The sequence below is a fragment of the Haemaphysalis longicornis genome, unplaced genomic scaffold, assembly GCF_048455015.1.
Source record: "Haemaphysalis longicornis isolate Haplotype H1 unplaced genomic scaffold, Haemaphysalis longicornis Haplotype H1 scaffold_55, whole genome shotgun sequence".
In the NCBI taxonomy this organism is placed as follows: Eukaryota; Metazoa; Arthropoda; class Arachnida; order Ixodida; family Ixodidae; genus Haemaphysalis; species Haemaphysalis longicornis.
Genome location: NW_027526394.1, coordinates 685,826 through 757,914, shown reverse-complemented (window position 1 = coordinate 757,914; position 72,089 = coordinate 685,826). Strand labels below are relative to the sequence as shown.

The 72,089-nt window shown below is 47.4% G+C and overlaps 1 long non-coding RNA gene across 1 annotated transcript; it reads left to right on the top strand.

Moving 5' to 3' along the window:
* Positions 1-29,998: 29,998 nt before the first annotated feature.
* LOC144140910 (uncharacterized) lies at positions 29,999-67,789 on the top strand. Its single transcript, XR_013316386.1, has 3 exons — positions 29,999-30,159; positions 47,210-47,361; positions 67,718-67,789. It is a non-coding gene; the product is annotated as an uncharacterized LOC144140910 (long non-coding RNA).
* Positions 67,790-72,089: the final 4,300 nt, after the last annotated feature.

The following is a 72,089-nucleotide window of genomic DNA, read 5'->3' as shown; positions in this document are numbered from 1 at the left end:
GCACCGTGAGACCGCCCGACTTCTTCCGCTCTCTTCACAAGCCAAAGCTGGTCCTCGGGGCCCGGGCTTGTCAGCGTTCTATCCCAGTGCACTTAAGGGAACTGCTAGGGGTGTGAGTGAAGGTTTTTGCCACTGCACCCTATAGTATTGTAGAGGGTTCCCGAAGCCTCCCAGATGCCGAACACTCGCTTACTGCGAGCAATGTCAATGCGCTATTCGTGCTTCTTAAAGTAACTATGACGAAAAAATATAAGTACGACCCATTGAAGAGACTAGTTTGTTTCTATAACACTGGTGCCAATTTTATCGCAAACGTCAGAGAAATAATGGTACGAGAAATGCAAAAAGATGACACAATGGCGACTCCCCTGCAACCTTCCTGCAACCTATAGCGATTTAATTAATGGTTAGTTCGTGGAAATTCTTCCGGATCGTATTTTGCCTTCGTAGTCCTTAAACTTATGTCTGGGTTTAACCTTACGTGACCTAGACACCGAGCCTCTCGACGTGCTGGCCTACGTCAATTTTAATGTACGTAAAGCTTCAGGCGCAAACTAATATCGTTACAGCTGGTGAGTCCGGCACATACCACGGATCACATGGGAATCCGGCACTAAACACCGTTAGGATTCATCTCATGCCTTAGCGTGGGGTGGGGGGGGGTAGTGCCGTAAATTGGAGGGATTCACCGGATGGCACATAATGATGCGCTGTCATTAGGCCCAATGACGCACTAACGCTGTCATTGACAACAAATAATTGACATTTTATTGTTGTCGATGAGAGCGTTGTTGTGTCTTCTGTAATTACGATGCTCAAATTGCTCGTGTAGGCCTCCGTTAATTATAGGCGATGGTTGAACAATTTAAAGATTCCCGCCATTGGAAATTGCATTTTTCACATGGCGGGGAACACCAACTTTTCCGGATCTAATGGCGCCGGATAATGATACATAGCCACGAGTGGTTTCCGGCAACTACAAAAAATTTTCAGATAGCAAAATGTGCTAGTAGGTGATTGATTGATGACTGACACTCAGGAAATAACACTCCGACAATTACAAGCAGGCACGTACGTTCACTCAGTTCGAATGAATTTATTGTTTGCCACACAGTACACCGCGCTATGGAAATTTTGTCCACAACTACGTACCCTCCAGCATATAATTGTGGAATGCACTCAGAACCCAGCCCTACCACCCCGCTCTACCCGCTCCTTTCCTGAGCTGTGGGAGACACTGTTGACCAGCTGTCAACTGGAGGACCAGACTTTTCTGGTGACACGTGCCAAGACGGCGAATACAACGCATGGATCCCCGGACTAGGGTTCCTCTCTTACATTTGAGCTCATTAAAATGTTATATCTCTTTCTGTGATTGCAGGGTTTTACGCGGCGCCACAGCACAGGCGATGAGGTGCGCCGTTGTGGAGGGCTCTGGATTTATTTTGACAACCTGGGGACCTTTAACGTGCGCCGAAATTTCGTACGAAATGTCGCCTCCATCACAAAAGCGGCAGACGCGGCCGGGAATCGAACCCGCGTCATAGTGCTCAGCAGCGCAACGCCTTAACCACTGAGCGACCGTGGAGGGTATTTGGTCGTAGGTGAATAAAGGTTTCTTGAAATTGGCGTGCATTACGTCAGCTGCTTTCCGGCCATCACAGACGACACATAGCTTTGATTTGTTCATATCAGCCAACACAAAATCGAGTTGCTGGCACCTTCATTGGTGTACTTCCGTTGATTTTTAAAGGCGCAGCTAGATTTGGCGTTCTCAGAAGACCGTAAGTAATTTTTAAAAAATGGGCGCCAGGCGACGTCAAATTTGTTAAAATACGCAAAACTTTTTAATTAGCCGGAAGCCTGTAATAAGACCTAAAACCAATCAAAAATGATTGACCCGCCATTTTGAAGATACAGTTAAATGTGGACGTAACGAAGTTAAGAAAAATTCGACATTTTTCATTACATCCAGGTATCCGTTACATACAAGTTTTGAGTTAAAGCTCGCGTGAATGAAGGTGAAACAAAACCAGAATGCTAGAAATAAGTGAAGGTGAACTGATTACTTGACAGTGAAAAACCGCGTGATTTGCGCCTTGTCGTGACCGGGTTGTGGACCCGCACACCCAAGCTCGTACGTCGGCGCTAATTAGCGTGTTTTCATCGCCTGTCCCATCATCGCCATACGATTCGTCGGTACTGGCTCAGGCCCCGTGCGAATCCGCATTGAGTACAGTGATCATCAACCCTGCGTCGTCCGCACACCTTCAACTCTCTGAGTGACGACTGAAGACAAGAAAAGAGACGATTTCGGCAGCGCGGGCCATGAAATCGGTAATCAGCGAGCGTCGTGAGTCAAGCACTGAGGTGTGCGCCGCGCTTGGACAAAAGGCCTCGCCGTCTCAGAGGCGTCCACCCCTTCTTTCGCTCATAGTCACGTGGGAAAGTAACCAGGACTGCTTCGAGAGGTAGAGGAGCCTATGTCCGTTAGCGTCTCTTGCCCGGGTGAATGTCCCGCGTCCATGCCCCCTCCGCAGCGCCTCTGATGATGATTGTGGCAGGATGCCCCTAGGGACTGGCCAACCAAAGAATAAATCACGAGATAGCTTCGCGTTCAACCACCATCGTCATCTTCCCGTAGAGGAACCGCTGAAGACGAAGAAGGAGAACAAGACAAAGCTGCGAAGAGGAGGGCGTGTACGTTGCCCTCAGCCGGAGCACCAACGTCAACAACCTCTTCCTCACCAACGCTGACGGAGACTACCGATTCTACCACAGAGACGACTACATCAACAATAACATGATGGGCGAGTTTCGGCGCCTCGAGCACCACCGCCTACTCACCGTAACACAACAGTACTTGTGTGCCTTTGCCATCCCTGTCTACCCGGACGTGGCGCTACCAAACACCACACCACTCAACATAACGGCAACACGCATGCTGCACAATAGGCGCGCATGCGCGTCCCCTCTCTCATCTCCTCTCCACTCCATCTGCTCTATATAATAAACCCGGTCCGCGCGCCGCTTCCTGAGTTGCTGCTTCGGTTGAGACACCCTGCAACGGCAACAATTCTTGACTGTTTGTACTGAATTTAAGAAAACAAAAACTAGAAATATGTACATTATACTGCACCCTACCAAAACGGAAACCACAAAAATCCCCAAAACAACCATTTGCAAATTGGACAAGAAAATGTGAAAACGGATTCATTGTATGATTACGTACATTTGAAGAAAGATTGGATCAATGACGAAAGTAACGCGGTTATTGTTATAAACGCATGTACGGGAAAACTCTTAAACCAACAATCAAAAACTGAACTGTTGTAAACAAGTAAAAATCATACACACACACACACATACACACATATATATACGTATATATATATACGTATATATATATATATATATATATATATATATATATATATATATATATATATATATATATATATATATATATATATATATATATATATATATATATATATATATATATATATATATATATACAAATATACAATTTAGAGTCACCACGAAAAAAATAACAATATTTAATACGACGTTTCGGCTGGAAACCAGCCTTTTTCAAGTGAAGTACATAGGTCGAATACAGGGTATATGTAGGCTCGCAGGGAGCGCTGTGAGCACGTGGACACATTATTTCAAAAGTGTACAAGAAGGAAGTACAGCAAGAAACAAGTGGAAAGAAACGTACTGCACGACTGGGCGCGCAGGTGGATTACCTGCGCGCCCAGTGGATTACTTGCGCGCAGGTGGATTACATGCGTGCCCAGGAGCTGGCCTTGTCTAGTGCTTAGCCCTCAGTAAGCCAGGCGCCGGCGATGGCGGCGTGGTAACGTTCAGTGGCCGTCAGGGCGTTGACTCTTCCCCTCCCGTGAGAACGTCTTTCCTCGACCTAAAGGGGCAGTAGGGTGATGTGGTGACAGGATTCAGGCAGGCCCAATGGGGAGGAGGATTTGTCGGGGCGAATGAAGAGTACCTGTGTTCTTGGCTGTGATAAGTCAGCATATGAACTTTCGATTTGTGTATGCTGTGTTTGATGTTGATCGGGCTTTTTTTAGGGGAGACGGCGGTGTGACGAGGCGAGGTACGGTTGTGCTGGTTTACGCCGGGGTGAACGCCGTCGTCTCACGCATTGTTTACATCTCTGACTCTCCGCACATTAAAGTCTACTGACACTGGAATAGGCTTCGTTGTCTTTGACTGCCCCACCGATTCTCGGATCATCGAGGGGGCGCCAATTTAAGAACAACGGAATTACCACGAATCCGTCTATCTACAGTTAACTCCATGCCTGAAAAAAAAGCATTGTTGGATAAAAATAAGCGAACTAAGGGCACGAGCCACACTGGAAACGAGTTTTTTTGGGGGGGATAATGCAATGAGGCCTCACAGAATTATGTACAGACTGAACCTGAGCTTGTCAGACGCTAACAAGCGAACATTGCCTAATTGCGCCGAAGAGAATTCCACAGTGCATTACAGCAAGCAGTTAAAGCACAATTGTACCACATGAATACATAAATAATAAAACGTTCCTCAGAGCACCAAAGAACAAAAACTCATCTCCGGTATAACCAAGCAGTCTCGTACAAAAAAAAAACGCTGTTCGAGGTAGGGTAGCTTCATAGTCGGAAGTGTTTCCTCGACGGCTTTTGTGCGTACTTCATGGACTTCTCATTTTTATCGATGGCTCGAGTGGAATGGTTGACTTAAAGGATCCTGAAGAATTTTTCAGCAATCAAACTTGCTGACCGTCTTCCATGAATAATATCGAAACTTTCGTGGCAGTTGGCACTCGTGGCCTGTCCTCAAGAAACGGTTCTACTAGCAGCTGTAGAACCCCGAGAACATGTGTCCGCGGCAAGTGTGCGGCTATTGTCTCAAAGAAGGGGACGATCAGGTCTAAAAGTGCAAAGAACCCTGGCCTCGGGTAGACAAGCCTGCTTCGGTCCTGACCTCTCAAAAGCGCGTACATTGGCTCATCTTTCCTGCTTGTCGTCAAGAGCATGGCACAGTATTCGAACCCGAAGTCCGTGATCGGTTTCGCGATGTAACCACCGACGTACGTCAAACCCGAGCATGTCAGAGACAGCGGTGGAGTGGCAGTACATTGCCTAAGCTTCTTCAAGGCTTCGGAAAATGTAACCGACAGGCTAGTGACGAATTGGTCAACATCAGTGTCACACGACACGACTGCAGGTTGCCTTTTGAACTTGGATTTTACAATTTGGTCCAAAGCAGCCGTCACAGCCGGGCGTCGAGCATGTCGTTTCCACTAAAAAGGTATCTGACTCTGCCGAATACTGCTCCAACGGGGTTTCTGCTTATCTTCCTTGCTAGCACGTAGTTGATGCCATGCATTAGGAGGTAGCGTGTTCTTTCCACTGTTGACTTTGTAGTGAAGAGCAGGGCCTCGAACGTTTCGTCCGTGAAAGCACCATTCCCAGAGGCTTCTGAGCTTGCTTGTACCTTCTTCACATAGCACGTGAAGTCATTTTCTAGCCACAACAGCTGGTCATCGTTCACGTCTGCGATGGGTGCCTTTCACCCGGTTCCACCGAAACAAGTGTAGTGTAAGTCGAACCAATCTTTCATTGCCCCCATCAAGAGCACCGTGTAACCAGCGTTCTAAACGCGGCGAGTTCAGGATCATTGCGCGAGTTTTCTTCGAGGTGTCCCAGTGCTCCCAAAGCTGCGGTGAGAAGATCTGAACCGCACGAAGTACGTTGATTTTCTCGAAGTTAGACGTGTAGACTTGTTTTCTCGTCAAACTCCTGGCCAGTTTCACTGTCATATTCTTCTGGTGCTAGTGACGCTCTTGTACGAAGGGGCCACTTTATCACACCTGAGCCATCCGTAACTGTCGCTACAGGAAGTGTCTCCGTACATTCCTGAAGACGCGGGAAGGATCGAAGCTGTCCAGAATGATGCGGTTGTCATCGTGAGGGTGTCTTACGACTGTTTGCAGAGAGCCGTTCCCCAAGTGTTCAAACAAGGTCACGTTCGCTGCGTAATTGTCAGTCACAATGCGGGTCATAATAAAGCCACATGATTCTAAAGCAGCGATCACTTCCTTAGTCCACGCGAACAGGTCCCTGCCACCGAGCTGTTTTGTGAAATAGTACGAGCACTGAATTTTGTACTTGCTGGACATACCGCGCAATACAAAGCACAAAATTCTATTCGCGAGTGCTTCCTTCGAGCTGCGGCGCGTATCACCGCCGAATACAGCCGAATACAGCGTCGCCTGGCTTTCCTGTCATAGATGCACCTCGGTGTGATGCTTGCTTCATCAATTATCAAGGAGGCCATATGATGTTTGCGGCTCAGCATCGACGCCTCGTGAACAAGCCTTTCCATCAGCGCGGTGCTCATTCCAGATGTTGACGCGGTAGGACCCGTCACCCATGTATCTTTCCAGAGTACACTTTGAAGGCTGGGTTAAAAGGTCGGACGTGCGAGCATACTCATATGCCTTGGGGGAAGTAAAACGCCATATCACGCACTCTCGAATTACTTCTTCAGGGTGACTTTCTTGTTTTTTCCCGTATCTTCCGATCTGGCGAAGAAGAAAAACGGCCTTCTTTTCCCCTCGCTCAGCTCCTGCCACAAGTTTCTCAACTGGAGCAAAGTGCCTGTTTGCACCGTATGCCTCGCTTGCCTTTTGTTCCGCTCTCCGCAGTGCCAGTGACTTCTGACTTTGGGAACAGGGTAGGCGACTTGAGAACGCAGTCTTACAACCATTAAAATGTAGCGACTCGCTCGTTGTGCATCTTTGTTGGCTGTCTGCGTTGAAACATTTGAAGACGGCCTGCCGGAATTCTACGGAGGGTCAAAATCCGGAGGGTACACTATATGGCTTTGCCTTCCGCTTAGTTGGTTTCCGAGGGGGCACAGATTGTCTGATGACTGGCTCCTTCCGGGGCTTCTTCGCGCTTGGCGCCAATATGCAGGATAATCTTCAAAAACAGCTGGTACATCCCGGAAAGCAGCTTTCTTATCTTGCAGTAAGGAGCGTAATGGACCTGACGGAAGGGACTGCTGCATACGACAGTCGATGGAGGTCTGTCGTTTGTTACGAGGTTTTGCCTCGACATGTGGCGCTGCCATTTAGAGCACAGTTATTTATCCACAGGAAACCGGTGGAACGAAACACCCGGTGTTTTCCCGGCCCGCGATTTGCAATACGGGACATAACAGTACACCATCACGGTAGCGGTCGAAGAACCTACTCTGAATTCACTTAAATCGCTCTGAATTTACTTGAATCGCAGTCCACAGAAATACGTTTATAAACACTCACGTGACTGCCTTCATTCCACTTACAGCCTGTTAAGCCACATGAGCCCGAAGGCTGCGAAAACAGTCCGCGCCAGTGTAAGCAGCCTCCAAATGCAAGCACACAGGCGCCAAACAAAGGTGGGCTCGCGCAACCACCACGCGGAGAGCGGCGGAACTGTCTGTCGAGACTGGTGTGCATTGTTCTCGCCGCCGCTGCGAAGGCCGTATCAACACAGCGCGCGCCGCCGCTCTAGCCCAGCCGTGATTGGGACCCTTGTTTACCGTGAATTATGATGCTTAGCGGCTTGCTCTTTGTAACGGGGTGCCGTTGCACTGTGGCCTTAGTCGCAACGCCACTGTACAATCAACTCGCCAAAAAGATAAACAAAATAAATAAAAATAATATAAACACAAATAGAAGATACTTTTCCGAAATTATTGTGCTAGTCTGACTTCTTTCTTCGCACGTATTCCGAGATTGTTCTCTGCTCTTTTACCACCAACATTCTAACCTAATTTTACTAACCTCTACTGCTGTCCAATTCACTTTTCCGCTAACCTTAAAGCCAAGGGGCTCCGGAAGCTGGAAGGCTCCCTCACTGAGGACTGGACGGATACTTTTGCACTCCGTTACAATATGTCACATGGTTTCTGGCTTCTTGCCGCAGCCTGCGCATACTTTTTCCAGTACCGGCTCGCGGATAAGCGTTTTTATGCAGAAATGCATTATAGTCGGGGGTTGTCGTGCATCCCTTGGCCGGCGTCCGCAGGGCGTCTGATGATTATTGTGGCATGATGCCCCTAGGGACTGGCCAACCAAACAATCCATCACGAGATAGCTTCGCGTTTAACCACCATCGTCATCTTCCCGTAGGGGAACCGCTGAAGAAGAAGAAGGAGAAGAAAACAAAGCTGCGAAGAGGAGGGCTGCGTGAGTTTTGGCTACCGCTATCCTCCTCGGCCGGCGCATCTTCCCGATCTGAATCCGTTCGAAGAGCGGCTCATCGCGCCTCGACTCCCCTTCGTGAGCATCAGGCGGCTGACTCGAGGCAACGGGCAGTTTGGAATCAAGGGACAGGCGGTGAACGTGCCCATCGACGCATCGAACGTTGTGCGGTGCCTTCCTCGCATGGTACCCGAGGACGTTGCGTTCGACGTTCACATCAAGCGGAGGCTGATGAGTCTGGAAACGTACAAGCGCGGGTTGGTGAAGCGCGGCAACATCCTGGCTTGGCTCAAGCACCTTGAACACACCCCGCTGTATCGCGCCATCAACGTTAGGGTCGATTGGAGTCGGCTCGATCACTTCGATGACGGAGGCGAACGAGAGGAACCGCAGGAAGACGACGTCGATGATGCTGACGGTGAGTTCGAAACGATTCCCGACGACTTGAGGACCAAGAGGCACTACAGAAAGGAGTCCAATGAAAGACTAAATTTCCAATAAAAAAGTCCCACTCAAACTAGTTCTCGCTCACTTGTGGAGTAGGTGGCTTCGGAGCTCTGCAGCGGTGCGCTAGCGCAGTGCCCTTGCCGTTGGCGCTGCCCTTTCAAGTGATGCGGCGGCGCTGTTGCCTGTTCGCTCGTTGGTCACCGAAGAGCTCTACGTTGCAGACGCACTAGGGCTTGCCAGTCCCGAAGGTCATGAAGGAGGTGTGTTCACAGCGGAGGTACCCTGGGGGTTGGTGTCCAACCGGTAACTTCCGAACGCCTTGTTCCTTGCGCCCCCCGATCGGCTTGCCGACGCTGGTTCCTGCTCCCAGAAGACAAGACGGGACAGGAGAGGAGGAGGACCTGGCTCGGCCTTGAGGTCTCCTGTGCGTTCGCGACCTGCAGAGAACTCGCTGATTACCCCGCTCTTTCTGCCTCCGACATGCCACCTTGCTTGCGCTTCTCTTCTTCCTCGTCCTTCTCCTCCACGTGAACCTCGTCCGCCGCCACTTCTTCTTTCTCACTTCTAGGCGCTGCCACAAGCGCCTCCTCACACCTGGCTTGTTTTTTTTCAGGTATAAAATAATCTTTTCGTGAAACATAGTGCTTGCTCGACAAATATGGCCACGTAAGGCACTGTTCCTTGCATGAATTGGTCAGTGTCGTCTCAGACAATCCCAACCCGCCGCAGTCATGTGCAGCTACACCAAGCATAGTGCGCGCAGTACCAACAGCAATACGCATCGGTACTTCAATGTTTTCGTGTGCTTCCGTAACTTCCACTGTTTCTTCCACCATTCTTACGGCTTTAAAAAGACCTAAATTTAAGCGCAAATAGCTCGTTCGGCAAGCTTATAAGGTCTGCCTAATTTGCGCTTGCTTTTGCCGCCCTTCGCCAATCGCAGAGCTGGCTTGTAGGACATCATAGGTTCTGTTACGGCAAATGAGCTAGTGGGTCGCATGACCACTCCCTTTTTTCCTAATTATGTAGCTTATTTGAGCGACGTTTACATTAAAGTGGTGTCAGTATAATTCTAACGAGGCAATCTTTTGAATGAACCAAAGTTGTGTTTTCTCTTCATGGCTCCTTTAAGGCTCGAATTTATGGAGTCCACTGCTTGTAAAATTACTGTCCAGATTTTACAAAGTTCTAGATTTAACGAAATATTTCGTGGTTCCGGGTGACTTAGTTAAATAGAGTTTCACTGTCGGGCTTCTCCATTTAACGAAATATTCCGCGGTTCGGGGTGACTTCGTTAAATCGGGTTTTCAAAGTGGGAGAATAGTAACCTAATTGGAAATGGCTTTCTTTAGATGTGCCTTGCACACAGTCACCTCTAATCAGGACACACTGAAGAATATGTTTAAATTATTCTTGAATTTAAAAGTTACAGTGCAGTAAAGAAAAAATGTGAGACTGAAACAAATGAACTTGAAACACTATTTACGCATTAAAACAGAGCAATAACACACATAAGATAAAAAAAAACATTGACAAGAACTCTGGGGCAACAGCAAACAGCATGAAACGTTTTTAATACACGGTTTTTTTAATAGTAGTGGTTCTAAATACAGGTTACAGTAGAACGATTTAAAAAATTATAACAGATAATTAAAAACAATCACCTTCAAACGTATCAATTAGTAGTGTTGGTGGCGATCTTCACCACTTTAGGCACCAGGGCACTGAGGAATAATATCCCTCAAATTTTTATTTTTATGGCAGTCCCGTTGAGACATACAGCAGGTCTTCCTAATGTATACACGTGTAAAAACTGCTTAAGGAGAATTTACTGCAACAGCCATTTAAAAAGAATGACGATATTTGGGTAAATTTCCTGTTTTTAAGAATTTCTCAATAACTGTTCAGCCCGTAATAAAAGCCAATTCTAATTCTCTTCGAAATGCTGCTAATAAAATTGTCCGAAAACCGATTTTACGATTTAGCCGCAACAAGCGTGTAAAGCGGCGAGCGGGAGCTTTAGAGGGACCTAGTAGTTGGCGATTTCATGCGGGCTATCACTGCGTAAGTGTTTTTATTCTTCCCTTGCTTACGTACGAATTCTCCTCACCATTCAAGGAAGCATAAACGCAGCTTTTTACCAGTGATGTACCGCTGTAGCATAGCTTGCCCTGAAGACTGCAGCGTCGTTCTTGCCGGGTTTCCTCAAGTGCTGAAGCTACGGGCGGCGGAAGAGCGGTGCCAAAGGGGCACTTTCCCTCCCCAAGCCACATCAGTGCAATTGCCTTTTCCCCCGTCTCCCTCTCCATCCACAATGCAACGGGTTTTCCCCAACCCCCAACCCAAACGGCAAAATCCCGCCGACGATCATGGCCGCAGCCAGGAAATGTTTCCAGCTAAGGGGGAAGCCACCGGTGGTTTCGGCGGTGCTGCCGGGGTCTAGGGGAGCGACACTCCGGCAAGTCGTATCTTTGTAAGGAAGAATGCAGATCATCGCCATTCGTCATGTGAGGTCAGCGGAGTTTGGGATGTACCGCGTCGTTTACAAGATATGAATAACGCAAAAAAATCACGGAGCTCCTCCTGCAGGCACAAACGCTGCCCACGCCACCGCGGCAAGCATCCGCCTGTACGGTGCACAAGGACCGCGCATGAATCCAGACGCGCAGCAGCAGCCAAAGCTCTTCATTGCTCGTCAGATCCGGACTATGACTGTAAATTAGTTTACAAATGCGTGAAGGTGGATGATAGTGCGGAGAAAGATCCCGGCGGGGATCATCATCCGGGAGAGGGGGGGGATGCTTCATAAAAGGGGGACCGAATAACTGCGAAGATGCTTAGCCGTTTCTGTGCAATCCGGCCTCGGAGGTTCACCTCGAGAGCGCCGTATGAAAGAAACACACGCGGGCAGGGAGTCGTAGGTAGAGACATTCAATCATTGTCCTGAGCGAGTATGTTGTGTTTGCGGCTTCCATATTTCGTGTTCAAACACTCGTTTCCCTATGCTGGAACTTGCGTGCCGTCACCAGCACGGCCGGAGCAAAAACGCAGTGCCACGCCGCCAGTACTAGGCGGAGCATACGGGCCGGCTGCAAAAAAAGAAAGCCGGACCAACCACTGAGCTTGGCCAATGGCTGTGCGAATATCGGAGCTCCTGCGCCCTAGCAAGTGTCGCTAGGTTGTTTAGCTCCGAGGTTATCAGCTCCTAGCACCCACAGCGCTTTGATGCGCGAGGAAAAAAGAAAGCTCAAGGCTTTATAGTCTTTGCAACCGTATTTAGGACCCCTTTAAATTGCAGCCCTCTCCATGTGAACTTCAATTTTCTCGCATAGCAGGGCGCCTGCTATCTGTTGAAAATTTCTGCAACCACAGGCCTCCGTTCACGCATTGACTGCAGACAGGATATCCTAGCTGTGTACAAGTCCACTGTAAACCACTTATTAAGGGAAAAAAATATAAATGTAAGAAAACGTGTCATACGCATTCGTGAAATGAGTATTGTAGCCAACTCTGGTATGGTGGTATAATGCCGCTAGTGTGACAAAATCGCGCAACCCCCCTTTGCGTATGAAGAATCTCATAGCATGAACGAACAATTTCCGTGCCTTAATTGTTTGAAGCCTAACAAAGAAAGCTGGCAAAAGAATTACCACAACGTAAGTCTAAGGAACCATCATATATGAAAAAAAAAAACAGAAGGGTCACAAATAGACTGTCAGCTTTGTATCAACCTTCACTTTTTATGTGCTGCCTATTTGACGGCAGGAATTTAACACGTCAACCTAGGGGACCTGAAATATAGTTCACAGCTCTGGGAATTTCTTCGTAAATTCTTCGTGTTCATCAGCGACATTTCTTCTATTGTTTTTTAATTTCAAGAACTGGTTCTGACATGGAAACCTAAAGGTTGTTGATGGAAACGCTGACCTTTCGGGGAAGTAAACAGCGCGGGATTTAGAATTTAAGAAATTGCTTTTTTTTTGCTTCCCTGCATTCCAGTGCTTTTCCTGCGCTAGGAAACCAGTCAAACTGAAACAAAGGCTATGCCAATGTGTGCTCTTGTTTTTTTGGACAAAAATTTCCGGCAGATCACACCTTAAGGTCTTGCGGTGTTTGTGGGAGGCTCGAGAATGAAGGCCCATGTCAAACCAGTGGCGTTGAATATCATGCTCAAAACTGATTAATATTTATAAGAGAATGGTCAAATCATCTTGTAAACCAAATGCCAAGCAGTGTCACCGGTAATAAACACCATAAAACTTGCATCCATGAGGTGAAGTTTATAGTTTTAAATAGTAACACAGATTGTATTTTGAAGAGCATAAAACGTATGATACAGTATTTCTGCTGCCAATTACACTGCGTCACGACACCGCATACCATGACACCAAAGGCGCAGGATTCTGATATTTGTTAGTTTCACGCCCACCTCCAAGTGTCCACCTCGAGGAAGCACTGATTGGCTGACAAGATAAGCAGGTTGTATTGTCAGGACGTGTGATTTAAGACAGCAATAATGCCAGGGTGAACTCAGCTGAGTAAGGCTGGATAAGAACGTAGCAAGATACCATAGGTTATGGCTGAACGCGGACGTGACACGGACTTTTTTGGAGATAAAAACAACCCAAAATTACCGCCTTCATGCAGCCCGGGCTAACGAGCTGGATGTTCACATATCCTTGTTTTCGGGTGGTGAGCTCCATGTTAAAACGAAAGGAGAGAAAATTTGAGAACATTTAGCGTTTTCTTTATTATCGCTTTAGCCAACTTAGAGCTGATAATATTTATATGTGCGTTTTATTGGCACAAGTTAACCTGAGACAATACAGCTTCCGGTTTCCTCAAAGGCAAAGTTCCAGGTTAATCAGTGCCGTGATTTTATTAAAAATGTAAGTGGCCTGATTGTAGAGAACCTACAATAGTAAAAAATTTGGGTTTTCACTCTTGAAACAAAAACTCAATAACGACAGAATAAAATAACTGTGAAGACACCAGCGTGCAATCTGTGATCAACGTCAAACATGCATTTTGGCTTAGCAAAGACAGTAAGTTTTCCAATGCATCTGATGGAATCCTTGCTAACGAACGTTATATCTGACGTCGCCTGGAAATGAGCGTAGTTCAGTCTGAGTCCTAAACATTCAATGTTGTCGAAGTAACGTAACGAACTCAGATTTTAGCTTGTGGTTCTTCAGCAAAACGATTAGAAATACAGTGGTGTTTTGGGAGAATGGTGTTCCTATTATTGTCGCTAGCTGTCATCCTTCAATGTGAACGCTCGAGGAAAATATCATGCACAGGATCCCCTTGTCCGCATTTGCTTGGTCGCAAACGTGGCGTTTCATTTACACATGGTACGCTTGTATCGTGGATGTGACAAATTTGTGATCCCTGGACGGATACTGCTGCCGTTCTGTATTCTGTGAGGGAACACGGTATTTGCAACGTGAAGATGTGCAGTGTGTAAAAGCTTTAATGCCCCAAGTTCCTGAAAGGATTCGCAGAGTGCAACCCATTTCAGTGCCATTATACCCTCGTGCCAGAATTGTGGGGCGTCTATACAATGCGGAATTCCTATCTGGTTTTGTTTTGTCAGAATGGCGCGGTTTCAATGAACAAAGGACACTATTTTGTACGTTCTTTGTGTAGCCAGAAAGCGTAGTTTGAATGTATGGAGTGGCGACAATGTATTTATTAGGTTTTAATTAAGTGAAGGGTTAGGACAACGGAAAACAGCACTAAAACTGGCATCTTTTCGAGATTTAGCAGTGCAGTATAGCGAGCGCGAAAAAAATTTGGGTGAGCTATGACCTAAAAGCACCTGTAGTTTGTTCATTCTTTTTCTGCAACTAGGTCTGGGTCAAGAAAAAACTCATAACATAAATGGAAAAAAATGACATGCTTTCGAATTCAACGCCCTAAGTTCACATTGTTAAAGTAAAATTTGAGCATAGATTCTACCCATCCTCATCATCACCATCAACAACAACAACTGCAAAAACAGCCCATTTAGGCCCACTGCAGGTGAAGGCCACTCCACTGACCTACACTCCCTCCTCTCCTGCACTTCCCGAGTCCGTTCCTGGCATCCGAATTTTCTCATTTCATCCCTCCGTCAAGTTAATGTCCTTCCTCCTCTTCTATCCTCGTCCTCGGTAGCCATTTCGTCATCCTCGCGATCCACCTGTTGTCAGTTCCCCTCATTACAGAACCAGCCCAATTCCACTTCTAACTTTGAACTGCGATGTATTATATTCGAGTTTGCTTCATCCTCCAAGGTGCTGGTTTCCCGAGTGTTACTCCGATCATTATTCGATCCATGGCTCGTTGCGCCGACCTAAGTGTGCTTTCCAATGGTTTTGTAAGGCGCGAAGTTTCTGTTCCATATGTCATGACCAGTAGAACACACCATACCCAGCTTTCTCGCTCAAAATTACAACCTCTGGGGAACCTAGAAAAAACACTTTAGGAAAATGATATTTGGCATAAAGCTAGAAGTCAACGTGAGGATTAAAACGCTAAAAGAAGATTTCAGGTTTCTGAATATTTTTGTGTGTAATTTGCTGTCAAATTTAACTCCCCATGCATTTCTATGGGATAGTTCCCATGGCTCAGGAACCCAGTCGCGCAATGCGCGCGACTTGAAACTGTGCACAAAGCAAGTCTTCACACCAAATATTAGCTGTGCAAAAGAACTTTTCATTTCGCTAAAAAATTGCAGAGTAATCACTGTTGAAAGGACTGCCATAAGCGGGAAAGCTGCACATGTGGTTAAATACTTTCCTTTTAACAACGGGGCTACAGTAAAGCCCGCTTATATCAAACACGGATATATCGGCTTATTGCTTACATCGAACCCTTGTACAATTCCGATAAAATTTACATGCATAATAAATTTTTATATCGAACGTGATTTTGCTGACAATGAATATATCGAACTCTCCCGCGCCAGATTTTTTGCCCTCCTTAGGCATGCGGCAGGCGTTTCCGCAATATATCAGCGAGCAGCGGTGGCGCGAGTGTCGCTTGCGACTGCCGCGCCAGCTGGAGCGCGTCCAAACCGGCCGTAGATGAGTAGACCAGCTCCACGCATGCATGCCGCTGGCGCCGAAAGCGCCACATCGGGCGCTGCGGGCTGAGGTGTTACCGATCTTCAAGTCCGCGCCACTGGCTGCCCGCACTTGCTCGGTTCGCTGGGTTCACCGTCATACGCTGGTATCCATGCTTGTGTCCGCTCTATCGTAGACGCCGAGGATTCCGTACCGCTTCCAAGTACGAGCGAAGCCATCGCTGCCGTGGCCCTGCTACGACGATACTGCAGTGCCATTGAGTGCAGTGTCTGCAATGTCCTTTGCTTGTGTCTGCAGTGTCTTGTGGTTGTCGACTGCTTGGATACCGTTGAGCAAGCAGTCACCAGCAACGCGTTGCGCTCCAAGAAGCAGGCTACACTCACGCATTTCTTCCGCCCAATAAATGATTTTTTTTTCTTTCCGAGAAAGTGTCATATCAATAGTTTGGTAAGAGCTCGGCGTTAGCTCGTGACTCCGTCGGCAGGATTGCTCTCGTGTAAGTTTTTTTTGCTTCAATTTCTATATCAAAGTTTTGCTGCATCGAACTATTTTCCAATCCTCGCGCTGTTCGATATAAGCGGGCTTTACTTTATTGTACAAGCTGTAAGTTCGCCGTTGCAGGACAAAATACTAAAAATATGGCGAGCGCACGTGAGCGCGTCCGTTGCAGCGACCGCCGAGCGTTCTCGCCAGCACGCGCAGTGGCTCCAGAAAAAAAAAACTGGCAAAATTCCCGAGTAACGCCTGCCCTGACGACGAACCCTGTACTACGGCGTTCGATACATGACGCCCCGCACGGGGCACCTTGAGTATTCATGGTGACCGTGTTGGCGACACCGCGGACCCCGAGCCCCCACAGAACAGGGAGGATTTTAGAGAAGCAAAGGTCTAGCTTAAGGTCCCTGAAAGAACTAAGGTAGCGCCAACTGCTCCCTCCTTCTCCGCTGCCCTCCTCTTTTTTCTCTCCCCTCACCCGCGGCGCCGCCGTCCCTTTAACTCCGCGGCGGGGCCGCCATATTTGTTGGCCACTTGAGAGCAGACGCCCTCGCTACGCTTCAGGGCGCTCGCTGCAGTTTGCTCTTGTTTTCGCGCCGAAATCGCTCTTTGGTAGCATTTATAGGATTTCTAGAGCCCCGTTTTACCAACACGCACTGAGTGATAGTGTTTTGTTTTATATTTTTGTCTACAAGGGGATATTTGCGGGGCGAATGCCGCTGGCGCATACGCACAGCGCGGTTTTTGTTTACGTGTGTGGCATTCTGTAACACCTCAGGATAGCTCGTGAATGCGAAAGGATCGAGCGTGGACATTTCAAACTGCTCTGTTACGGTAGTTCCGTTCTTGCATTCGCGTGACTGTGGTCGTGCAATCACTGCACAGAGGTCTTGCGCACGGTTCGCGGCAGTATACAGTGCGCTTCATTCGCAAATGCCGTAGTTCGAGCGCTGCTCTGGCGTCCTTGCACTCGCCTTTCTTGCGATAATTGTGTATCCTCAGCGGCGTTCACTCTGCGCCCGCTTTTACTAACGACCTACAGCCTACCTTAATTCCGCGCATTTAGAGTGCTTTGCCGTTTTTGTAGAAATGTTTCCTTCACCTTCATGTCGTTATAGGCTGCTGTGAGTAGACTAAAAACATACACATGCTGTTGTGCGTGTGTGCACGTACAGCGACGTGAAAAACCCCTGCTTCCCCGACTTCGCAGCCGGATACACCAAACTACACTCGCGGCCGTACGTTCATGTGCGAACCTAGTGAAAAACGCAGACTTGTAATTCTGGGAATACGCGCCAGAGAAGACTGCGATCAATCGATCGGGTAAACTGAAATTACAGATTTGTGGCCTCTTATTTCTCATACGAACCAGAGATCGAGTCCCTCTAGGTACAAATTATGTAACTAATTACTGCAGTTAATTAATCATGCAATACGTTTTTTCACCGGGCGCGGTCGTTTACAGCCGTTATTAATGGAGGCGCCTGGACAGAATTGTTTTGTGCTGGGATATATTCTGGCAGATTTGTACATTGCACTAACACAGGGATACACCCGAAAGAAATTCGAAAGAGGACCAATGTCACGATGATTATCAAGAGAAAACAATAAATCACAAAAATGAATTGGTGCCAGCAAATAGATATTTTATTGGAACAAACGTCCGCAATGACGTCGTGCAGGTGGCTTGTGCTGCTGACGTGGCTTCCCGTGAGAAAAAATGTTGGGAGTGGCATTTGGGTTTAGTTTTTTTAACGCCAAGCTTCTCCAATATCCGTTGCTCAAATTGATCCGCGAAATAATCCTATTGAGAAGGGGGAAAAAATGTCGCCACCGAGTTTGAGATGCGCCACAAACACTCCGCAAATATAGTCAATAATGCATTGCAGAAGGGAGTTAGTGACTGTTCTACCGTAGCATGGTCTAATTCGTGTTCGCGCATCTGCTCAGTGCCGCGTCCGCTCAACTCGCTACACTAAACCCGTTTAGCAAGCGCTTTGCTGGACAAAAATACGTCTGCTGAAAATAATATAGTCGCCCAGTGTGTTTTGGTTCAAATCGCAATGACTGGATACGCTGCGCCATTGACTACTAAGATGAAGTAAGCGCGCACACTGCAAATGTACAGCATCACGTGTAATGCAAACGTAAGTCGTAATTAACGTTCCTCTGTGCATACACGGAAGAAAGGGCGTACAGCCGTTACGGTGCGAATATGCATTTGAAGTGCTCATTCAAACGTGCGCGAATTTAATAAAGCGATAACAGAAATTGCGCATCAAACGTACGTCAACGGCGCGGTCACTATATTAGCTGACCTTAAATTGTTTTAGCTAGCCGCAATTTTTTTTTTCTCGCAACAGCCTCAATTTGCGCCGCACCGACCAAGCCCATATTACGCAGCAAATCACTCCGATGTCATAACAACGGGATTATAATACCACCCGGGTAGCTAACACACAAAACATGACTTCACGCCAAAAAGAGCGTACACGCACTCGGAACGCACACGATACATGGTCAGACGCAAGCTGCCGTCGGCCAAAACAAGCATGAATTCAGGTGAACAATTCTCGCGTCACGAAAACCTTACAACTGACTGAACATGCTATGCCGCTGATATTGATGCTGGAAGTTAAGCGCGCACATGACAAATACACGGCCTCTTATCCAAACCAAAGCTTACGACGGGACGAACTCGGCGCTGCGCGCAATGCCTACTCAGAACAAAGCGTGGACGACGGTCGCGAAGGGAATACGCATTTCTTCGTAAGTGACCGCTCAAGCTCGCGCAGAATTTAACAGAGCAAGAACAAGCATTCAGAAACTTACCTCGCAAAAGAGTGATGGTAGCGTCGGCCTGAAGTATGCCCGTTCAAATCTATGCAACCAAACTTTTCTCCTTTCTGCGTCGCGTTTCCCGGACGGAATAACGAAGTCTTGTGCCCTGCCTGACGATATTCGCGCTGCCTAAGGCACAACACATCGACACCGAGAAGCAACCTAAAACGACACCGGTGCGACATTTTTTCGAAACGAGCAGCTAATTCTTACTTTGCTATTAGCTGGCGCCTACGATAAAGCCGGTACTGAAGCACGGTGGCGACGGTGGCTCGGAAGCCAGCAATGGCGTCGCAGCGGCGGCGTTGCGCAATGTCCCAGCCGGCGAGGCATCAGCGAGGCGACCCGGCGGCGGAGCAAAAAAAAACAAAACCACGTGACTTTTCCCTTGGCCAATGGCGCGCGGCGTTCGCCGGCGAAAAAGAAAATGGCAAAAAACGAAGAGAGGAGCGCGGGCGAGGGCGAAAGGCGGCGAGATCTAAAGATGGCGCTACCTTAGTAATTTTAGGGACCTTAGTCTAGCTTTGCCTGTAGTGCCAGAAAAAGCGTAGTGGCGGCGTCGTGAACTACCCAGTACGCCCGCTTGATGGCGCTGTAAACACGGCTTTGTAAACATGGCGGATGCTTTTTGCACAGGCCGCTTGAGCTCCTTAATAACATGGCTGCCCTCGCACGGCGGCCGCCGGCTCGCTGCTCCACGGCCGGACTCGACTCTCCTCCTCCCGCGCGCGAAAGGGGCGTCGAGTCCGGCCGTGGCTGCTCCTGCTGGCTCCTGGCTGACACGCTGGTCGCGTGTTTACTTGCGCCGCGCTAGTGAAGTGATGTTACGCCAGGTGACCAGATGGCCTCGACTGGCACAGACCACAGTGAGCAGCAAGTGAGAACAAATCGTTTATTGACATCCGCAAGTTTACAGAGGCCAGGACATCATTTCATTTCGATCGCTGCAATTGTACGTCGCTTTCGTGACAACATTTTTTTTTTGCCATAACAACTCGTTCACTTGCGCTAAGATTTCGAACGAAGGGCACAAATGAAGTATTGACGGCGACAACGGTTTCCTTTGCACCGTCTTTCTAGCGGAGTGCATAACACTCACCTTCTGTTGGAAGAATCGAATATTCTGGCCTCGACAGCTGCCTTCCGATGCGGAATTTCCCACATTTGTCATTCCACAAGCACTCAATTCCCGTGTTTTGCCAGTCCTCTCTACAACTGATGGACGCAAAAGCACATAACAGCAATAACAGTCACGAAACCGGTGCTCCGCGCACATTGAAACGGTCGGCCGTTGCAGCGGTTTCAATTTGAATTGGCGGCTTTGTGGTTGCGAATTCAGAAACGAGGTGGTGCACCAGTCGGCTGTTCGTAAAAAGTTGCGTACATTTTTGCTCAACGGATGTTTGATGCGGAACTTGTTAATAGTATTTTTAAATAACACATTGTAAGCGAACTGTGTGGGCTCTTTGAGTCACGGAATGAATGTTTTGTATTCTATACCAAAAGTAACATTTTGCCTGCGCCGTCTGGTGGGCTTGATGGTCGAAAACAGCGCTTTAGGTTGGTCACGTTGGGCGTCGATTTTTACGCCGCCTATAGGGAAGACAGGGAACGTCCAAGCTTGAGAGGCCTGGAGCCCCCAACATAAACTGTAACCTACCGTGGTGATGTGTTTAAAGGTGAAGGGTAGAAGCCTCAAACGGTGGCCGTCGGAGCCCAGGTCAAGCTCCGGCGGATGGGCTCCCTGTCTGTCTACCAGGCAGGGAGCTCCGGGACCTCTCAGGCTATCAGGGTAAGGTTTGAGAAGAAAGTACCCCCGTCCCCTGCTTCTATTACATGCCATATGGTAAATCGTAAAACCCCCCAAACATGATCGGTCCTTGAAAAGGCTCCGCACCGAAGAATCTTTTCCACCTTTTCCTGCCATCAACTCACCGAAACCTGACAACTACCCACGTTTTAAATGCAGAGCATTTCAGTAACTCACGATGTCACCCGCGTTGGCGTCCGTAGTCCGCACGCTCACTGCGCATGCGCGTCAAGTCGAGGCGAAAGCGAACACTCTCTCGCGAGGGCATTCGATTGGATTCGATTGGATTGGCTTGGATTGGCTTGACTTGGCTTGGCTTGGGTTTGGATTGGATTGGATTAAAGTGGATTGTGTTGGATTGTGTTGCGTCATAGCCGCGGCACGTTGCGTCATAGCCGCGGCAGACGCGCTGGGGCCGGCGCATGTGCAGTACTCTCTCTTCCGCGGTTTCCTCTCCTTCGGGCGCGCTGCGCATATAGCCGGTGTGCCGTTCTCCGGCGAAGCAACATCCGCGCTTGGCTCAAACACCTAGGGTCCACGCCGCTTTACAAGTACGCCAACGTCGTCGACTGGGACCGGCTTAAGCAGTCCCTTCAACGTATATAAGCGGCGGAGCGCGCGTTCGGAATTCAGTCAAGGGCGTCTTTGCTTGGCTTTCGCTTGACGTGATGCTTTGCTTGCCTCGAGTAGATGCGACGCATTTACTCGAGTTCCCCCCGTGGGAAGATGTTTATGACCCCCTCATTTAAAGGGAGCGAACCACACCGTGACGGGAGCCCTGTCAAAATAAAGAAGTCTAGTCAGGCAGTTTGTGTCCATGAAAGCGGAACCAATATGCACGAGGACCTGATCAAAATTGTGAAATGAGATCTTCCAACCTAAATAGTGGCGATGCTCCAACTTTCAAGCCGACGACTAAGGCTTCAGTAATCAGGTATGTTTTATAGTTGAATCGGTTGACAAATCAAAGCCTCTTTCCTCACAATCTGTATTCCTTGTATCCAAGTTTCTTGAATCTATCCTAGGCAACACATACAATGCTAGAAAACTAAGAACTGGCCAGGTCCTAGTTGAGGTTAACTCACAGAAGCAAGCCACAACTCTCATGATCCAAACCCGCATGGCAGACCTGGATATCAGAGTCACACCCCACCGCAGCCTGAACAGCTCCCTGGGTGTGATATCTGAGCCAGACCTCCTAACCGAGACAGAGATCGATCTGCTTGAAGGCCTAAAAGATCAAGGCGTGACAGCAGTAAGGCGCATCGTCATTAGGAGAGATAACAAAGAAATAGCCACCAAACATCTCATTATGACTTTCGACCGCTGCACACTGCCCGAGCATATCAACGCAGGTTTCATCCGTTGTTCTGTCCGGCCATACATGCCGAACCCGCGGCGCTGTTTCAAGTGCCAGAGGTTTGGGCATGGTACCAACTCCTGTCGTGGCAGAACAACATGTGCCAAATGAGGCCAGCATGATCATCTATCCGACAACTGCACTGCAACCAACCTTACCTGCCCGAATTGCCAGGGTCCACATGCAGCATACTCTCGCGCCTGTGAAAAGTTTCAACTAGAGAAAAAAATCATCAACATAAAGGTAACAGAAAACATCACCTTCCCCGAGGCGCGAAAGAGGTTCGCCTCTTTTCCCCTGGGGAGGTACGCCGACGCAGCTCGCCGGTGGGCGGAGCAGTGTCTGGTTTCGGCGGGGACCCAGTACCGCGAGTTGGGCTTGGTCCAGCCCCCGCCCCCCTTCCAGGGTTGCCTCTGGCAGCCCAACCCGCCTCCGCACCGCTCGCTGAGCCAGCAGCGGCTGTGGTGGCATCCACGTCCGGTGGGGATGCTGCTGCACCCACCGTTTCCCCCTAACCACCGGCCCGAAGCACACGCGAGGGCCCGGACGAGATGGAGACGGGGGCAGTCGCAGTGACCCCCTCCCCCGCCTCACTGCCTGTGCCATCTGTGGTGCTCCCCATGCCTTCGGCACTGGCAGCGCAGGCAAGGAACACCCGAAAAGGTACCACGTCAAGGGGGCCCCGTCCGCTGGGCACCCCCTTGCCTTAAGATGACGACATGGACGTCGAGTCCTTCCGGTTTTCATCGCAGCGGAAGGAACGGGCTGCGACGTCCAGGTCAGTAGAGAAGGCCAGAAAACCCCTCCCAAGAGTGCAAGCCCCGAAAGATCCTACATAAATAGTCACACTCCAGTAGCTCTGAACACATAATAACGGGAAGAGAAAATATTGTTCAATGGAACTGCAGATACCTTCTGAATAATCTTGACGACGTGTATGAGATTCTGCATGCCAATCAGCCAAGTATAATGTGTGTCCAGGAAACACATCTGAATTCCAAACACACAAATTTCTTGAATAGTTACCTGGTATACAGGAAAGACAGGGATGGCTGCACACACTCTTCTGGCGGTGTTGCTATAATCGCCCGCAAATCCTTAGCATGCCACCCTGTCACCTTGAACACCGTCCTTGCGGCTGTAGCCGTTCGCTCAATAATATTTAATAGGTTGATAACGGTATGCTTCATATACATTCCTCCTGATGTTGCACTTACGAGCTCCGACTTCGAGGCGCTGGTTGACCAGCTGCCCGAACCATACATCCTTACAGGCGACCTTAATGCTCACAACTCTCTTTGGGGCTCTTCCAGAACGGATGCCCGAGGTCGCCTGATAGAGAAATTCCTGACGTCTTCTGGATCATGCCTTTTCAACAATAAACAGCCTACGTATCATAACATAGGACACAACACATACTCATGTCTTGACTTGGCTATTGGCTCCGCAGTTCTCTTTCCTCTTCTCGAGTGGGGTGTGGGAACTGACCCATATGGTAGTGACCACTTCCTCACCTCACTTACATATATAGGTAAAGGCCCAAGCAGTTCATCTTCCCATAATAGGTTCAATGAAGCACGAGCTAACTGGAACACATTTACAGAGACATCGAAACTACACCACACATCCATAGCACACCTACACGTAGATGAAGCCGCACAACTCCTCACGGCGCACATCCTCGACGCCGCCGAAAGGTCCATTCCCCACGCCTCTGGTGCCCCACGCAACCAGCGGAGGCCGTGGTGGAATGAGGATTGTAGGCGGGCGCGAGAGGCCCAGAACAAGGCGTGGGGTATCCTCCGTCGGTACCCCACGTCGGGAAACCTCTTATTGTTCAAAAGGGCTAAGGCGATGGGAAAACGTGTGCGCCGTGAGGCAAAACGAGAGAGTTGGCGCTCATTCGTAACATCCATAAACTCTTACACTGACTCTCGCAAAGTCTTGACACGAATACGCAAACTAAAAGGACAACAGACACACAGCCTGCCCCTGGTTAGTACAACAGGGGACAAACTGGAAGACCAGGCTAACATACTCGCACAACACTTCCAACACGTGTCCAGTTCAGCACACTACACTATCACTTTCATGAAACACAAACACTTGGCTGAAAAGAAGTCTTTACTTGATAATGATAAGTCAGCCTCCTCTTATAACTCGGAGTTTTCACTTCATGAGCTGAGGACCGCTCTGAGCACTTGTAAACCCTCAGCTCCAGGCCCAGACAACATCACATATACAATGATACAGCACCTACACTCAGACACTCTTCTAACACTCCTCCACCTATATAACAAGATTTGGTTTTCGGGGCACATTCCTCGCTCTTGGAGGGAGGCCATAGTAGTGGCTTTCCTAAAAGAACGAAAGGACTCTCCCTCTCCTTCCATTTACCGGCCCATTGCTTTGACAAGCTGCCTGTGCAAGCTCCTCGAGAAGATGATAAACCGTAGGCTCGTGTACTTTCTTGAGTACAATGGTCTTCTCGAGAGCTGCCAGGCATGCTTCCGGGCAGGGCGATCCACAAACGATCAATTAGTTGCACTGGAATCTTACATTAAGGATGCCTTTATACACAGACAGTACTGCATGACCGTATTTTTTGATATCGAGAAAGCTTATGATACGGCATGGCGTTATGGCATTCTTGCAGACCTAAAATCCTATGGTGTGACAGGTAACATGCTGAATACTCTTTCAAGTTACCTTTCTGAACGAACATTTCGTGTCAGGGTCGGTTCGGCACTTTCGAACGTTCACGTGCAGGAGAATGGCGTGCCTCAAGGTGGCGTATTGAGCTGCACCTTGTTTATAGTTAAGATGAACTCTCTCCGAAAGGCACTGCCGCCAACCATATCCTGCTTGATGTATGTTGATGGCGTTCAAATATCTTTCAAATCATGTAACATATCCATTTGTGAACGTCAGGTCCAGCTTGGGGTAAATAAACTTTCTCGCTGGGCAGATGAAAATAGATTCAAACTTAATCCTTCTAAAAGTACCTGCGTTGTATTCTCAAAAAGGCGGGGCATCCTGCCCGATCCCGACGTAAAACTCTTTGGTGACTCGATTCCAGTAAAAAGAGAACACAAGTTTTGACGAGAAACTCTAATTTGACGTGTTTGACGAGAAACTCTCATTCATACCCCACATAAAACGACTCAAACAAAAATGCCTAAAAACAATTAATATTCTAACAGTCCTGTCTCACCAATCGTACGGTGCAGACAAACAACTCCTGCTTCGACTTTATGCCGCGTTGGTAGGGTCACGGTTGGACTACGGAAGCATTGTGTATGGGTCAGCGACAAAAACAGCACTTAAAATGCTCGACCCAGTGCTTCACTTGGGGCTTCGCTTGTCTTGTGGGGCGTTCCGTACCAGTCCTGTCCACAGTCTTTATGCAGAGTGCGATAAATGGTGCTTAGCGTGCCAGCGAACTTATGTTGACCTCCTATATGCCTCCAAAATCTCATCAATGAATAACCATCTCTTTAAACCGGTTTTTAATGATACGTCCACAACTAAACTCTTTTTAAACCGCCCATTCATTCCTGTTCCTTTCTCGCAGAGAGTGAGGGACGAGGTGACCATTCATGACGTCTCCCTATTAGACACATTCAAATCATCTCACACTGATCTTGTAGCACCATGACATCTTCGTCCTGTCGCATGTGACTTGTCTTTCGTACAATACAATAAGAACAGGACACGAAGAAGTGGGAATTTGCAGCATTTCATTCATCTGCAGAATAAATACAGGGCTGCAGAGTTTTTCAGCGATGCATCTAAAACGTTCACTGCAGTGTCTTGTGCTGCGCATGGTCCCAATTTCGAAGCATGTAGAACAATGAATGTTAATACAAGTATTTTTACGGCAGAAGCATATGGCATATTTCTAGTTGTAAGTCACATAGTTGAACATCATATTCCTACATCCGTCATTTATACAGATTCGTTGAGCGTCGTCCGTGCATTATCATCGGGAAAGTCATCAAAAAACCATGTAATTAATCTTGTCTTCAAAACAATTATGGTAGCTTATTCCTCAAACCTTGCGGTGACTGTGTGTTGGGTGCCAGGCCACTCTGGCATTGGCGGTAATGAAGTGGCGGATGAAATGGCCGCCAATGCTGCACTCCGAAACACAGTAGACATGGCAACACTACCTTACACAGACCTCAAGCCACACATTAGACAACAACTCCGTAAAACTTGGCAAGCAGACTGGAGCGAACAGACAGACAACAAACTACACGTAATAAAACCACACTTGGGACAATACACTACTGACTCACACAACAGGCCCATTGAAGTTACCTTAGCTAGGTTACGGATAGGCCATACGCATGTAACGCACTCGCACCTGCTCACGGGATCTCCAAGACCCCGGTGTAGCAGGTGTGGGGAGGGCCTATCCGTAGTCCACATACTTATACAATGGAAGACACTTGACACAACACGACACAAACACTTCAGAGAACTCTACAGACAACATATTCCCCTACACCAAACGTTGTTTCTGGGTGACGATGCCATGGTTTCTGTGAAACGCGTGTTTAAGTATTTGTCAGATTTTAAGTTTTTAAACCTCATCTCCTATCATGCATAATCAAATCTGGCCCTATACACCAGCCATGACCATTATCTTTATCGATCTTACTATGTCCAGTTTACACGTTTTATACCTACCTTTTGTGGGAATCACTTCTTTTCATTAAATAACTTCTCTGGCGCTCTTTGCCCTCGTCGGCCTTGCGCCAATAAACACCAACCATCATCATCATCGATACATGACGCCTGTGGTTGCCACTTTTGTTGAACGTGTTGTATTTTGAGCGAACCAACATGCTTCTGAATTCTGCGCCAAGCCGACGGCTCTGCTAGGCCTCATAAAGCCTACCAGCCTCACCTTGGCACCGCTGCTGCACGTGCGCTCCTCGCCGCCAACTGCAGCGCGCCACGGGCAAATCGCGGTTCGCTCACGGAGAACATCGTTGAAGGCGAGGAAATGGACCCTGCGGAGTTTGAAAGGCCTGGCTGGGCAGAAGTTCGCCGCCATCAGCGGGACATATAGCACTGTTAAAAAAATTCCGTCAATTTACGTCGAAACGGCAGTTCAACAGGTGATGTTCGCCGACATTACACCCAATTCGCAATTGCATCGAAGAAACAGGAACTGTGCCGCAGCACTAAAAATGTTCTATTTACGTAACAACATCCTATATGTGTGGGGAAAGACGACCGCACACGAGGAATAACCGAGTGTTTCTAGCGCAGGTGTTGCACACATTATGGCTGATCAAAGATCTCCATAACGTCTTGGATTTTATCGGCCCTGACTAGTCCGCGGACGCACACCGCCGCCTGTCCCGCGCACAGAGCGTGGAGTACAACACGTTATGGCGCCACGCCTGCGCGGTCATCGTCCTGCCGCTCCGATTCCCGCCGCTTCGAATCCGAGCGTCGCCCGTTGGACCTACGATTTACGCTGCATCCGTGTTTTCGAGTAGGGAAGACTGCGCCTGCAATCCCGGCGTTGTATGAATTGTACGCATCACAGGATCTTTTTGCAAGGTATGTTCCATTAAATTATTCACAATTGGGTTTCCCCTTACCACCGCGCTAACCACTTATCTTGCGACGCTAAGCCGGCGCAGAATTACCTTAAGCCTAACGTGGTTGCTTTTTTTGAAATTCAAGGGCTGGTAAAACGTATTTACACCGCAGGCTCGAAGGCAGTCTTTCAGGCGAGCTTAATAAGCGATAGGGAGGTGAAATGTGGAGGTGACTCTACTGTGCTGGCGTTTGTTTGTTGATAATTCGGGATCCTGATATGATTCTACGGATAGCGTCGGGCCGGGCGCGCAAAAAAAGGCTTTCCTACGGCAGTGATTACGAGTTACAGATAACGGGGGCGTGTTATGAACTGTGCGAAGTTACTAGTGCGCCGTGCACGGACATGATAAGTCCGGTGCCAGAGTCAGTGTAGTTCTTGGTTTGTGTGTGAATGGCGCGTCATGCCAGGTGGTGCGTCAGCTTTCCTGGAAAGCGTTCCCGTTGTGCGGACGAACTAACTCATCCGTCGCGCGTTCACTGATCCGCTGAGTTTCTACGGGATACCACATTCTGCGACCCGGCTATGACGTGCAAATGAATATTTTTGCAAGATATATAATGATCTGGAATACTTTTGCTGTAACAAGACTTTCCAGTTGTACCATGCCGATACATGGCTTGCACATGACGTCACTCGCGCCCGCTCGTAGTTACTGCGCCCATGTTGGAGCACCGCGCGCCGCTCGCTATGCGTAGTGTGTGTACGTTTCTCGGCTGATGCACCCGACCCACTACAGGCTTACCGCTTTCTGAACAAGATGCCGCCAGCTTCGAGAGTCGAGGCTCTCAATGCGGCGTATCGTGCGCAGCAGATCGGATCAGCCCGCGCATGCTACGATGAAAAGATTCGGATGTGCGACAGCGTGGATCCCTACACGCTGCGGCCGGGACTGGACACCGTGACCGATGTTGCCGAGTTTCCCGAAGTGACACACGGAAACGTTGTGAACTATCTTGTTTACTCCTCCAGTTTTGTGACCTGTCTCATTTTCGTTCTCGTCTACTTCGTCGCTATCTGGAACGGTTGCAACGTCGTCGCCGTGGCTGGGGTCCGTCGGCTACGTGGACGCCGCCGTGGCTGCGTCGGTCTCAGCGATCTTTTTCCCTGTACGCCGCTTTTTCGATAGTTCGTAACGATCGGTACAACGAGTTTTGGTGCGTAGACAAGCGCAAGCGACGGCGCCTAGTCAGGGTGTGCCTCGTCCCAAATCTTGGCTGGCCTGCCTACAAGCACAAAATACACATCTTCTACATTTGTACGCGGCGCTTGGATTCGCTGTAGACGTTGCTGGCTTACCTGTCACAAAGTGAGCACCGCAGACTCGAATGTGACGGCTGTTGGGATCGAGATCGGCACGTTTTATACTTGATAGCCACAGGCTTCGCCGTCTCGCACTGAGGTGTTTCGTCCGCTCATACCTATTTGATACAACTTTCGGTAGACGAAATAGGCTGCTGTTCGCCGATTTCTCCCTCGAATTCGACTTCCTACTGTTCGAGCAGCCGACAACAGCGCACAACACCATTGTGGAAACGCCGTCCAGTCGCTGCCGCTTCCACAGCCGCGGGGAGACAGCGCCATGTATGGTATCCGCGGGGTCGGCGGTGCTCCAATATGGAGATTATGCATCCCAGCATTCCCCGTTGTGACGTCGGTGCAAGGCATGTATAGAAACTGTTTCTCAAGATATTTTTTTTACGAAATATGACTGCAGATTTTGGAATGTTTTATATAATTTACTCTACTGCAAAGAAGGTTTATTTCGCTTCAGGTATTTGGCTCCCCTGCGATTTTGGCAGAATAAAAATTTACCAATTTTATGTGTTGCTTTTGAGAAATTTTCTAGTGAGGGTCATTTAAATTACGCAGTCTATACAGCGCGTAAAACAAAAGATGTTCTCGTCCAACAGCTTCGCTGCTATCTGCATAGCTGATTGCAGCGACGAAACGGTCAGCGGTTTTTCGCCAATATATTCATCATCTCCTCGACAGAAGACATTTTGCGGGAAAGGCGTCACGGCATAAATCAGAGCAAAAACAGAAGGCAAAAAAAGAAACGCCCAGCTTCGAGGCAGATATTTATACCCGCACAATAGGCAAGAAGATGTAGTCTTTTGAGCAGCTCGTTTGCGACTAGAACTAAACAAAATGAAAGGCGTCACTTTGATTTTTATTGCGGTACTGGCTGCAGGACAATCTGTTCGTAACACCACTGAGGAGCATCACAAGTTAACACTGAAGGACCTTTTAAATGTAAGAAAGCTCTTTTGTCTCCATGTTTTCTCTAAAGCCTTCAATTGTGAATGATGTTATGGATATTGTATTCTGCATACTAGTTTTCAGCTTTATGAGGCACTCGAAGCATTCTTGTTGAAGTGCCGTATTTCCCGTTTTGCCCTAGCTGGACAAAGGAATTCTCGAATTGTTCACACACACAAGAGAGCAGATTTATTACGAAGCAGTACGTTTTTTTAATGTGGTGTTAGTGCAACTTAAGTTACACTTAGGCTATGCGATTCGCAGTACCGGAAGGGTACGTAATAATTTACCCATCTGGAATTCCCTACCTTATCCGAAATGTTGCGCACGCGGTGATACATTGGCTAAAGAACCGGTGTCAGTCATATTTGTTGTAGTACAGTGAAAGAAAGAGCGGCTTGCATGCGAGTTTCCACTAATTTGACGATGAAGAGGCAACAGCAAAACTTAATTTGTTTAATACATGGTGAGACAAACAGCGATGATACAGGAAGGAGCACACTGGCATGCTTACAACATGGCAGCTCGAAAAAGCAGAGGCATGCTTTCATCATTGCCCGGAGGCGCACTACGCGGTGCTCACGGAAGGCACCAATTTATAATTAGAACTTCAAGCGGACAACATGCGTTCCGTATGCTGGTTCCGAAAAAAATGAAAAAAAAAAAAATACACAAAGCTCCCTACACAGGTCAGGTGACAGAAGCCGACGCACGCTGTGCCGGAGAGAAGGCGCGAAGGAGGAGTCCACCAGACCATCATTGAATGCAGACGCAAACCCTCGCATGCCGCTGCTGGAACCAGTTTTTTCAGTGTCTTACGTTCGACAACAGCAGGGATTCATTTGCTTCGGCCCGATGGGCCACCATCAGGCTTCAACTTGGCGATAAGTGTCGAACTTCGGAACAAACTGGGGGCACCGCCACCAGCAAACCTTCCCCGCTGTACACAAAACCTACATCACACCCGCAGAGGGTAGCGGAGAAGCACTCCGCGCTGAATCGTAACAGCGGCTGTATTATTTCTTTTCAGAATGACAAAACAGCCGCCGGGGTTGACATAAATCAGCGCCATTGATTGCCACAGGGTGCTCTATTAGCCTATAAGAAGTCATGGTTGACCTTTCAAAACAAATAAAAAATAAGGGGACTTGAAGGAACGGTAAAGCTAGCGTAATCCCCAATTACATCAGGTCCACACCTGACCAAATTTCACCTTTTGTACAGGTTGGTAAATTGGTTCACGCGAATGGGCTTTCCTGATTATTTTTATCAGCATTTAGGTTCGCTCAATTTTAAAGCGATTAGTTTCATTCGTTGTTTTGGCGTTCTACCTAACAAAGCAGACTGCCTTTTTAAAACGACATTCGGCATGATAGTTGATGTTAACTAATGACGTATTCGGTTGGACGTTTACGAGCGCTCTGGAGTGCGCTCAAAAGCGGCCGCGCCTTCGGTTGGTAGAATTCGAGCGCTCGAACTAACTTCGGTTGGTTCTTTTGGAGCGTCAGCCTGAGCGCTCCCGACCGCTCTGACTTCGAAGTGAGAGCGTGTGCGCTCTGGCCAAAAGGACGGGTCACGTGAAACAAAACGCAGAGGTTTACCCGGCGGCTTCCCGAGCAGGGTGCACGGTGGCGCTACAGCGCGCTGCTCCGAGATCGCCGATGCATTCGGTTGACACGCTGCCTCTCGCGCTCCGATTGCGTCTGGCATCTGGTGACTCCGAGCCAGAGGACCGGAGCGGCCAACCGAATACGCCATAAGTACTGCTAGTGCTGACGTACATGCAAATCTGTTTTTTTTACCAATTTTACTAATGCCTAATTTTAGCGTCCTAGATATGCATATTTCTAACCTTGGAAGTCATTACCATTTAGAGTACCGAGGAACATTATACACACTCATGCAGTGATATTGCCACCCCCCCCTCCCCCAGTAAATTCAAAGAGCGCAGGTTCTCCCACTGCAGTCAATCCCGCCACTGGGCGCAGTGTGCTCGCTCGAAGAAGGTATTGTCTCGGTCGTGCTCAGCGGGCTGACTATTTCGCCATTAGATTCTTGTTATTGAGCGCTCTTGTTCCTTCAATAAAATAGCTATTCCTCCATAGGGACTCTTCCTTCCCGCTGCATTTCCGGTAGACAAGCTGCGTACGTGCGGTGAACGCTGCATGCAGCGCTTGATCACCGTTCCTGAAGACCAAGTGTTCCAAAGCAATTCGACGCCCGTCTATCAACGCCTCAGCCGTCGACGTCAGGGCATTTCTCCCGAGTTTCGACTGCTGCATGCAAAAACCAAGGTTGGAGCAACACGCATCTCAAGCTCGACAACGGAAGTGAACGACAAAATTATGTCAGGTGACACCAGCCGCGTACGCCACCAACTTTTCATGGCGACGTCTTTAAAGACGCAAAGGACTGGCTTGACGAAAATTAGGGAGTCGCGAAATTCTACGGACGGCACCACGACACGAAGCTGCACCATGGGTACTTCACCGCAGGCGACTATGCAAACACTTGGTTCCAAAACCATAAAACTGAGGTCGAAAGGTGGGATGATTTTGGGCCGATCTTTTGGGCTACCTACCCGTGCAATGTACGGGGACAAGAGAATGAAGCCGCTCTGCATTCCCTAATACACCGTGTAAAGGAAAACGTAGCCATGCGCTTTGAGGGCATGTGCCGTGTCTTCAGACGTGGGAACCTGAGTTTGGGGTATACCAAACGCGGTGTCACCTAACGACTGGCACTTAACTGGACCTCTTGGTCGGGCTCGTGTGCAGGTACTGGCGTGCCGTCGCAGAGTTCATTCTGGAAGTGTCGTTAATTGAAAGGACACTTGAGTCACGCACCAGGCTGTACGACCGCAACCAGAACTGTGTCGGCGATCATGCTCTCTGGTGCATTGGGTACCAGCCCTGGCGATTTACGTCAGACCATCACCTCAGTAGTTTCTGTGAGAACTTTGCCTACTACACCTGGCTCAGTCCTTAGCGATGTCTGCCTTCCCAGATCCAGTTATTCGATGGTAAGTACGCCGAGCGATTGTAAAACCAGTAAAGCATGACGTGCAGCCACCGTCAAGCAACACTACAACATAGGCCGCTCAATAAAAAGCAGCTCCATACGCTGTCTAAAAAGTCGTTGTCGGCACGCCCGCCGCGTATGCTGCGCCCAGTTGAGGTGTTACTTGTCGACAGCCTGGAAAACAGCCCGCATGGCTTGCTGGCCATTCTAATATCCAGAAGACGGATGCGTGGCGTGCACCAGACCTCAGGCCTCGGTGTTATCACTGTCCAGAACCTGGCGATATCTACAGGTCGCGCCCGCATTGCCACATTGTACTTTGCGGTTTCCCTCCGAATGCACCATGCTCCTGGAAAGGAGAACGAACCGTGGAAATTCAGAAATACCAGTGTGCACATTAAGCGTCGCCTACGTTTTTCCTCCGGAAAGACAGGCCATAATCATGTAACCGTTACCTATCGCCGATCCCTCATCGTCTGTCCAGCTCTGGTGGTCCCCACTTGCCCAGCCCACGCCGTGAAATCTGAGACCAGTGATCTCCAGAGGCGGGGTCGCAATAGAAGTGAGCGAAGATCCTCCATTATGTTCACTATGACCTATAGCGGAGCTGATGCAGCCAGACAATTACAGTAAGACACATCTGACATCTGCGTGAGTATATATGATTGCGACGTCACTTCGTTAGTGGACACGGGGCGGACTACTCTGTCATAAGCAGCAACCTGGCAGAAGAGCTTAAAATTGCGCCCACATCCCCGCGAGGGGAACCCTGTGTAAATGCGACGCATCGTGGGGTTCACTTGGTGTTTCTTTTGGATTGATTCTGAAATCGCGTGAAACGTGTCGGGAACGCGTATGATTATTATGTTTTATGAGTATTATTATGTTGTTTTGGCCAATCTTGGTCAATCTCTCTAAATGGTATGCTTGGGGCTTCGCTGTCGCAACGACCTTTACTCCATCATTGTTGCTGTAAGTGAGAGCTTCTTTTCTTTTATTGCAAGTGTTAATCATTGCCCCATCATGCGTTGTATCAGTAGCTTCTTGACGTAGTTTGAATGAGTCAAGGATATAAGGCGCGTTCGTAGCATTTGATTCTGTTTCGGTTTTGTGGCGCAGTGGGAAGAGCACCATGTACCTCGCGTTCCGCCCAAAGGGTCGTGGGATCGAAACCGGGTTCCGCTAACTATTAATTTTTTATAGTGTAGGGGGAGGGGTGCGAACAACGTCGTATGGAGGGACAATGCGAGCGAATGAGATGCAGTCGTATCTTAAAGAGTTCTGGTGCAGTGCAGCATATAGTTTCTTAGTAGGTATACTAGAGAGGAAACTGCGTCTCGTAAGCCATGTCGTCATGGGGGTTCATGGGAAGACCTCCTTTTTGGCTTGGGCTTGGTATGACAATTGGATTCGTAAGCGGTTTTTGGGATTTGCTTTCTTCATTATGCATTAAAACGTTTACGAGCTACAAGGAAGCCGAAATCCTCCCGTTTCTGTGGTAGCCGTGTTCAGTGAAACAGCAGGAAATGCGTGATCGCACCTGACGTTGCTCATGCCGCAGTCGAAGGACGTATGACTGAGCGGGTAATATGCCGTCGCGAAATTTGTAGCCGACGAAAAGAAGAAACAAAACGTACTTCGACGAAGACAAGATATGGCAGATACGGGCGCTTGTATGCGTCCTACATGTCATCGTCCACGACTGTGTAACGCCACGTTTTCTTTTTTCCTGTTAACTAGCTGGCGGTCGTTGTGCACTCGTTCAGCACGAAGGCAATGTTTTCATAGGCACGCTCAGTTGGATTGGATTGGAAAAAGCTTTTATTGGGCCGGCGGTTAAAGCTTTACACTAAGTCTCAAAAAACTTTCCAAACTCTTCAAACCACTTATTATTTGAGATAATGGTAACATTAATAAAATCACAGTCTCCAATGAGTTTCCTCCCCAAATATTAACTTTGTTCGTAACTACCAGCTTGGCCTGCGGAATAGCAGGCACAACCGTTCCGGCAAAAATACGCTTTATTTCTTTTTTCCTTAGTTTTAAAACAGCCTGTTTTTATTTTCCACTTACATAATTGCACACTATTCTTCGCGTTTTTGTGGCACTTTGTTTAAATTTGTGGTCACTAAAACGTTTCAATCCAAGCCAATGATGAAACTAAGGCGAGCGCGATGTATAATGGCGGTCCATGACGACACAGACAACCTTGATGTGAGCCGCATAGACGCTAGCGCCAGATTCCTCTCTAGTGCATACTGTAAGAAACTGTACGCAGTGCAGCAGGGCTCACACTCATACAGCGGGTGACATCTGAGTGCCGCAAATGGATTTGTACGGCGCGGGTTAGTATCCCTGGCTACACGTATGTCGGTAACTTCATTATTCTTCCGGACATTGCGAGCGACCATTTGCTAGCCATGGAGATCCTGTACACAAACGACGCCATTATTTTCCTGCAGACGTCTACTGCAACGGTCTTGACAAAAGGGGCTCTCAGCATTGTGGACGAAGGCGTACTGGTACTACCGAGCGGCAGTATTATGGTTGTAAAGGCAGCTAGTCTGGAAGTAGTGAACGAGAAAGGCAACGTAACTTGCTTCCACAACGAAAAAAATACGTAGCCGGGAGCCTTGTTCAACTCCAAGATGGATATGCGGGCACCTTGTTCACAAATCTAGGCAAAGAGCTCCACCACGTCCTTAAGGGAACCGCCATCGGCTGTCTGCACTAGTTTCTTTCAGTGACAGAATTGTATGCTGATTGCCGTGAACCGTCGGCTCCGAAAGACGTCGTCGCACTAACCCATGTAAGCCCAGACCTGCCAGCAGAACAAAAACAAAAGCTGACAGAGCAGCTCAATTATTTCCGCGAATGTTCCCCTGCTTCGTACAAAGTGCCGAAAATCCTGCTGCAAAACTTTGAATCATTGTAGGTTATACAGCCAAGGGAATATACCAGCACCCATACTGCGTAGCCTACAAGGATGAGGAAGCCATACGGAATGAAGTAAAGGAAATGTTTATGTTGCGAAAGTGAAAAGCGCTATGACGACGAGGGCAAGCAAGTACACGGGACAAAGCCAGTTTGTCCTCGCCGTCTTAGCGCTTTTCCCACCATGAACATTTACCAACAAGCCCAGCTCGCAGTTCTTCTGAAGGAAATGTTACAAGAAAACGTAATTCAACCGTAAGCAAGTCCGTCGCATGCCCTATTTGCTGGCCGAAAGGCAAGATAAATCTCTTCTCTTTTCCCCCGATTACGTGATACTGAACCGTGTGAAAAAACGAGATGTGTACCAACTTCCGCGCGTGGGTGCCGCGTTGAACCGGCTGCGGAATGCGAAATTTTCTCGTCATTAAATCTGAAGAGCGGCTTCTGGCAAATTAGGGGTTGATAAGGGAGACTAAGAGAAGACCGCATTGGTCACGCCTGATGAACTTCATGAGTTCAAAGGGCTTCCGTGCGGTCTTTGCTGGGCACCAGCGATATTCTAGTGAATGATGAACATTGTCGTAGCCGATGAAAATGACATTCATGGCTTGCCTACCTCGACGATGTCGTGTTTTTTGCAGACATTAAAGAACATGTACGCATACTATGACTGGCACTAGAGGCCTTAACTATAAAACTTGAAAACTGAAAGTTTTGCTACAAGCACCTGCTGTTCGTAAGACGCGTAGTCAGTGCACAAGGAGTCTCACCTGACCTTGAGAAGACGGCAGCTGTTGCATCTTTCCCAAGGCCAGTCGACAAAAAGGCTGTTAGAACTTTCTGGGCCTTTGCGCGCTCACTACAGGCGCGTTGTTGTCAATTTTTCCGACGTTGCTGAGCCACTAAGAAGACTGAAAAAAAGACGACGTTCCTTTTATATAACAATAAGAGCAAGAAACAGGCTTCACTAATCTGCAAAACCGGCTTCAAAGAGCACCTCAACTCACATATTTGGATGTGCTCGCTCATTTTGGCAGAAATCCACGTAGACGCTCGTAATGTGGGTTCAGTGCTTGATCAGTGACAGGATGGAGCAGAACGAGTTCTATCTCATAGAAGCCGCACTCTCTCAAAAGCTGAAGCGAAACTCCACAACCCAAAGGAGCGCCTAGTCAACTTGTGGCCCATCAGCAAGCTTCCGCTGCAACCCTCTGGCCAACCATTTAGAGTTGTCAGCAACCTCCACCTTCTGCGCTGTCTGCCCAAAATATGGAAGTCCCGTCTGGACATCTGCCTAGAGGGAGCCTCCATCTGCAAAAATACTACATTACGGTCGTCTACAAGTCGGCATGAAATCAAAGTGAGCCAGATTGCTGGCGCCTGGATCCCATCGAGTCGGCAAATCCGGAAATCGCTGAAGACTTCCCCTTACTCGCAGCTATCAGCATGCCCTAAATGGCCATACTGCAACAAGAAGACACTGAAGTGCTACTTGTTATTCAGCACCTGGAGTGCCTCGACCTTCACACTCCACACGCCATAATCGGAAACCTTTCGCCATCCAATATCCGGAGTGGCCTGCTGTAGAAGCGGCCGCTCCTGATAGGCATACAAGGCATACAAGCTGGTGATGGGACCACCTGCCAACACGTCGACACAAACTCTTATACTTGTGAGTTTATACTACTTTGAATGAACTACTCGAAGCTCATCATATGAACCAATTATTACGTCTGAGCTCCACCTCCACCGGCAGAGCAATTCTGAACCAGCTGTGCCTGCGCTCACCGCCTCGACACCCCCCGGCCGATTGACTCGGCTTTCGCATGAAATTCGCCAATTTATTGATGTGGCCCCACTGTCCCGTAACATGCATCCAACACACCACCAGGATCACAGAAACGCCAGAGCGAAAGCTATCTTGAAACGGTACAGCCTAAACTCTACCACAATATACACAGACGCACCCTCCGAACTCAGTAGGAGAGCTATGACCGGTATTGTGACTACAGCTCAAGCTCTCCTCTCAAGTGCATCAATTCCTACCACCCTTGCACTACAGGCAGAAGAAGTGGCCATAGCCCTCATAGCTCGAACCCCTGCAGAGATCATTATTCCGGACTGCCAACAAGCATGCAGAACTTCCTTGAGCGGCTTCATTTCACCCCCGCTACACAAATTCTGCTGCAGCATCTTCGACAATACCACTTAACGATTATTTGGGCTCCCACGCAAGCTAACATGCCCACAAGCATGCCCGAGGTCTGACACACCGGGCTAGTGTGGCGTTCAGCGAGCAGTGGCGCGTCTGTCCCCTTTTGTCCTACAAATAAATCACGCAGCACTACCACCTGCAGTGAATAATGTACCCAGACTCACAAAAGAACCTCACAAAAGAACAAGAACGCCACCTTTGGGGCATCCAAACCAACACATTTCCCCACCCAATTAGAGCCCACATTCTGGCCCCCACTCTGTAGTCCTCGCAATGCCGCTTCTGTGAGTCTCTGGGCACGCTTTATCATGACGGGGGGGGGGGAGGGCTGCGATAAGAAGACCAACATCCCCCCCCTTTTGCCCTTCTCCTCTCCTGAGCACCGGGAGAGAGAACACTGTCTAGCTCGGACCTTGACGACCAGCTTTGTCTGGTCAAGAGAACCCAAGAAGCCGGTCCGTCTCAAGGGGTCCAGGAATAAGGACTCTTCCCCAAGGACAACTGCTTCATAGGGACGAGTTTCCTCCTCATCCTCGGGAAACAGAAGAAAGCAGCGGTTATAGGTCAATGGGAGAAAGCTTAGTTCATCAGTAGAGTTAGGTGGGCTTTTGATGGGGATTATAGCGATTAAGTGCGTAATCGTCGCCAATTAAGAATTTTTACTTGATGCAAGAAGTGCACCCCGTTGACTCTTTCCTACAATTTTTATACGTGGTTCTGTCGACTATTAGGGGCGTTGGTTTTTTTTGTTAGATTTGTGAGAGAGCTATACACAGTAAACATTTTTCGCTTTTCTACTTCGTTCATATCCTTTTTGAGTTCTTAAACTTTTTGTAATACGGAAGAGTTTCGTTAATACGATTTGGCATGATACGGTTTTGGCATAATACGATTTTCTTTTCATTCCGGGCCGATGTCCCTCAGAAATAATGCATTTTTGTGCGTTCAGTACGATCAAATTCTGGCCGAAAAGTGGAAAGTACGACCGCAAATTTTGAACTCTGGCTGCCTTGTTGCTGTGCGGGGTGGTGCTGCTAGGCTTGCGACAATGCCAAGGAAGCGCAAGGCCTTCATTGTAAGAAAAAGATGTAAATTGTACGCAAATTCGAAGAGACGCCGAAGAGGAAGCGCGTGGACTTTGCACACGAACTCAGTGTCTCAGTGTCAACGCTCAGCACTATTGTCGATGAGAAAGAGAAACTTCGAAGGAACCAGCAAATTTTCGGCCCGGTGTAAAACAAATGCGAGGATATACGTATGTATATATGTATGTATATATGTATGTATTTATTGTACTATAGAAAAAAAAGAAGGTTCACTAGCAGACGTAAATTGTCTAGCCTAGGGGCGGACACAGGAACGCCTGCTGGTGTAGGGGAGGTGGCATATGGAGGAAAGAGTACATAGCAATAGGGGGATAGGGTAGAGGGTGTTATGAAGGAATGTGCAGGATCGCGCGGAGATCAATGAGCCGGGCTTCTGTCTAAAAAAACACACGCATTCAAAAGGTGATCCAAACAGGAAGGTATGGAAAGCGTAAAAGCAATATTTACAAGGCTCAGCAAGGCATTGGCCTACTTCAGTCCTCTGGGGCTGGCACGGTGCATGGAGCGCCACGTAGAGCCTGGTCGGTGGCTTGGGCGAGTCGATGCGAGGCGGCGCTGTCCGCGAGGCTGCTGAGCTCTGTGCGCCGAGAAACTCCAAGCCGGCGTTCTGGTCCCATGGCGAAGACCGTGGCGGTTTCGATGACTAGCGGAGGGGGGAGATCGCTCAGGCCCAAAACGAGGCCTCGCTGCCCGCGCTCCGCGCCACCGGCACACCGCTCACTCGTGGGCCGGACACCGGCTTCTCCCGGCGGCGTCCAGGGCTGTCGTCGGGCCTACACCGCGACGGATCGTAACTTGTAAGGCAGCGCCGGCGACGGACCTCGGGTGTATACCGCGACGGCGCCGTCCTGTTGTCGTCTTGGGGGACCGCTTACGAGCTTCTTCTATATTCTTCTTATTCGATGCCGATTTTTATTGCGCAAACGTTACGCCACCGGTACCCGCGCATAGGCCACCACTCTGCACCGTTCCTTCACAACAGAGGGCTTACAAGAATCTTATATAACACATAGGGAAGATTAAGAAGGAACATATATACAATGTATAGGTGTGAAAAAATCCCGCCATCTCCACGAAGTGAATGATGATGAGAGGGGCGAAGCTAAAATGCTTATCGGTAAAAGCGTGAAACATTCGCCCACACATCATAGAAAGACTGTACACGTTGTTATAGGTCTTCTTGACGGCGGGCACCATCTGAATGAGTGAAGGACATAAGGCGCGTTCGTAGCCATGCTCGCGTCTCGGTTTGTAGCGCAGTAGGAAGAGCGCCACGTACCTCCCGTCGCGGCCAGAGAGTCGTGGGATCGGAACTTGCGCCACCGCGTCAAGACCACCACTCCTCGCTCGCAAAGCTTGAGACTTCCCACCACTCGGTTGAAAAGCCCGTCGGCGACGTCGATGATTGTGGTCATCATGTAGGGCTTGTTTGGGACAATGAGAATCTCCATAGGTAAGTTGGCAAACTCGGTGTGTGACATTTTAGCCACCTTTGCCGTCGCCTTCTGCAGAGCCTCTTGTGTCGCGTACCCCCGGTACGTGTCTTGAGCTCGCAGACGACGAACGACAACCTCTTCTTCCTCTCCTTCATGTTGGGTAGCAACGAACGCGTTGAACGTTTTGACCTTTTCGGCAAATGTTTGGTTGGCCGCTTGGGGGCATCCTCCCACAACCATCATCAGCGGAATGTACACGGCAGCAACGAGGGACGGGACAGGGCGCGAGCAAGAGGAGCTTCGCCCCTAAAAAACGAGGAGTTTAACAGTAGAGAAAAGGAAAAATACATATAAAGACTAGACATAAAGAAACATCAAGGTACAGGACACAATAGTGTAGCAGAAAAGACACCTGCACACATACACACACGCGCACGCACACACACATACACACACACGCACACACGCGCACGCGCACACGCACACGCACACGCACACGCACACGCACACGCACACGCACACACACACACAGGAACGCTACACCAGCAGCAGCACTCCACTGCAAGCTCGACGGTTACATGATGTAGCCCGAGTCCGCTGTGGAGCCCTGAGGCACCCAGCTATGGAGCCGGGGCCTCGAGCACTTTGTCCCGCTCCCTGGCACTGCCTGGGAGAGAAATCAGTTCCTCGAGTGGCCACACTTCTCGTAGCACGGCCAGAAGCTCCACCCGACACGCTGCCGCACCGAGCCGTCCGTGTAAGCAAGGGTCGGCCCAGACGACGCACCCTGCCAGCTGCAGTTGTCCGCATGGGGGCATCCGCCACTTGCTGCGCAGACCTGGGATGTCCAGCTTCACGTCAGCTGCCAGAGCAGGAGCCGGGCCACCAGGTCCCGCATCCACGGGGGCCACCACCTCTTCGTAGAGCTCGAGCATGCGCTCCATGCGCGAGGGGTGGTGGCCCCTCAGTCGCTGCAGCAGCGGACCCCCCCGCCACCCCCCCTGGGTGCGCCGCAGCCTGTCAATTTGGCCAAGCGCGCGCTCGTTAGCCGTCATCTCCAGGGTCCACGCACCCGCCATGGCCAGTGTCTTCTCGTACGGCGAGCTCTGTGGCAGGTCGAGGGAAGGGCGGACCCCCTTGCGGTAAGCTATTGAAAGATGTGCTGCTTACAAGTTCAAGAAAGTTAGAGCGGTAGGAGAGAACGTCGACGGGTAGGTCCTCCTCAAAAAAGTTGACAACTTCGCGCTCTTATCTGATATTAAATACTCCCAAGCATCCGGCGGCTGGCTTGACCAAGTTAAGGCACGGTACGGATCGTAGTACAAAACAGTGTACGGGGAAGCGAAACATACCGCAGGTTGTGTTTGCGTTTCAGAAGAATTTACTCCTGAACGTTTAAAATAAGAAAGTGCGGCATAAATTGACCAGACACTTCCATGTTCCTCAATAAAAGTGAATTGCTGATGGAGTATTGTAGTTTATTGTTGTATATGTAGTATATTGTAGTATATGTATTGTAGTATATGTAGAGTATTGTAGTATGGAGTATTGGAGTATATTGACCTCCTTCTTTAACCGCTTTGGATAATGCGATATTGGCGTAATATGTTTTATTTTCCGGTTCCCGTAAAAAATGTATGACAAAGATTTCACTTCACCTCTATTTACGCCGTTAAATCCATCAACGTGTTAATTTCGCGAACTACGCATGTTTCTGCATGTACAAAGCATTTACACGGTTGGTCGGTTTTTATAGCTGTATGTTTTCCTGTTTCGCGTCGTTTTTTTAGGCTTTTCACATTTCTTTCTTTTTATTAACGTGATGTATAAGATAAATAGACAGTTTTAGTTGAGCGCACGCAGCAGCTCTGCGCGCGCAAGGAACTTGCGGAGGAGCGAGAGCGCATGCGCAGTACGTAAGCGGCAGCCACGCGCTTTGCGTGCGCCCGCAAGTTTTGGATTCTTGCGTTGCGGGTTTTGCGGGCTTAGCGGGACGTGCGCGAGGCCCCCCCGTCCTCTTTCCGGTCGCTCTCGCCCGTGAACGAAATGAACAAAGGAACGGCGTCTCCCCAGTGTCCCCACAAACTGGTTTACGGCTTCTTCTGGCTAGGTTTACGTCTGGCGCTGGCCGACAACCACATGTTTCGTTCGCTAATCTGGCGTTCAGTGGCGCTGCATGACACACAAAGCGCGCATTTCGGCGCAGCTGGTTTATCCACGCACCAACTTCTGCGTGCGGTCAACTAAAACTGGTTCTTCGCGAGAACTTTGCTGCGCGCGCTGTGCTGCCCCTACGTGCGCGCGCAACTCTGTGCGTACGCTCAACTAAAACTGTCTAATATCTTTCAACAGATTAATTATATCTAAAATGTCTTGAATTCCCTACTTTTTCTTCGATATATTTTGTAAGATCGAATGCGTAAACTTACGCTATTATAACAACTAATTCTGTTAAATTCGCCTATTTTCCAGTTTTATTCGAAAGCAGAGCGTTAAACGATTGATTTGTTTTCACCTTTTTTTATTGCATTCTTCATTTTGGAATGTTCTTTTTTCTGCGTCTGGTACTTCTTACGGCAGCGGACCAGCGACACACGCCGATTTTCGCTGATGAATTTTGTCAGGGAATGTTTGTATTTTTTACTTTCCTACGTTGCAGGTTTTTGTTTTATTTTTAATTCGTGTAACCATTTACGCGTCCCTCTTCCGCAATATCCACATACGCTATTACCATTTTGCCTATCTCTGTGAGGCGATTATAACAATCAATATGTTAACTTCGCCAACTATGCATTCTTCTGGAATTAGAGAGCCGTGCACCAGTAACCTGATTTAACAATTTTTCTTCGCATAATTTTTGTTTTTGAAGACTGTTTCGTGTTTCGTTTATCAAGGAGTATCAGTGGTACTCCGGGTTTTCGGAGAATATTTTTGGTAACATTGGTAGAGTGGTTTGCAGGTTTTCTTTTTAGCAAACGTTTGGCATTTTCGATACCTAATATCTATCAGCTATCCAATTCTTAAAAATTCAGATTTTATTCCGCGTTCCCTTAAACACTCTAACTGCTAATTGCAACGATATCTAACATGAACCCCTACTAGCGCTTGGAGCAAATGTTTAGTGTTTCAAAAGTTTGGAAGGCACACACGCCCGTACCCGCACGAGCACGCACGCACGCGCAAACACGCACGCACGCACGCACGCACGCACCCACCCACGCACGCATGGAAGCACGCACAGATACACACACACGCACGCGCGAGCCCATGCTCGCGCACACGCAAGCATGTGCGCGTACGTGGGCGTGCAAACACAGGCACACGCACACGCACACAGACACACACACACACGCACTCACACGCACACGCGCACGCACACGCACACACACAAGCATTCACGCACACGTGTACGCACAACGGACACGCATACAGACACGCCATCACACACGCACACACACATGCACACCGACGCACGCACGCACACGCAAACACGCACGCCGCACGCACACACACACACACACACACAGAAAGAAAAAATCAATGGCGAAAACAACAAAACATGCATGTTAAAGTGCTGCCCCCAAACAGAATATATTAAAAACGCGGAAAAAAACGTTCAGTGTACGAAAAAAAAAACGAAAATGCGAAAAGCTATGTAAGCCCCGCATTTTGACAACATGCAGAAGTAGTACAAGTAGCACATTTATTTGCTCTGTTTGGGCAAATAAAATTAATTGGTCTAACGGAATTTAAAAAAACAGAACAAAAGGAATAAAATTTTACGAAATTCAAATCACGACATCAAAACTACGCACCGTAGACCTCTCCCACATAAACACACGAAACTAAAAGGTCACGGAAAAGAACGTCTGAAATACCAATAAAAAGTGTGAAAATGGGCACGCCCTGCAACGCCCAGCGTTTGCACAGAAAGGAAGAATTGGCCGAAGTTGAAAATTATTTTTTGTAATAAGGCAAATGAAAATAAGTTGAAGGGTGTTTTAAACAAAAACAATTGTCTAAAGAAAGATGTGCAAAAATAAACTGGAGAAGAGAAAAATATAGTTCTTGACATGTCCTTTAAAACCAAGACTAAACTAAAAATTTCCGCATTAAAAACATTTTAAAAACGAATAAAAAATAGCGAATAGGTTCCAACCCTGCACAACACGTTTTACCTGTCGAGAAAAAAAAAACATAAAGAGCAAATTAAAGGGACTTGTTCGCTCTGCAGATATAAATTTCTACCACTGGATAAAACAAACAAAACAAAACTGATGAACAATAAAACAACTCAACGTCTTTGGCTGCTCATAGCCAAATCTGGATGCAAGAACTCGCAATACAGACAACCGGGTTAAGTATACAACGCATTAGTAGCAATTCTCTGAATTTCTGCGGATTTTTTTATATAGGCGGGCTTATATTGCCGCAGTAACATTTGTTTTTAGAGGTGAAGCCAGCTTTATGCAGAATTTTGCAAGCTTGGTTACTGTAGGCTGGCTTTCCAACATTTTTTGTTGCACAGTCAACCATGGCCATCTGCGGGGGGAGTAGGATAGGATCCTCAACTTATACTTCTTTCCACCGCTATTTCCTCTTTTCCGAGTTGAGTGTTATCTATACAACGCGCGGGGACTCTCTTACCGTGAAGTTACGCAATACCAAGTGCTCTTCGGAAGCCACCTGTGGTACACTGGAGCCTGCGCCGTAATTCCTACAGACGTGATATAATAAACATCATTGTCTCTATTTACCAACAATGCGTGTCTTTAGTCAGTGACGAATAGATAGGGCCACGGTCTCTGTAATTCAACATAATAAATAATCAATATGGCCAAACCCTAAGGTGCAAAGTCCACCAGAGCACCAACTTCGCTTATCCTCCCTCGCAGCCGCGTGGAAGCACCCTGACGTTTTTTGAATACGGCAGTCTTTTTCGTTGTACTTAAATCTGAATATTTTGGTCTGTCTGTCTATCTGTCTGTCTGTTCCTTTATTTAGCCATCCGTACAAAAATTAAAGAGTTCCGAAACGATAAATTTTTATAGGCAATACCTTTCAAACCACTAAATCTCGAAACGAACTTTATACTCGTCAACATTGTCGACCAAGACGAAAACATTACGCACATTTCAAGAAAAGCAACAATTTATTAGTAGTACTAAAACGTGTTTTTTTAATAAACATAAGTGCGCTTGATATTTCCGATGGCAAACAAATACTTTGAAAACAATATTTTGCACAAAAAATGCATAAAAAGCTCACGCCCGCGAATAGGCATTGTGACGCTTTTGCACCCAGTGCGGCATTCCAACTTGACGAGTAACACAAGTTTAGCATAGATAAAACGCGACAAATGAACCGCGGCAAAATTGAATATACTTTAGCAAACATCCACTCTGTTTGTCGTGGGTGTCGAGAGACGGGAGGGGAGAGAGCAGGACAGGTGGGAGGGGGAGAGAACAGGATCATTTACGTGTCAGGGGCGGCAGAACACAATCGTCACATTTGCTATTTAGTCAGCAGATGCGCAGTTACTTTTTCAAGCTACTGTTACACCGATGGAAATAAAAATGGCCGCGTATCTGCTCCTTCCGTCGCAAATGTCCATAAAAGACGAAGGTATTTACTGACATTTGCCAAATAAGTGGCTCCCTTCGCTTTCCCGCTCACCTCATGTTGTCCCTCTTGCGGCGCGTTCCTCCCTAGGTAAACACGCCAAACGTTTGCTCAAGTCAATTTGAATTTTCCGCGTTTCAGGGCAGGTGCCTCGATGCCAGCGCTGCCGTACGGCGGAGACGCGCTGGAATCGAGGCGCCCTACTTCAACGTTTATAGAACCACGTTGCATTTGTCCACGTGCGTCCCAAGCAGATAGTAGAAAATATCTAGTGGAACCTTTCGTAACTGTTGCCGCTTCAATTCTTAAAATATCGCCAGAAGCTATAGTGACGCGCTCAAGAGCAGGTGACAGTAGAAATGTTTGTTTGTACTTGATGTAGCATTCGATTTCGCAAAAAATCAGGCATCTGTGATTTTTTTAGAAAGGAACACTGTAAATATTCCTTATGTATTCTTTTCCTGTGTTGTATTTGAGTAATGTCTTGTTCTTGTTCAACAATGTTAACACGGGAAACATATAAACCGGACTTGAACGTTTACATATCGCTGTGAGTGTATAAGACTATTAATCGGACTTCATTTCACTTCAGCCGAGTGGCTCAATCAAGTAGCCGATAGACAGACAAGTAGACATGAATACAGACCAAAATTTATGGGTTTAAGTAGCCCAACAAAGACTATCATCTTTAAAAACAATGTTTTTTACAGGCCCTAAACACTACTGAACCCATATGGAAAAAGAAGCAAAACTACACACTGTATTCTTCCTACGAACAGCGCAATTGTACCAAGGCTACAAAACTTAGCCTGAACGACACATTCTATGAATTCAATCAGACCTACAGAATTAACAACAGTTGGTAAGTACTTACATAATCAAATTAACTGGGAAATAACCATAACGGGATGCGGAAGTTTTCGGCGTTACCAGTCCGCCTAGCAGTACACTGCATGAACTAGGATTTTCTACATAACAGCCCTAAAACCCTCACGCATAAACAAATTTGACAACGCTAGATGAACAAATACTGCTTTAGGCTGACCGGAACAATATAGAAGTATAAATGTAAACATCCATCGTTTACATTGGAGGAAGAACTGAATAAATACGGCAGGAGTGCAGAATCTCTATAATATTTAAAAAAATAAGTGGTCACGCTTTTAAGGCATGTACGACCCTTTATACCCTGCATAAACAATGAGCGTCTGCCAACGTGGGAACCTGCGTAGAATGTTGTCTAATTCTTAATCCACAGAAAGTTGCAACAAGATATCTGCTGCGCCTTTTTAATTGTAGGCGCAGCAAACACTTTGCATTATTCCTAAAATCCGTAAATTCTTTAACAACAGCATAATTTTATTATATATCATTATTTATTATATATATACGTATATATTAAAAAATATATATATATATATTGAAGGATCCCCCTTCGAGCGTAAAGGGTTCGCGAGCCCGAACCCGCCCGACGAAGTAACACCGCTCCGCATGAGAACGAATCAACGGTTTATTCCGGGAAAACCAAGGCAGGAAAAAACAAACAAAGCAAGTTAGGAGGCAATGTAAAAAGAGTACAGTAAGCAAGCACGGAAAGCGCGTAAAGAAAACCTTGCGGCGGTTGAAGCACTGCTTTTCCAGAAAGTTACAGCATGATGCAGTACACTCACGACGACGTCTTCAGTCACTTGTGCCGACGTAGGGTGCTTCTCGCTGTCCGGGCGTCATGGTCGTGGCTCACCGTCGCCCGCGGCCGCAGCTGCTCTCGCGTGTCCCCCGGTGCGCACTGTCCAGCTGCTCCTGTGAGCACCGCTTTTAAGCCACTCTGTTGGTTGTGCGCATGCTCCGGGTTCTGTTGCACTACACGTGTTCGTTGCGGCTCACTGTTCATCGCACACGCGCGCACAGGCACATGACGCACTGACGCCACTATTGGTGTTCGACGGGCACTCCGCGGGCGCACGTAGGGGCTGCGTCCCTACAATATATATATTAAAATATATATATAGAAAGAGAGGTCGGCAGTCTACAACGCCAAAGGAGGCATAGGATTATGGTTACGCCCTTGTTTATTACTATGGTTAGTGGAGTTCACATTTTTAAAAATTTTAGTAAGAAAAAAATGAAGAAAAACACGCACCCAGAGTGGGGACCGAACCCACGCATTTCGATTTGATCTAAAATGTCATACCAATTCAGCTATCTGGGCGACTGTGCCTTATTTCACTACCCGTAAATCTTTTCGAGGTCACCTGTATTTAAATCCGGCTAGATCCGTAGATAGCAGCAAGGGCAGATTGCAGCAGGAGAGAAAAACAGGCCTTTTTGGCTTGGTTGAACACGGCGCCCTACCATACAAATAGTAACGAGCGCAGTCTGCCATTTTAATGAGCCGATTAGCAGCAGATTTCTTATGAAGATACACGCGCCACGCTTTTTCTAGACTTCTCCGGTATCTGCAGGCATGGAGTGTTAACTTCTCCGGAAGTAAACACCATCCAGGATACCTGATAAGACCACATATAAAGGTGCAACCATGCTTCTAAGCCTTTTTTGGAAAGAAAGAGCACTCCCTCACCAGAAAAGGATCTGGCCCCCTGGTGTAGCCATTGGCTCCCACTTCCGGCAAATTAACAAAGCAACTTTTCGGCAGTCTGTCTCTATAAGCTGTAGAGCACCTGACCAGGGCGTCGGCCAGGGCGACCATACAGCAAAAAAGTGCTTAGAATATAAAAGACCGAACATGGCGCCTGTGGAACGTTAACTTAACATCGTTCAACTCGTGAACTCCGTCTAGCGAGAGCGAGAGAGAGAGAGAGAGAGAGAGAGAGAGAGAGAGAGAGAGAGAGAGAGAGAGAGAGAGAGAGAGAGAGAGAGAGAATACTTTTATTGCCGCAAGGGCTAATTCCGGGGAGGGGGGGGTGACCGAGGGAGGAAGGCCCCCGGTGACTTCGGCAGCCCGGGCGACGATGGCATCTTGCACCACCGCACCCGAGCTACCCAACGCCCTCGCCCAGTGCTCACCGTCTCAATATGAGGGGAATAGCGACGAAAACTTATCTGCCCCCTCAGAAGAGCTCTCGGGCATTAATAACAGGGATTCATAGGACAAAGCGCGGTTCGAAGAAAAAGAGAAGGATTTACGAAGTTGAGTAATGGGAATGTATTTTCTGCAAAAAAGGACTTCAAGAAACGAGGGAGCCCCGGGTGGAGTTCTTAATCTACAGAGAAAAAAAAGAGAACGAGGATGAATTCTTTAACGTCACCAAGTAAATCGAAGTCGCCGTGATGATGCTACACAAGTGATACATGTTAAATGAAGCACAAGCCTTTGAGGCAACACCTTGCTGCGATGATTAGGCCGTAGATACTTTCCACGAGGACATCAAATCAGTGATGCAGAGGGGAACAACACTGTTTACTTTTGTGATGGAAGACTTTCACGCAAAATGTTAAAAGAAAATGAAGAAAAATGTATGTGGGAAAGTGGAGAGTCGGCAGTCGCAAGAATAGCGGAGATACATGGCTTGCATTTGCTGATAGAAATAACCTGACGCTAATGAACGGATTCTTCTGCAAAAAAGGAATAGGAATTGAACATGGGCAAGTAGAAATAATGTAACAAAAACAGCATCGGTTTTCTTCGAAGTAAAAACCTTGGCATTTATGCACGACGTTGAGGTGCTAGGGAAGATTCGGAGCAGCGACAAAAGCACATTTACGTGCAAAATAAGAGTTATTCTCAAAAAGCAAAAGGAGGAGACTAGTGAAAAGTAAAAAAACCATGCATGGAGTCAGTCCATGCTCACTCCATGCATCAACAGCTGCACTGCGCAGGATTTAAGATATCCCTGAAAAACAAACTTATCCTTTTAGCCGAGTGTAGGAGAGTTTAGACTTTCTAATTGAAAACCTACAAACGGCAATCAACGAGTCAACAGCAGCTGTGGAAGAAGCAGCTTGTCGGAAACAACCTGACGAACAATCTAAAAAAAAAAATCGCGCCAATCCACCCCGTGAATGTGGTTGGAAAGCAAAGCTGTAAACGGCACCCATAACGATTACCCATGCGACGTCACTTAAATTCACTCACATCGCTCTACAAATAGCAAAACCAGAGAGAAGTGAAATGCACTTAACCACACCATTTATTACTTCAAAGAGACATTCTTGTTAAGGTTAAATCAATGCATGAAGCATGAACGGTGTTTGGTTGAGTTGTATTGGTGTAGCACAAGAGTGGAAACTTTTTTTATAAAATTAAAGTAAGCTCCAACCCGGTGTTAGACGATCTGTCTTCTCCGTCTCTGCGCCGCGGACGGAGGCGACGAGATTTGCGGCAGAGAAGGAGGAGGGGGAAGAAATACTTCTGTTCAGATTTCTGAACAGCCCAGAGTGCAGCCCTGGGGAGTGATTCCTTCTTCCGTGGGGCCCATATGCAGTCCGCGCGCCTGTGTTCTGTCCACCCACTGAAGCTGGGTAGGTAAAGAGGGCCTGGAGAGCAGCATCTCCCATTGCTCTGGTTGGGTAGTTGACGGAAAGAGAGGAGGGTGCTCAAGGCTAAAGCCGCACACCCCGATTACGGGGCGGAGTGTTCCTACTTCTGAGCAAAATTTACATTCAGCGTCGTAGCGATTCGGATGCGTTAAGTGAAGACGCGTTGGCTGTGGGAAGGAGCCCGGATTGTATAAGCCGTAGGGTAGTTTGTTGTTCTCTGGAAAGGTCAGGGTAAGGCGAAGGTACGGTCTGTCTCAGAATGCGATAATGCTGGGTTATCTCCCTGAACGTGACAAGCGGGTGACTGACCTCGTGCAGCTCCATAGCATGGGAGGTAAAAGCACAGGCTTGTTGGGTGGGCGTATTTGTTGTCCTCCATTGAAGTGTGAGGGGGGTGTCCAGATGAGCTGAATGAAACCGTTTGGGGAGTGGTTTTTTAGCACGCGCAGTGCAGGTCAGGACACCCAACCCTACTGGTAATTCCAGTAGGTTTGCTGGGAATCAATGACTACCCTCCGAACCCCTGGTTGAGCGAGAGCCAAGGTGATGGCTGCCTCTTCTGCTGGCGTCATTTCTTGGGTCCTAAGAGAGGTACACGCAAGGAGGTTGGTTCTGAAGGTAGCCACGATAATGGCGTATTGCTGCCCTCGATGTTTGGAGGCGTCTGTGTAGATAACTGCATGATTCCCATCGAGGGTGGTGTTTAGCGCTTGAGCCCGTGCTTTTCGGTGACCCCCGTGATGTGAGGGGTTCATATTTCTAACCAAAGGGCGCATCTTTAGTTTTAGTCGCCAACACTCTGGGAGTACGTCAAGCGGAGTGACATTCTGGGCTGCCCAGCCAATCTGGTGAAGCATACGGTTACCCACCGCAGTTTTGAGTCGAACCTTCTGGTTATAAAGATGGCCTTCTATCAGCTCTTCCACGGTGTTGTGGAGCCCCGTGCTAAGCAGCCTCTGTGTGGACGCACTCATAAGAAGACCAATGGCCTGCTCGACCGCCTTTCTAATCATTATATAAAGCGTCTCTATGTCTTCCTTGTCTAGAAGAAGACAGGGGGTTGACGTAAGTAACTCTCGAGAGGACAAAAGCTTCAATTAATCGAAAGGTACCGGATTCCTTTAGGCCTCGCTTCTTGGTGGCAACTCGCCTGATCATGTGTATGATTTGATTAATGCTGTTTTTGAGGCGATGCAAGGAGACGTCACTCCTGATGTTAGCCTCGAGATGTAGGCCCAGCTAGGATCTTGATGCTGGGGCTTGGAGTGATGGCCTGGCCATCAAGGATTATTTGAGTGTATTCCTTGGTTTGGCGTGAGGGCGGATGACAAGGAGCTGTGATTGTTTACGTGAACACTGGATGCCACAGGCTTTAGCACATTGGCGTAGTAGAAGTGAGATGTCATGCATTGGTGTGAGCTTCCTTTAATTTTTGTAACTCTTAGCACATGAGTAAGGTGCGCAAAGGGCCGCTAGATGGGCGTGACTGGTCGCGTGACGCTTTCACGTGGCATTCAGCGAGAACGCAGGGGGTAAACCCGTAGATGTGCTTGGTTAGTACACCACCTGTCTTCCCAGTCTTCGTGTGGGCTCGTAGCTAAATCGGTAAGACAACGGGCTCTCGCTTTGTTAGTCCATTAGTTCCAGGTTCGATTCCCGGCATTGCCAGCAAATTCTTTTATTTGTTAGCTGGAGTTTTCTGGTGACACCAACGGTCGCGAAAGAACCCTTGGGGGGTAGAGGTAAAAAGCTTTGCTTTAAAAACAAAGGTAGTTAGTGTAAAACTTCAGAATATGGTAAACTTGACTCTGGGAAAGTTGAGTACAGATGACCCCTTGAAAAACAGCGCGACAAACTTGGACAGAGAGAGGGAAAACATACACAAGCGCGGTTTTTCAAGATTCAGAACATGAAACTGTCGAGCTCGGTGGACCAACTTAAATTACCGCAACTGTCGAAATTGACTAACAGAAGTAAAGAGAGCGACGTGGGTGCTTTCTGCAGGGCAGTGATAGAGGAAACTCTGGATGAAAGAGCAAGCGTAAAAGCAAGAACAAGCGGGCGTTGGGGAAGACCGATTGTATGAACTCAGATACGATTAGGGTACCATCACGCAGAGCATGAACGACGTAATAGAGAGTGTTAGAATAACGTATGCAGACGTACGCAAACAGTTAGCGAACGCTATTTCTTGCGTCGTTCGCACTGCGCATGCGTCTTAGGTTAGGCTGCTTCTGCTTTTAGCTGACGGAAGAATAGCGGACGCTATTTCAGCCAAATAGCATGCGTAAGTGAGGCCGCTTGCATTTTTAACATGGCGGCAAGTAGCGCCTCAACCCTCCAGGGTTTCGCTCTTCTGTGGACAGGAATTTGCTTCCGATGGACATAGTTCTTTGCTCCTGTATTGTTAAATACGTCGAGTGGTTAGCACGTCGCCCTCGCGCAGCGCTGTGTCGTTGTAACATCGCTGACTGCCCGAATGAATTTTGCAGCCAAGCCAGCGACCGAAGCTGTGGGTGTGTGTGTTGTAAACGCGTTCGCTTCGCGAATAACTGCGCCGTTATGCTACTGCGGGTGGATAGTGCTTCGCATGATCTGGATTATCTTTCTCCTTCGACGTACGACTCAACCTCGCATCGGGTATGTGCAGTTTGCGTGGCTAAAAGCCTTCTGGGATTGCGCGCCACAGTTAAGTCACCCGCTGTTCGTCCCCGCAAACCGCGCACGAGGTGACAGCCGGATTTACGACGGGCAGGAGGAGGAAACCGATCACCTGTCAATTGCGGTTCAGACTTGCAAAGCATTTTGTGACGTTGTGTCCGTTCGAAACGCATCTCTGGATTTTTTTGAAGTTGAATAAAATGTTTGCGTCAAACCCGGGCATTCGGTTCAGAGCCTTCTCTGCGATTGCAGAGAACGCACTGCGACGGGGCTTCAAGGCTTACTTTATGGAACGTACTCAGGTAAAATAATATTTATGTCGTTTTATAGCCGTGTTGCATTCAATACTAACAGGAAAGCGTTTGTTTACAATTGTTTGGATAGTCGTAAAACGTCCAAGCACTCCGGCACTCCGCTGGCAGATCGGTCGGCGTTTCATTTCGCGAAACCTTCGACAGTTGGCACCGTTAGCATTACCTTGTCGCTACGCAGAGCTCTTGAGACGCTCTACTGAAACTCCTCTCGCCGTGTTTACGTAGCGTGACGCAAACAATTATCATTTACCGTACGCAAAGGCAACAAACGCTGTAACAAAACTCCCTAATAACAGTAGCAGAACGCTTCTACGCCAGACCTTACGCTAGTGACGTTAGACGAGATGGAACTACTGAGCCTACAGGCTCGTCTAACGACGTCGTACTAGAAATTATAAAAAAAACTACAAAAAAACAATCCAGGGTATGAAAGGTTGAAACTCGCAGTAGTCGGCAGCACACTCGTGGATCTTTTGAAAGACACGAGTTCGCTGGCCTATTTTCCAAATGCATAAGGACTTTAAAAATGCCCATAGCACCGACAAGCACCAACGTAATTCTAATTCACGATACCAAAGATTTTAACAAACCCATGATCAATCTCTCTATTGTATACAAGCTGTTTGCCAAAGTAATAGATTACCACATCAGCGGCACCGTAGATTTCTAACAACCCCGGAAACAACATCGCTTTAGGAAGGGGTAACCTGCGATATCTGATAAACACGTCGACAATTAAGAAAAGGAAATGTCCGTGGTGTATAATAGGTCCCGTCACGTTGCATTCATGGTCTATGAAAAACCCTTTCATTCAGTAAGCACCGCAGTAATACTTCAAGGAATGAAAGTCCAGGGGATCGGAGAGACCGAAATAAGACTCCTAGACTTATAAAGGATGTTTCAGCGAACACTTTCATGCATTCTTAAAACTAGGCTCCTCGAGACAAGAGAAATTCTCTTCGGATACTGCTAGCGGCGGCGGACGCTAGGAAGTATCAAGGGCGTGCAAACTAGTTAGCTGTAAAATTAAACTTCATTAATGAACATCGTTATCAGAGAAGTTTGGTGGTTATTGCCAATGGTGATTTTGTAGCCCCGGAGGAGACAATGGCAGATAAGTTTTTATAATAAAGAAAGAGTCGTCGTGTAAAGACCTGCAGTGTGAGAAAATCTGCCATTTTTTCCGCTCAAAAAAGAAGCTCGCGCTTGAGGAGGAAAGGAAGCCTTCAGGAAAAGCAACGTCCTCTGGTGACATGTTACAATGACTGTGGTATTCAATTCCAAATTTACTGGCTATTTTTCCAAGCTAGAAAGCCTCCGCGTTCAGCATAGGCCGCAGCCAGCGTTATCTTTTGCTTACTCACTGGGCGGAAGGAAGAGGCTAGTCTACCCCAGTACGCAGCTGCTTATTTTAAGATGCTATTAGGTGCTGGCCTGGCGCTCTGCCAGTAAAGTTGCCTCCGGAAGTAGTCCTTTAATTTCCATTCACATTACGTTATATTCGTTGAAAGAATAAAGATACGCTTTTGTGACAGCGCAGAGCTTTGTTTTGCATTGACGGTACCATGACATGCAACTCTCCAGAGATATTTTACGTGGTATCAGCTTGACAGCTAATCTAAACTAGGGATCCATATCTGAGAACTTTTTGGCATTGTTGATAACGTTGTTTCGTATCAGCTGCCGTCCTATTTTTTTCAAAAATGCATACGAAACATCTCTTTTTAGCCATGTACAAACATCAATGAACTAAACTGGCTTTTTCAGTGTTTAATCTGGCTGTAGACCTATTCGGGTACTCCACGAAATTAATATCGTTTTGAACGACAACACAGAATAATTACATGATGTGCATAAATTGCTCTCCATTCGTTGCAATGAACAGACGAAGGCACTATTTTATGAAGTTCACAGTTAGATGAAAGAATCTGTCCAAGAATGTCGTCGAGGGAGATTCTGAAACGTTTCTTCGTCTCCTCGAGTTGGCTGGTTCCGTCTGAAAAAGTCATCGTTAACATACCCCTAAAAAAAGAAGTCCAAGGGTGACAAATCGGTGACGTAGATGGACATGGTGTGGTTTCACCACCCTCAAACCAGTGGTTGGTGAAGGACTACACTCTAAGAAATCGGGGGAGCAGTTGAAGAGTCCAACCGTCATTGTACTCTTGCAAGCGTTGGTGGACTCCCCTCGAAAGCTGCGGGGAGTTGGATGCAATGCTCGCTCCCCATGAGGAGGAGAGCAAAACTGACCGCGTACTCTTCTCGTGCGCGGCGGAGTGCAGCCCCAGTTCTGCTCCGGCACCAGTGAAGAGTAAACCTGCGCATCGTCTCCCATCTCCAGTACGAAGAGTAGAATTGCAATTTCATTCTTGTCCAGTGCGGGAGTAAGCATGGAGGTGCACTCCTGCCATCTGCGCACACCACCTCATCAGCGATGTTTTATTTGCATACGAATATATTATATCAAGCGGTTTTGTAAAAAGCGCCCGATTACTTCTGCCGCGCATTCTAAACCTGCAAGAATATGAATTCGTGTAACGATTGCTCGCAGCGTTCAGTGGCGGCAGGCGGCAAACCGAAGGAACTAATCTACGGACCGCTGCAGACGGTCGCTTTGAAAGAGTTTGATCTATAGACGTACGCTTGTCCCGCGCCTAATCGAGCTAAAAAAAACGGATTGTAAATCTGAGATCGATTGAGAGAAATGGTGTTGCAAGAAGTGAAGTCCGCGCTCTTGTGATAGCTCAAGCTGCAAGCGCAACACGAACCCGACCCAACAACCGTGGCTAGTGTCGCCGAGATAGGCATGTACATACGATAGCTTTTACTAGGTTAAATAAAGGAAATCCGTATACATAACTGGTATTAACAGCAATACGGGGCCTATCTGCAAGATCGGAGTGTGAGGAACAGGCGATATCACTGCGAGGGCATCTCAAATACACCCTCTACGGTGAAAACTATCTCGTCGGCTGACGAGCGACGATACAAGCGTACACACCGATCGGTTGCTGGAACTCAAGCGCCTTTGTTAAGCAAAGAGAAATGATGACCCCCCCCCCCCCCCCCCCCCCCCCCCCCGCGGCGGCGCAGGCGTGGATCACGATACGTAACGCGTCATACATCCGGCGGATCAGGTAACACCAGTAACGCGAACCGCCCGAGCAAGCGTGAGAAAGGCACCTTCAGCGAGCCACGAAGTGCGCGTGTTCTGCAAAAACCTACACAGGCGGTGAACCCGCCAAGGCCGGACGGGCGACTTACCGGCCGCGCCAGACCGTGATGTCAATGTGCTACGAACGAAGTGGGCTTTCAAGCAGACGCTTCATGCAACATGGGAAGTTGGACCTGCCCTTATCGTCATACTTGCTTCGACACAGTATACGACGCGTGTTGGCTAACCGCTGGCCGCTTGTGCGTCAGCGCGACATCATGCACACGCGAGCAAGTCGTATATTCGTTCATTCGTGCGTGCGTGCGTGGTACTAGTTTTTCTTTCGGACGAACATCACAGCGGCGACAGCGCTGAGGCCGATTTCGGAACTATGCGCACTGTGTAGCGATGCGCGCGCTATGGCCGGACTGTATGCGCGGCCGTCGCAGGCTTCGCGCCTTGAGCTTGGGATCTTTCGCAGCTATTACGACCTTGGATTTATCTACCGGACGAAGAAATGCTGGCGGGAAGTAGAGGTAAGCCATTAGTTAACCTCGTATTCTTGTCTTGTGTATTTAACGAAGCAGAGTTACTCCCGGTACTTCGGTCCGCGGAAGCGGTTAGTCCTAACGTTTTCGTGACTGATTTTGACCGTTGCATAGTTTTGAAGGGCGGCTTTTGTACCCGTGTGCAAACAGCGTCGATTCTTGCACCGTTTCAATCCCTTTGATTCGTGAAGTGTTGGTGTCCATGCGGAATGTTTTCGCAGGTAGGAAGCATGGTCGCGCGAGTAGTCGCAGCGCTACGCTGTACTCTTAGCTCGGCGGCTAGGGTTAGAGTGGCGGCCGTGCAGTAGCTGTGGCTACCTGCGCGGCTCCAAAGAATTGCGTACAATAGGCTGAGTGATAGGAGCGCGTCTAGCGCGTGGTAGTCACTAAACTACAATAATTTTAGTGACCGCCGCGCGTGCAGCAGCAGACTGAAATGCTGTTCAGACAAGTTTTTTTACGTTTTGCTTGAGGGCAGGATGGACGGAAATGGGACTTTTCGGGGCGTACTCACCGCACTGTTAAGGGGTAATTACATGCATCTAAGGCGATGAGCGACGCGAGAAACCTCACTCAGTGTGTACGGCAAACAGGTATTGTGTGCGACACAGACAAGCGAAAATTTTTTACACAGGCCGCTGACGGCGGCGACAGCGGCAGGCGACGGGCCGTCGCCGTCGCGGGTTTATTCCCGGACAGAAGCAGCCCACAAGCGAGCGGCAGCAACGACGATGAAGGGCATTGGCAGCAATGCATTACTTTTTTTCGTTTGTCGCTGTCGCGCACACTGTTTGTTGTACCCATTACATTACTTTTTTCGCGTCGGTTGTCGCCGTCGCTCGAGCGTTCGAGCGTTCTGATCGTTCAATAACGAGCCTATTGGTTCTCCACAAATGTTGCGATCTGCAGCGTGCATGCAACGAAGCGTACTCGAGAATGAAGAAAACAGTAGCTATATGACCCATTAGCAACTTTTCCACGCTAGTCTTGTGAACGTATAATTGGCCCTACGTTGCAGTCGGCTGAGGACAAAATCCAATGCAAATTATTCAGGGATTATAACCTTACAAAAAGAGTTATGTTTCCTTAAATATTGTGCAATGTTTTTATACCGGGAACGATAGCGGGGTAAACAGTTGAAGCTACGGACACGTAAACACTAATGGGTTTGGGGCGCAGTGCTTAGGCAGACAGCTGTAGGGCGCGCTTTCTGACATGACATTGGCCAAGTGCTACAATGAGCGTGGTGGCATCCAAGGTCACCACATCCGCATCTAGACTGGTTACTGCGCCAAGCAGTATGGCATTCCAATACGGGTTCAGTGCGTGCTCTCGGCGCAAAAACTAATCTATCAACCAATTAACTTCATTTAACGTTGTCAAACTCGTTAATATTTTTTTCATTGTAGAACTTATCTTTGCTGTCCCCCTCTTTCTGTCTATGTAGGAACCACGGGAAGACGCTACTTGCCCGAAGATTTTTTTTTTTTGAGAGAGAGGGAGAGATCCCCGAGGCGTCAGCAGCAGTGGCCGTCGCATTCAAGACACTTCTCCTCACACCCTTGGACATCGTGGATGGGTTCCCATTGCTGCTGTCTGTGTTTTGGCCGTTCATTGTGTAATACGCTTCAAAGGTGAAGCGCACCTTGCTTCTGTAGACGTTACTTTGGCTCAAGCACGGTGCCCTGGTCGGTACTGTTCTGAAGGCCGCCACCAACATTATGAAGCAGTCAGCTCGAACGTGTTTGTTTTTAATACCAAGTTATGCCTTTTTAAATCTTACTAGCGCATCCTCACTTGAGAACCACCCGCCTAAAAAACCCAGTGCACGTTTCCTGCGGTTTGCTATTGTACCACCAAAATATATCTGTTGCAAAGTTGCCGTGTCAACGGCTTTGTATCTTTGTGTTGATTGCACCTTGTAATGCGTTAATAGTAATCCACGCTGAATTGTTTTAGTCCTAGATTTTTCTTTGGCAAAATTTATTTGTAAATATTTTTTATGTGTGTTAAATAAGAGCTGACTTTTTCAGTCCATGTGAACCACTCACTGATGTACTAAGGCCATTTTGTTTTATGTTAATACTGTTAACTATTCTCCCACTGCTGTATTTCTACTGACGCTTTTCGTGCTAATGCCAGTACCTTTTTATTTGTGGATGTTAATGTCATTTTAATTGTCATAATTTAATGTTTGTATTTCAGTGTATTCAATTGCTTTGCTGCACTTTTATTTGGGACATTTTTCTTGGATGTACCCTAAATAAGCGCTACGTCACCTGTGTGCATGTGGAGTAGGAACCGTTTTTATGCCGTGATATTTTAGTTCCCAATAAATTGCACTTTGTGTTAAATTGCAGAATGAACCGATTGTTGTGGTATTTTGAAAAATAAAGTCTGAGCTTGTTTTTCCTTCTTGTCGATGTTTCAAAATAGCTTGCCCTGTTTTGTTTGCTTGTAACTGCCTATAGTACAATCGTGGGGAAGGGGGGGGGGGGGGTCTAGTAGCAGGCGGAGCGAAAGCACGCTGCCTCGCTGGGAATAGCGGAACGCTCTTGAGGCGTAACGAGATGCTTTCCAAGAGAGAGTAGTAGTACCCGTTTGCAGTATCCGGGAACGCCTCCAATAGAGCTTATTTACGCCTAAAGGGAGTGACGGAACGCTGCCTTGGGGATGGCATTGCAATTCCCACACAGGGTTCAAGTACTCCTCTTCGAAAGCAGCAAGTAAATCCCACGGGGAGTGTTTCGCCTCTCGTTCGGCCGCCACGCGCTACTCCTCGGAAGAGTCGCCCAATGCTTCCAAAGGGAGTGAAATATGGGACAAAAGTTTTTACTCCTAGACAGAGTGCCCAGCACTCCTCGAGTTCTTAGAGTGTAGTCGATGAATTTACGATCCGGTGAAGAAAAATACTGGGAGGGGGGGAGGCTACGTCATGATGGAGCCACACTTTTTCAGCAGAGCCAGTCGCAATTATGAGGCGACCTCGAACACGGCGCCCTTTAATACAGGCTCTGTGTGCTTTTTTCTAGGAAGGCTTTCGTCAATGCAGTAACCACCAACAATATGGCCGTTATAAATGTCACACCCCACGTTCGCTGACCACCTTACCTGGTGCTTGTGCTCACGAATCTAGTGGGGTTTCAGAATGCACAAATATTATGCGCTTTGAAAATTGTCATCAAATCCTTACAAATTGGGCCTCGTAAGTCCGTCCGAAGCCCTGTGTTAAGAGATTCCTCATCTTCGTCGCACTGAATAAAGCACCAGTTTCGAAAATTGAGCCAATTTTCACAGTCGCTTTGTCTAAGCTCTCGGTGAAGACGCACCTGATATGGGCCGTTGGCCTCCCTTGAAAGTGACCTCCAAACTAAAGCTGGGCTAGCACCATATGCGCTGGAAATTTCGCTGACGCTGCTGCAGGCCTTCCAGCACGTATTCCAGCCCATCGATGTCAGAATCATTGGTTTCACTGGCTGGCCACTTCCTTTTGCTTGGATGGACTAATCCAGTGGTCCTGAACCAAAAAATTGGCCGCGTATCTGCTCCTTTCGTTGCAAATGCCGTCAAAAGACGATAGCCTTTATCGGCTTTTGCGAAATAAATGCCTCCCTTCGATTTCCCGCTCACCTCTCATGTTGTTCCTCTTGCGTCGCGCTCCTCCCAAGGTAAAGACGCCAAAGGTTTGCTTAAATCATTTTAAATTTCCCGCGTTCCACTGCTCCAAACCGGGTGATTCGATGTGAACGCTGCCGTACGGCGAAGACGCCCGTTAATCGAGGCGCCCTACTTCAACGTTTATAGAACCGCGTTTCCCTACTCCACGTGCGTTGCAAGCAGAACGTGGAACCTACCTAGTGGAACCTTGCGTAACTGTTGCCGGTTGATTTCTTAAAATGGCCCCAGAAGCTATAGTGGCGCGGGCGACAGCAGGCGACGGCGGAGTGAATTCTTTTTCTGCAGTTGATGAAGTATTTAATTTCGAAAATTCAGGCATGTTTGATTTTTTTAAATGCAGAGCATTGCAGTAACTCACGATGTCACCCGCGTTGGCGTCCGTATCCGCACGCTCACTGCGCATGCGCGTCGAGTCGAGGCGATAGTGAACACTCTCTCGCGAGGGGCATTGGATTGGATTCGAACACTCTCTCGCGAGGGGCATTGGATTGGATTGGATTGGCTTGGATTGGATTGGATTGGATTGGATTGGATTGGCTTGGCTTGGATTGGATTGGATTGGATTAAAGTGGATTGTGTTGGATTGTGTTGCGTCATAGCCGCGGCACGTTGCGTCATAGCCGCGGCAGACGCGCTGGGGCCGGCGCATGTGCAGTACTCTGTCTTCCGCGGTTTCCTCTCCTTCGGGCGCGCTGCGCATATAACCGGTGTGCCGTTCTCCGGCGAAGCAACATCCGCGCTTGGCTCAAACCCCTAGAGTCCATGCCGCTTTACAAATACGCCAACGTCGTCGACTGGGACCAGCTTACGCAGTCCCCTCAACGTATATAAGCGGCGGAGCGCGCGTTCGGAATTCAGTCAAGGGCGTCTTTGCTTGGCTTTTGCTTGACGTGACGCTTTGCTTGACTCGAGTAGATGCGACGCATTTACTCGAGTTCCCCCCGTGGGACGATGCGGGCGGCTTTTTTTATAAAGGAACACTGCAAATATCACTTCTGCATTGATTTGTTGTCTCATATTTGCGTAATGTCTTGTTCTTCTTCAACAATGTTGACAAGTATGAACATTCCACCGGACATAGACGGGTAGATTTAGCTGTGACTATATAAGACTATTGCGCAGGCATTGTTTTGCTTTGGCCGGGTGGCTGGATCGGGTCACAGACAGACAGACGGACAGACAGACACACAGACATACAGACAGACCAAAATTTCTGGGTTTAAGTAGCCCAAGAAAGACTATCGTCTTTAATAAATATCGATACAATTGTCGGGTGAGCTGGCACACGGAGGCCACGTCGTCGGGCAGCATACAGCAACGATGCGAGCTGCGCGCCCGTTTGCGCACTCACATAAGTCTGCAGAATGTCCAATTTTCCGTTACAGAGTAAGCTATATATGTCGCACGCGGACCACAAAAACAAAGCAATTTAAAGAAAAACGTCCAATCGTCTGTAGAACTTGCGGTGCAAGCCACAAAAACTAAAACAGAATGCAGCCACTGCCGCGAAAGCCCTCCTCGCTCCGCAAACGAACATTTCCTTTGTCTTATGCCCTTCATATCACGAGTGATTATGACAGAACAGCAAAAGAACCGACCGCATAAATGAACGTATGTGACGCCTCACATCTAGCTCGTCTGCTAGCCACGTCAAAACGGGTGAAAACAAACAAAGAAAACACACCGAAAACTGCCCGCAACGCCCACCAAGAACCACAAAACAGGCAACCGTGTATTGTGCGATGGCTAGCCTCTTTCGTGCGTCTATCAACAAAAGAAAAGATAACGCCAGCCGTGGTCTAAGCTGAGCGATGAGGCTTCCAAGCCTGGGCAATCATCTGTGACATTCCGAATTCGGCGCCAGAGTCACTGCACACGTCATCAACGGACGTTGTTTGCACTAGAGCTCCGGGGCACCATGTGCACCACGTTTCGGTTTTAGGCGGGGAAAATACTTGATTTTCGCGGGCTCCAGGGCCTTGCAGAGTGACTTTGTCAGTGCTCTAAAAATTGATACGGCATGCAATAGCTGCCAACCATCGCTAATTTAAATGTCCATTAGCCAATTTGAGGTAATTAATTATGGAACTCGCATGCTTCTCATAACTGCTGACTTCCGCCGAAGCTGATATCTTGCTCCTTCAAAGAACTCTTATTTTTCGCAAAAGTCCTTCTTTAAGAGTTTTTGAAGGTGCTCGCTGACCCACCCTGCATAGAAGATGGACGGGAAAGCTAGACAAGCCAGAACGCGCAGATGAAAGCGGAAGTACAACCGAAAGATACCATTTCACCAAAAGTGTTCACAGCGCGTCTGGAGAGGCTATTTCGAAAGCTCGACTGCGACAAAAGAGGATTACGTATAAATTGATAATACTTGAGCCATTTCAGGTTTGTGGGCGGCAAATTCATGCTCAGTGAGTTGACAGATCACCTGCAAAACATTCTCGAGAAATGGCAGCCAGAAACCTTGCCTTTGACTACAAAGATGAATCAATGTAATGTAGTAATAAACAAGGATGGTTCAAACGCCTTCTTTTGCTCATATAAAGCAACGCTGCAAAAATTAAAGGAGCATACCTGCGTTGGACAAGTTGTCACTGCTGAACTAAATCACAACAACGAAATCAGGTGCACAGTAGGTATCGGCTGAGGTGCACTTCTTTAGTGCCGTATTTTATCTAGGTGAAAATATGTAGCGTCTGCAAGAATTTGGGATGCAGTTCCTAGCAAAAGGAGAAAGCACGTGTCAAATGCGTAAGTTTTATCTGCTTTCATTATTTGTTTATGTAAAAAAAAACACGAAGTTATCCGCACTAGGCGTCCTGAAATACTTGCAGTTACACCAGACATCATGGTGCTCGCTGCTTTCCGCATGGTCATACGTTTGTTTATAGTAAATCCTGGAGAAAGAAACTGAGGTCTATAGAGCGACTACCAACTTTTGTTTTTTTGCTAATTGTTTGGCTGGAGGAAGCAACAAAGAGCCAATATTGTGCGTGTAAAACTTCCGTGCGGAATGATTAAAAACCATGTGGTTGGCCCTTTTTTCCCCGTTGAAACACACTTCAACAAGATATTGGGGTGTTTGGTGTCCCTAAACAACGAACGTCGTACATAGTACCGGACGTGCACTTTAGGTCACCCGGGAGTCATTAGCGTTCGTCGAAATCTTAGCACATAGAAGATCTCAATTTTGCCTAACCCGCAGCGGTGGCTGAGTGGCTAAGGCCTCCTGCTGCTGAGAACGAGGACGCAGGTTCCATTGCGGGCCGCTGACGGCGCTTTTCGGTTGAAGACGAAAAGCAAAAACGCCCGTGTGTACCAGATTTCGGTGCACGCTAAAGATTCCCGGTGGTCAAATTAAACCGAAGCCCTCCACTACGGCGTGCCTCATCGCCTGCGTTTCGTAGGCGTGTTAAACCCTCCAGTCAATTTTTCGTCTAGATCAGAAAAACGACCACTACATGCTGTGATCGAACATACATCCTCGTGGTCAGCAGCCAACAGTTCCGCCACCGAGCAGCTTTGAAGGTCAAACTTGTCAAGTGTTTACACTTTCCAGGGGCGCGACGTTTGATGAGACTGTTATGAAATGCAAGCAGCATGGCCAATTCTGGTGTACGCCTTCCTTGTTGTGCAATACAGCAATCATGCGGCCCGATTGTCACTACAGAGCCGCATCGAAACGCAACGTCGATGTTCCCTATAGCTTTCCGGCTTTAGAGGGTGTGCCATTCCGTACGCGCATCAAAACTGTAGTAGAATTGAAGCATTGGTGTCCATACCTTTCCTCGTGTAATTACAAAGATAGGATTAATAGTGTTGCGACTGATCTGAAGGGAAAAGTGCGTGAGAAGTTGCAAAGTTGATGGTGCGTGAAAGCGTAAAGCCCCCATGAAGTTTAACCCGTATTATCAACAACGTATGGTTCAACCGTCGCGTCCTGAACCGGTAAGCGTTATTTCGTTTTTAGGTTGAGTCCAGGTTCTGCTACAATATCCTTAGAAATAACAGTTCGGGGTGTGGTTCAGTTTCGAGAAAATACCGGTTAGGTTCCGGTTTTCGGTTCGGTTCGGTTCGGGTTTGTCTCCCTCCTATAAAGGAATGGCAGCTTCAGAGCATGATGCCACAGTACTACGGGCGACGTTGCTGCGTTGATCAATGAGTTGGACGCGGGGTTTTGCTTTGGTTGTTTTTATAGAACACCAAGCCCTTTCATTAGTCGTTATTGCCGCTTCATGCCCTGATGGGGCCATAGGAGTCATAACAGTGTTGCAGCCTGCTTCTGCCAAATCACGTGAGCACGAAGGCTGAAAGATTTTGTGAAAAAAATGAACGACAAAAAATGTGAAGTAGCATTGAAGAAAAGTGGTGTGCACCGTTTAAAGTCAGGAAATGCTATGCTGCGGCCTTATTTTGCATGCACCTAACTCCTCCATAATTATTCTATTACATCAAGAATCTTTACACCCAACCAGAAAACGGGCAGACATATTTCGTAAATATGAGACAGCTGCCGCTACTAAACCCCAGAAATAAACGAATGAATATCCAGTTGTCAGCACTAGATAAGAACACATTTTTGGCTAGGAGCTCAAACGAAAACAACAAGAACTTATTCACAAACTTGTGTTGGTGATATTGTGTACCTGATTCGCCATGGAAACCATCACCAAACAACAAACTCATCAGTAATGCAACAGACTACCATTATTGCATGGATAACATTTTCATATTTAATTACCATCAGGAGAACATATTCGTAATAAAACACTTATGAGACATATACTTGTAACAATTGTCACACACACGCCTTAATGTCTCATGTTTACATCAGGAATGCGCAATGATACACCGCCGTAGGTCATATATGACCTATGGCGGTGTATCCAGAGAGCGTGAACATGACACCACAGACGTACGTCGACGCAGAGTTCCCATCAAACTTTATTGTCATAGCACAGATGTCATACATCGACCATATGACCTATTTAGACCTTTGTAAGACATCGTGTCACGCAATAAAAGAAGCAGACAGATTGCCAGCGACGTAGGCTATACTGGCACATTACAAGCCACGTTACAAAGCTTCTGATAATAAATGGCGGATGAAGCAGTGTTAAGGCCACTGTAAAAGTGAATTCTGCATGTACTATGGAAATTCGATTTTTGTACGCATACTAAGTGCTTAATTGCAATGTTTGGTGATATGTTAGGGAAAGTATTTAAAATGGCAGATGGTTTCTCTGCGCAAATATTAACGTGCGGCATGAACAAAAACATATATTTGTACTTCTAAACTGTTGTTAAGTACTCCAAAACAGGTACGCGTGTCATCTACAAGTGCAAGCCAATGGTTGTCTTTTTTAACAGTAGCAACATTCTGTCATTGTTATGACAAATGCTAAAAGCTACACGCAGTTTGATTTCTGTGGCTTCGAGCAGCACTGTGTTCTTCAATAATAACAAGGGTGTTGTATTTATTTTAAGCTAGCTTTTTAGCGTGGAGGGTATACAGATTTTTTTATGCTTTGCACCATGCTGATACTGCCATTTAGGTACGACCGGGAATAAAGAATGCCTTTCACAGAAATGGTTAAGGAGAACAATTCAAACAGAAATAAATCAGCCTCTACAGAGACCAGAAAGGGGTGGTGTTTCGATGTCACAACGCCCTCAAAACATTTCTGGGGGATGCCTACCGATCCTCTCCGTTTTTGGCCCTTTTTTGGTGATGCTATATTCTTACGGTTAGAATACATATATTAAAACATAAAAACCAAAGTAATAACGGGCAGTTGTCTGACCGTGGTACCTTCCCGTTCCCTTTTGTATACATGACCTTTTTTGTGCAAAAAAAATTGTTCCTTACGAATCATGTCGTGAGAGCCGTGTGTGCATTCGTATTTTGTTTAAATATTATTTTACAAAAAAAAACATATGACAACTAAATAACTAGCAAAACAACTAAAAAAAACAAACAAACTAGGCCTTGTGTTTTAATAAAGCAGAAAAATTACCAGCAGAAAGAGGAGGTGCCGGTAGAAAAAACACGTTTGTGAGCTGATGGATATACAAAAACTGAGCCGCATTTTATCATTTAAGAAGGGTAACTTCCTTCTTTGCTGTGTAACACCCACCGAAATATGATTTTTGGTTTCGTCACTGCGGGGATGCGTAGGCAGATATGACGGGCCAAAATTTCCGTATGCTCACAAAATCTTATACCTATTGTTTTACGACTATGTGATTTCTTGTAAGAATGTTTTTCGTTTAAATAGAGACATCAAATTTTCAAAAAAACTTTATGATTGACCGCTGACTCGTGAACATACAACGCGTACAACATCGTTGATCATTTTAAAGGTCGGAAGAACACTTGTATGCGGAACTCATCTCAAGTGTGCCACCCGTGATGAGTGTCAGCTCTTCCCCAGGTAAGATAACAGCCTTGCATTTTATAGTGTTCCCGCCAACCTCTGAAAGTCCTGATAAAATCAATATTTAAACACTGCATTATGAGCATAATCAGTAGTGTTACTACCTCTCTAATCCATATCTGCAGAATAGGTAGAGAGAGTGTGGCCGTAGAATAACTTTTTCGCAATATTGGAAGCCGACTCCTTGGATAGTAGAAATAAAATTATGAAGGCTGCGGTGCAGACCTTTGGTAAACAGCCGTGGCCATCGAAGGCTTGTTCTATGCGTATATATATAGATATATATATATATATATATATATATATATATATATATATATATATATATATATATATATATATATATATAAGACAGAAATAAGGGTTGGCAGTCAAGAAAACCTCGGAAAACAAAGGGGAGGATATGGTAGGTCATTGAAACAGATAAAGAATTTGGAAAGAAAGAAAGTGAAGAAAAAATGCCCGCCAGGTGGGATCCGAACCCACGACCTCCAGAATACCGGTCTGGTGCGATAACCACTACGCTACCGGCGGGGCTATTTTCCCCTTCACTTTCTGGGGTATTTATGTAAATGTAATTTTTTTTTCCTGTGCTTGGGGGTGGTAGCCAGCGCCACTCCGACTTCTCAGGGTGAAGGGGACCTTCTTTTGAACCCCCAGGCCGTGACTCGAGTGTCTACGACATGTCGAGAGTGGTCGACGAGCGTTGAACCCTCTTAAGCTCCCTATGGCACCAAGACTGCCAGAACAGAGGCCCTCGCTATGCATGTAGCGAATCAGAATAGGAAATGAGGGGCTCGTTGAAAATAAGACAGAAATAAGGGTTGGCAGTCTAGAAAACCTCGGAAAACAAACGGGAGGATATGGTAGGTCATTGAAACAGAGAAAGAATTTGGAAAGAAAGAAAGTGAAGAAAAAATGCCCCCCAGGTGGGATCCGAACCCACGACCTCCAGAATACCGGTCTGGTGCGATAACCACTACGCTACCGGCGGGGCTATTTTTCCCCTTCACTTTCTGGGGTATTTATGTAAATGTAATTTTTTTTCCTGTGCTTGGGGGTGGTAGCCAGCGCCACTCCGACTTCTCAGGGTGAAGGGGACCTTCTTTTGAACCCCCAGGCCGTGACTCGAGTGTCTATGACATGTCGAGAGTGGTCGACGAGCGTTGAACCCTCTTAAGCTCCCTATGGCACCAAGACTGCCAGAACAGAGGCCCTCGCTATGCATGTAGCGAATCAGAATAGGAAATGAGGGGCTCGTTGAAAATACGACAGAAATAAGGGTTGGCAGTCAAGAAAACCTACCATATCCTACCATATCCTCCCCTTTGTTTTCCGAGGTTTTCTTGACTGCCAACCCTTATTTCTGTCTTATTTTCAACGAGCCCCTCATTTCCTATTCTGATTCGCTACATGCATAGCGAGGGCCTCTGTTCTGGCAGTCTTGGTGCCATAGGGAGCTTAAGAGGGTTCAACGCTTGTCGACCACTCTCGACATGTCGTAGACACTCGAGTCACGGCCTGGGGGTTCAAAAGAAGGTCCCCTTCACCCTGAGAAGTCGGAGTGGCGCTGGCTACCACCCCCAAGCACAGGAAAAAAAATTACATTTACATAAATACGCCAGAAAGTGAAGGGGAAAAATAGCCCCGCCGGTAGCGTAGTGGTTATCGCACCAGACCGGTATTCTGGAGGTCGTGGGTTCGGATCCCACCTGGCGGGCATTTTTTCTTCACTTTCTTTCCAAATTCTTTATCTGTTGCAATGACCTACCATATCCTCCCCTTTGTTTTCCGAGGTTTTCTTGACTGCCAACCCTTATTGCTGCCTTATTTTCAACGAGCCCCTCATTTCCTATTCTGATTCGCTATATATATATATATATATATATATATATATATATATATATATATATATATATATATATATATATATATATATATATATATACATGTATATATATACATATACACACATATATATATATATATATATATATATATATACATATATATTTGCGTTGCGTGGTCTTCTTCTTGACTTTGATGTTGCCTTACCTATATTTTTCTGATCTAAGTTGTACTCCCCCCCCACTGTAATGCCTCAGACGCTGTGGGTACTGTGTAAATAAATAAATAAATAAATACCTATAAAAAGAAGTGCCCGACTGACTGACTCATCAACGCCCAGCCAAAACTGTTAGACCTAGAGACTTGATATTTCACGAGTTTATTTGCGTCATTGCATAGGAGCTCACTAAGGCGGGTTTTTCAGAAATTGCCCTCCTAACCGAAGAAACGGGCGAAATTGTGGTTTCGCGAATTCGTGATTTTCTCGGTCACCCATTCACATATTGAAGGGCTTTTTGCTGAGATAAGTAGCACTTAAGAATACATAAAAAGTAGTATTTTTTATTTCGCCCTAACCTACACCAGCGAGGTGATTCCGCATTCCGGAACTAAAACGGTGTTCCTAAAGATTCTCAAATAAATCTTTCAGCGGTTCAGTAATACAACTGATTTTTGCTAGAATATGTTACTCATACAAATGCACAGAACCGTTTTTACGAATTTCGCTCTGCGACGCCGCTAAAAGGGTCAAATTGTTTTTTATAAATGACACGGCTGATGAGCCAAAAAGGCCTGACAGGTTGTGTACACGTCTAGCCAAACTGCTCTTTCAAACGGCTACAGATTGCAAGGGCACATTCTGATTACGGTGTTGGAGGTAATATTTCTTAAAATTTAAAAAATTCCACCATGGAGAGAGCGAAAAGCGGTAAAATAGTTTTTCAGATATTAATTTTTTTACCGCCCGCAATCGAGATATCGGACTGGTTTTTGTTGAGATAGGCAACTTACTCACGTATCTTAACACTGTTATACAACATTTTTCGATGACACCCTCCCAATAGAGGCAAGCGTGATTTCGGGAAAACACTGTGTTTTTACACTTTCGTAAATTACCACCCAGCCAGTTGATATCTCCCATTCGTTTTTTCTTGAAAATGCTGCCCATTTAATTTTCCAAAACCCACTTTCAGGATTTTGTCCTAACATGCGGATGAGAAGGCCAGCTAGATTTTTCATCTGCCTCCTTTTGGACGTAAAATTCAGTTGCGTTTTCTCGCGTTCGCTTAGCATCGCCATCTGTTCTCACCTTAGGCAACTACGCGTCTCCCTTAGGAGCAGGTGTCATATATCATAAATGTAAAAGAGAAGATGCACCAGTAAAAAGCGCAAAGGTTAGCCCTCGGCATCTGCTGGGACTTCCTGCAACCTGGCGCCTCCCGTAGGGAGCCCATGTTACTTATGATAAAACTGTACCTATGAGCATCGTTCATATCTTTTGAGATAGCACTTCCTATGAGGAAGAATACCCCTCACCCAGCCTGCCTCCATCATATGTTCCCAGCGCAATCTCCTGCCCAATTCAAGTTGTGTTTGCCAAATGGCCCTCTTCCTCATTTCATATTAAGAGTGCAAGCAAACCAAGCTCCTCCTTCTTCCATCCATTTTTCCAAACCTTGAGCTGTGGGAGAACCTGGTGACTAACAGCGATCTGGATGTCCAGACAATACTTCCTCCAGAGCGAAGGCTGCCCACTCATCACATGGCTTTCTGAAATTGGGAACCACTCCCATTTCGCCGGCTCAATAAAACCTTTTTCACTCACTGACTCATTCGCTCAAACGCGCCATTCTGGTGCAATTTGTTTAGCCATAGTTGGAGTAAAACACGAGTACCAGTCGTTTCACATTACAACGACGCGTCTGCAATAGGAGCCTATGTACTGACAGCAGGCAGGCGCTCCCGAGTGTGTACCACTTCCCAATGAAGTAGCCTAATATGGCGACTAACAAATACCAATTGCTGTCGTTAATATAATGGCCCACCCGGGCACCGCCGGGTACTACCGCTAATATATATATATATATATATATATATATATATATATATATATATATATATATATATATATATATATATATATATATATATATATATATATATATATATATATACATATAAATCTAGAGAAAGATAAACTCACAAAGCGCGCAGAAATAGTATAAGTAAAGAGTCGGATACACAGCAAGAACAATAACAAACAATGTTTACTTACGTAGCGGCAACGGGACTTGCCTTCATCAGAGTAAAGTTACATGATTTTGCTGTCGCAAACATTTTGAACACATTTCTTATATAGGTTTGCATAAAACTGTGAGAAGGAGCTGAAAATGTTTCGGAAAAGGAGAGTGGGCATACAGTCAGGCTACGCCTATGTTACAAGATCAACA